General features: G+C 37.8%; 2 protein-coding genes across 3 annotated transcripts; one reads left to right on the top strand and one right to left on the bottom strand.

Annotated features, from left to right (window-relative positions):
- Positions 1-1,063: 1,063 nt before the first annotated feature.
- Positions 1,064-22,059, bottom strand: LOC113109025 (dnaJ homolog subfamily C member 15). Of its 2 annotated transcripts, none has more exons than XM_026272500.1 (6): positions 21,811-22,059; positions 20,874-20,925; positions 16,973-17,046; positions 12,830-12,906; positions 11,221-11,291; positions 1,064-1,538 (listed from the first exon to the last, which is right to left on the bottom strand). In XM_026272500.1, exons 1-6 carry the CDS (start codon positions 21,913-21,915, stop codon positions 1,468-1,470), a joined length of 450 nt encoding a protein of 149 aa, XP_026128285.1. In that variant the 5' UTR covers positions 21,916-22,059; the 3' UTR covers positions 1,064-1,467. The 2 variants fall into 2 exon arrangements, with proteins under 2 accessions (XP_026128285.1, XP_026128286.1); XM_026272501.1 differs by lacking the exon at positions 1,064-1,538 and adding an exon at positions 9,222-9,629.
- Positions 22,060-22,125: 66 nt separating this feature from the next.
- Positions 22,126-41,771, top strand: LOC113109024 (epithelial-stromal interaction protein 1-like). Its single transcript, XM_026272499.1, has 11 exons — positions 22,126-22,430; positions 23,994-24,052; positions 24,841-24,924; positions 25,016-25,089; positions 25,173-25,256; positions 26,243-26,316; positions 28,592-28,679; positions 35,008-35,091; positions 35,525-35,598; positions 36,809-36,975; positions 41,422-41,771. The coding sequence occupies exons 1-11, from the start codon at positions 22,255-22,257 to the stop codon at positions 41,550-41,552; spliced, it is 1,095 nt and encodes a 364-aa protein (XP_026128284.1). The 5' UTR covers positions 22,126-22,254; the 3' UTR covers positions 41,553-41,771.
- Positions 41,772-72,089: the final 30,318 nt, after the last annotated feature.

The following is a 72,089-nucleotide window of genomic DNA, read 5'->3' on the forward strand; positions in this document are numbered from 1 at the left end:
CCGCAATGCAACTTTTGCCGGCTTATACCCCTGTTATACATATCATCTGGAGAAAGACAGGTTTTGTGTAACAGTGTGGGACAGCATTCCCAGTTGTCTGGCACACCAGCTTTGATCAATTTTAACAGCCCCTAAGAATGGTCAAGCAGAAAAGAGCAGGCTGTGGCAGTAAATATATCCAGCTACAGAAGCGAGGCCAGAGCAGGGCAACACTCAAAGTGGCAAATATTTCATTAGCGTGCCAAACAGCTCACTGGGTTTTATTTGTAGACTGAAGCTTTCACCTACAGAGATCTCATGGCTGCAATAATCAAACAGAGCATTTGGAAATTGAACTGGGTCGATCTAGTCTTTCCATGACATACGACTCGCATTTATACTGCAACGGTCTGGCTTAATTTTCATGTTAGTCCATCTGGAACAATGAACGATCCAAGATAACGTCCTGTTTTGAAGCAGAAAATCAGTGACTGAGTCTTGTAAGAAGCAAATGGAAAACTTCAACACATTTGTGAAAAAAAGTACTGTGTAGCATAGTTTATTATTACGGAATTGATACATTTAAATGAAGATACTTTAGTGTGAAATTAATGTAATGTTTTCAGACACTTAATTGCATGTTATCTGCAATTAAACTACAGTGTATTATATGCCTTCACATTACTAGCCATTTCTTAAATTAGAGTAGGCAGTAGGGACAAGCCAATACTCTATTCTGAAAGTAGTTTGAAATTTCTCTCAAGGAAATGAAATACAAAATGCATCCTAGAAGCGATTTATTCCTCTATTGCTTGCCTTTTATTCCTTTTGCAGAAATGTGTAACTGGTTTGTGCAGCTTGTGTTGGAATAACTTGTCCTTGGAATGAATCTTGAATTTGACAAATGGCAAATCAGCAGTGCAAGTCATGGCATACAGAACGTCCCTCTGTCCAATCCCAGCCGCTCTGTTCCTGCGTGGATCCGTCAGATGTGCAGACCAGACAGACATCTGTACCGCAGGCATCAGTCAGAGCACAGTGGGAGGGAAACGGTACCGTACAAACATCAACAAAAACACAACGAGTCATTCCAGATTTGTAAAATTTGAGTTTATTCAGCATGCTAAAATAACTTAACACATACATAGTCTGGTCCCTATGGGTTAGGGGAAATACTTTAGGCTTTTTAGACCACCATTTTTCAGCAGACGTTAAACATTACACAAGTCACCTAAAAAAATAATAAAGATTAATGCGAGATACTTCACATGGACAGCGTGAAGATCCTTTAACATGAAGGATCAACCTTTGCCGACTTGCATTAAAGTGGTGGAGGGGAACAGTGACAGATAGAACAGAACGCAGTATGCTGAGAATCTGATTTATGGCAGAAAAACATGGAGGAGAACAATGACTAGTGGAGGCTCATGGGTGAGTTGGCGGCTCTGAAGTAGATGTAACTCTGCTGGGGAAGCGCAGGCAGCTGGGTCAGTGCCGAGGGCCAGAGTCAAGAAGATCTTTTGCTTCATTGATCTTTGCTGCCAAATACGGGGATCCACCTGCAGGAGAAGCAGCAGTTTATATCAGTATGTTCCTGTTTTTTGTCTTCTTTCTCCTCTTACTTTTTTGAAAGTGTAAAGGGTGCATTTCTAAAATAGCATTATCCTTATTATTTCATCTAAATGTGACCACTTTATTCACTGGACATGCAGAGATTTTAAAAGTGAACAAAAACTGAAATGTTATTTTATCTTATGTGACCCTGGACCACGAGACCAGTCATAAGGGTCCATTTCTGGAAATTGAGATTCATAACTCATCTGAAAGCTAAATAAATAAGCTATCCATTGATGTTAGGATGGGACAATATTTGGCCCAGATACAACCATTTGAAAATCTGGAATCTGAGGGTGCAAAATAAAATCTACATATTGAGAAAATCGCCTTTAAAGTTGTCCAAATGAAGTTCTTAGCAATGCATATTCAAAAATTAAGTGTTAATATATTTATGGTATGGTAAAAATTACAAAATATCTTCATGGAACATGGTCTTTGCTTAATTGATAAGATTTATTATAGTTTTTTTTATTTTTTTGAAATAAGTATCCTATGCTCAACAAGGCTGCATTTATTTGCTTAAAAATACAGTAAATATTGTGATATGTTATTACAGTCTTAATCTTTTTTCTATTTGATTTTTTTTAAATGTAATTTATTCCAGTGATACAAAGCAGAATTTTTAGCATCATTTCTCTAGTCTTCAGTCACGTGATCCTTAAGAAATCATTCTCAAAAATTTCTAATTATTATCAATGTTGGAAATGCTTTTTAAGCTTAATACAGTGAAAGATGAGATGAATTTTTTTCAGGATCTTGGATGTACAGAACGTTCAAAAGCATTTTTTTAAAAAACTGAAATCTTTTGTAACATTATAATTGTCTTGACTGTAAATTTGAGCATTTTAATGCATCCTTAAAACAAAAAATACAAATTTTACCATAACACCATAACATTTGAACAGTAGTATGTTACACCCGCTGTCGCAATACAATCAATTCCCATCCTAAATTTTCATCCTCATTTAATATCCAAATTCAATCAGAAATGTCATTAAAGAAATCAAATGGGTCACAAACTGTTTCACACTGACTTTAAAGTCACTTTGAAATTAAAAGGAGCAACATAACTAATTTCCTTCCACAGGCTCAATTCTATCTTGATTTGTGCTGCCTGCACTCCAGCTCTACATGCACACACTTTGTAGCAAAGAAATCTCTTTGCCTCCAATCGCTGACTTCCAGCCCACGTCCATGCCTTATAATAGGCGTGTGGCTGGGAGGGGGTAAAAATGTGCTATAGCTGGCAGCGTGTGATGAGGCACACCTGGTGCCTGCTGCGCCTCATCATGCTGCTATAAATTTCCATTGCATCTTTGGTTCAGTGAAACACGTTCCACGAGTGCAAGCGTATGAGGCGCACTGGCGGTCCAGAACACAGTCACAAAGCCAGAGCAGACTTTACCTGACGACATCTAGACCCTTGCATCTGTACCAATCACTTTCTCCTCACTGCGTAATGAGCAATTTCAGTACATTTATTTACCTCTTACTTGCTTTGAAACATTTCGTAAAATAAAAATGCCAACCACTGTTTTCTTAAATGCCTACAAACTCTTCTATTTATTATTGTTTGCTGATGCAGCCAAACAGTGCACAATGTAGTGCAAAAGTTATATAGAGAGCATTCAACACATCAACAGTTTAATTAAACACATTTCTAATGCATCGATTTGCATGAAATTTTGCCATTAACTCAAGAAGTATACACAGATAAAAAATCACAATACATCCTGGTATGTCTTTTTCGCTTCACAAAATCCATATTATTGAAGGGAAGATGAACGGAGCCATACACCCAGAAATTCTTAAAGTGCCCCTATTATGGATTTTTTAAAATAACCTTTCATGCTCTGTTAACACAGCTTAAAAGTGAATGAAAACGTCCTGCAAAGTTTTAAATCTGAAAGTGCACAGTGTATAAAGTAATGGTCTCTCAAAAGAAAGCGGTGACTCTGAATCACTGAAATGAGTCGTTTTCAAATTGAATCCCAAGCCGTTTCATGTTGATGTCAACGTGAAACTTTAGCATATTGCCCGCCCACTTGTTGGTCTGAATAAACAATGCTAATTCAGTTTTCACCAGTAACGCTTTACATACATAGTATGTAGGTATATGACCCTGGACAACAAAACCAGTCTTAAGTCGCTGGGGTATATTTGTAGCAATAGCGGTAAAGCTTTCATTAGCCCGGTTTCAATAAATCAGACGCAGAAGTATAAATCAGCCTTAGGTTACGAATTTAACTTTTGTGCAAAATTTTAATATTGCATAAACATTCATGAATAAGCACCATTTCCATCCAAGGTTTTGAGAGCAAAATCGTCATTTCCTGATAAACTGCCACTAAATATAAATTTAATTAAAGTTTATTTGTATAGTGCTTTTTATGATATAAACCACTGCAAAGCAACTTTACAGAAAATTGATTTCTCCAATATTTAGTAGAAGCTTATCTGTGGTGACTGTCAGTTTATGTGCATATAATATCACTAAGAAAAGTAATTTTTTAAATATTATAAATTACTTGTGCCTCAGAGCGAGCAGATGAAACACAATAAATTCTGTCATTGTTTTCAGTAGTGAATGCCAGCTGTTTGAGAATGCAGTCGTGGGAGACCATTCTGGGAGGAAGTACAGAAATACTCTGACGACAGACTGTTTCTCCCACTGTTTATATATGATGTGTGTATATATGGTATTTATATATGGTGTGTGTATATATGGTATATATATATGGTATATATATATATATATATATATATATATATATATATATATATATATATATATATTAGTAAACAATCCCGATTTGCTATAGTTTAGCTTGTTTGCAAGTTAAATTAAATGTTATTTTATAACAATAATGATCGATTCTTGACATTTGGTCAAGTTTGACAGCTTAAACTGGTAATTGACTGTTGTACAGTGGTTCATGAAACCAAGGTCACATGGGGTCAGCCATGAACCAGAGAGTTAATGCTGAATGACTGATAGCTAAAGTAATAATAATGATCAGCTTGTTACTTGGTGACAGACACTGGCCTGTCTAAACATGACAGACTGATGTTCTTAATTCAGAAAACATCAACAATCGCTGACATATTGGTTTAACCATTAGTAAAACTCTCTTGTGGAGATGTAAGGGAAAAAGTTGAGAACAGACAGAAAGAAATAAGGGAAAAAATGACGACTGGTGTATTTCCCAGGAGACCATCAGCCAGAGAAAGGTCAGTGTCGTCACAGTGGTGTGTCCTGAATCTCACCAAAACATGCCACGATCACATGGAACCCAGTTAATATAAAATAAACAAGAAATAAAGTGATTAAATACATAAAAAAACACTGATTTCTGAAGATTGAAAAGCGAAAACTTAATCTATTTAAAAAAAAAAAAAAAAAAAACATACATAAAATAAATTTTATATGTTACTGACTTTGTGACCTGGACATGTTTTCGTGAGATTCAAGGAACAGTACTGTGGCAATGACGACCTTGCTTTGTTAAAGGAGTCATAGGATTTACACAGAGCTGTCCCTCTCCAGGATCCTGAAAGCATCCATTGTGTTCGTTTTCTCTCTCTCTCTCTCTCTCTCTCTCTCACTCACACACACACACAAACACAGTCCCTGCCTGCCCGCTTGCACAGGACTATCATGATAAGCAACAATAACAAATTGGAAAACACACAGGAGAATGAACAGGTAGCAGGGAGCAGGGCCTGAGCAGGCTGCTAATCTGTCTGTGTGTCAGAGAGGAAGTGGAGCTGTGTGCTCAAACACAGCCTGCAGTAATGCACTTAATTACACATTAGTTTTTCTGCCAATATAATTTTGCTCAGGACATTTCCTATAGACACTGCCAATGGACTTATTTCAGATGACAGAAATCTTGCAATTTTTCGTAATGACTCAATTAATAAAAGCAGTGTATATTCCAATCAATTAACTGAACCATCAAAACTATGATAAATAGTTTGTTTGCATCATAACATATTATTTTCCATTATTTTGTTTACAGCTTCACATTTTTTCATATTAAAATGTTTCAATACACTAAGAAATCTATGTATGGTTTATTATTTACTCAGAAACTGGTGGTCATTGATTACAATGACGTTGAATTAAACATGAAATAAAATAATTACAATAATACCTGTTTTACAGTATCCAAAAATTTGTAAGTAAACATTACTGTTCCTTACAGTTGTTGTATTGGTGCATATAATGTTCATGTGTATTAGGGGTATCGCGATATACCAGTATTTACGATAACCGTGATATTCAAAGCAACAATTATCGATATCGTGTTAATTTAGTATGTGAAAATATACCGGTATTAGCGATAATCACAACATTTAAAACACCACATGTAAAGACTCCAGCGGCAGTACCTGGTTGAGCTCCCAGGTGGCAGTATTGTGCCGTAACGCTGACATCTGTCAAACAAGAAGAAGACGCAGCTGGTCGAGAGAGCCGTGTTCATCGGAGCAAGTTGCCATTATTTTACTAGTCATAGAATGGGAAACGTTATATTAACCTGTTAACAGCAGTTTTCTGTGTTCATATATTGAAGTAAAGGGTGATTATTTTAATAAGTACCACATTTTCTTTACTCATCTTATTTTTGTATTTGCAATAAATACGGCCTGAGCGTAGTAATACTTTATTTATTTGTTCAAATCCATTAACAGTTACACAATTAAAACTGATCTTGAAAAACTGAGCAACCACATTGCTATATTAAACTAAAAATTTTAAGTTGGTCGCAGTGCCATGCACTTAATGCCTCGTCTGTGGTCATTCTTCAATAAGGTTCATTAGTTAATATTAGTTAACATATATAAATAACATAAATAATAATGAACAATAGTTACAAAGCATTTATTAATCTTATTTCAAGTTAACTTCAGCATTTACTTATGCATTATTAAAATCACAAGTTGTGATTGTAAACATTAATTCACTGTGAACTAACAGGAACGACTATTTTTATTAACATTAACAAAGATTAATAAATTGTGTAATAAATGTATTTTTCATTGTTCATTCATGCTAGTTAATACATTAATGTTAATAAATGACATCTTATTGTAAAGTGTTACCATTAATATTTATTCATCATACTGCTGACAGTATTTTCTCTCTTGTTATTTCATAAGAGCTTCAAAGAAGACGGAGAAAGCCAGAGTCTTGTGCCCTTCATTTATCAGTATCCTTATGTTCATTGGGTGAAAAAGAAAAACTCAAACAAAGAAAAAAATTATTGAACTGATACCCCCCCCCCCAAGGTTTCTATAGATATCGCAAAATATCGTGATCTTGAATTCTTATAGCACAATAACCGTGACATGTAAAAACGAATATCGTGACAGCCCTAATGTGTATAATTTGATTATTCTTCCTTCTTTTTTTTTTTTTCTTTTTTTAAACATGTATAATACATTTACGTGTACGTGTACATGCGTGTGCGTGCGTGTGTGTGTGTGTGTGAGACCCTGGACAACAAAACCAGTCTTAAGTCGCTGGGGTATATTTGTAGCAATAGCAAAAAAATCATTTTTTTTACACCTTCAGATTCCAGATTTTTAAATAGTTTTATCTCGGTCAAATATTGTCCGATCCTAATAAACCATACATCAATGGAAAGCTTATTTATTTATCAGCTTTCATATGATGTATAAATCTCAATTTCGGTCCCACTTTATATTAGGTGGCCTTAACTACTATGTATTTACGTAAAAAATAAGTACAATGTACTTATTGTGTTCATATTGTATTGTAAAACACTTTTGCTGCTATTGTGGTGGGATAGGGGTAAGGTTAGGGAGAGGGTTGGAGGTATGGATAAGTTTAAGGGTGGGTTAAGGTGTAAAGTATGGGTCAACAGTGTAATTATAAATGTAATTACAGAAATTAAATACAGATGTAATTACATGTAGTTTTTTATAAATATAAGTACAATGTAAAAACATGTATGTACACAATAAGTACATTGTACTACAATATTAATTAAAATGTAAGTACATAGTAGTTAAGGCCGCTTAATATAAAGTGGGTCCTCAATTTCAAAAAATTGACACTTAACACTGGTTTTGTGGTCCAGGGTCACATATATAATTTTAATTTGTACAATTAGCTCATGACACAAACCACACAAGTCACATGACAGACAATAGCCTGAAATTTGACTGATTTTTCTTTTTAGTTTCTGCTTTTATTCGGTTTCAGTTAGATGAGTTAAGACATGTATGACGGCTTCTCAATGTCCCCATTTGCTCATAGCAAGCTAACTAATGAAAGGCAATCTAACAATCATTCCATGCCATTACTCTGACCAGTCAAAGTTAATCATCTCATTACGGCCTAAAGAGTGGAGACCGGAGCGAACAGCGTCGATCCTCACGTCAATGTTAAACCTTGCCTTAGGGGCAAGACAAAGGGCTACAGGCAAGATGAACACAGAAATATAGAAAAGTGCTCAATCTCATCTGGGTCACAGAGTCTACTCTGACATGAAATGTGTTTGATGTCAAGGTGAGACATTAGGAGGCATGTGTATGTACAGACCTGTATTGATAACTCACCAGTCACTGGCTGCATCCCAAATCTCATACTTCCCTGCTATATAGTAGGCAGAAAAAGAGCAGTATGTCTGAATTCACAGAATTCATAAAACTACCGGTGAAAAGTACCAGGATGACTATTACAGAGAGCTTATAAAGTGTGCATTAAATGGATACTTTAGCATCCCATAAGCACACAACTGATGCTGGTTTGTCACATGACAGTGACGACATGATGAATATAATACATATTCACCATATGCATATTAAACACAACATGATTTTTAACAGCCGTGAGGTTTTTATTCAAAAGTGTGCGATTTTGGACACAGCCATTGAGTTTTGATAATTCAGAGGCTTTTACTGACAGTGTCTTGTGAATCAGAAATAAGACATTTTGAGACCATTGTTACTGAATGCCTGCATTGTTTCACTCGCATGTCAGATGCACGGTAAATAAAATGCTACATTGCATCATAAACAATCCTCTGTGTTGATAATGGCTCTCCTGCAGAACAGATGCTAGTGTCGCAGCATCCATCACCCTCCACAGTTCAGTTGCTAAGAGACGTCTTTGTTGACAATCCAACACCTGCGATGTTTAATGGATGCTTTGCCATTTCATTTCCTTATAGGAACATTTGGTAAGAGATATCAAAGAGGAATATCAAACATTCATAAAAGTATGACCACATTAGCAATACTTTGGCAAAATTGTGTGGACACAAAGGTTTATTGTCTGTTGTCAATAGCATAGTGATATATAGGCTTGTCATAATCATAAAGTTTGTGCTGAGGATAAAACAAATAACTGAGATTAACGATTTCATTCAATTTTGTTCGCTTACAGTGCAGTCTAACTTTTTTTTTCTTATACTATAAAATAGGCCTATAATTTCTTCAATGCTGTTAAAATGAATAACATTTATATAATGTAACATAACATAATCTTTTGTCCTCGTACGAAATTCCCATTTGTCAGGGATTTTCTACCGGATTTCATCCATGACAATTCTCCAAACTTTAAGCCTATCGATCATATTAAAAAAGGCTGAGTTTTTCAGTATGTTCTATCTCAATCTCTTTCAACAGGAAAGCTAACTGCACTCATCAAGCCATTTCATGGGGTCTTTCAGACATCAGCTGCTTCACTAGTCTAACAAACGCTATGGACGCTTGCACACCGTTATTAACGGCACTGTATTAAAGGATTTCTCAGCAGAGCTGGAGGATGGGACGAATCTGGCACACTTTCTCTGCAGGACGTCCTCCCTGCAGTCACGAGCCTTATCGCTCCACGACAGACAGAATCACAGAGACCATCGCTTATTTCACTGAGAGTATTAGTGGTCGAGAGGAGCAAACACACACACGCACACACACATCTATAAACAGCAGCTCGGAGCGCTGTGAGAAACGCACCTGAAAGAGGGTAAACCAGAGAAAGGCAAGGTGAGGCCATTAACCTTGAACAGAAAAAACAGGGCGAGTACAGTCACCAAGAAAAAATAAAGACGCCGGCTCACGGTGAGTAATAGGTGAAACCATGCTCTTAAAAAAAGAACATGGTAAAAAACAGACAGCGATTTATAAACTGTGTCGTACAGATCAGAGTGAACAAATCCTTATCAGATCTAAACACATTTTTACCTGGTGCATTATCTCTAATTTGTGATATACAATATTTATTATAACGGTTTACAATGATTCTGAATGTGATTTAAAGCTAACATAATATATATATATATATATATATATATATATATATATATAATGGATTTGGTAAAGTTATATATTTTTTTAAAAGAAAGAAATCTCTTATGCTATTTCTTTCATCAAAACAGTAATATTTGGAAATATTATTAGAGTTAAAATAAACGTTTGTATTTGAATATAATTTTAAATGTAAGTTACTCCTGTGATCTGTCTTCAGTGACACGAGATCCCTCAGAAATCATTCTAATATTCTGATTTGCTGCTCAAGAAATATTTTATTAGATTATTATTTTATTATACATATAAATATGTGCTGCCTATTATGTTTGTTGATAATATAAACATTTTAGTGTATTATTAAACAACAGCATTTGAAATAAATGTTATATTTAAATGTAAAAATGCAAACGTTTTAAGTGTAGAAGTGCATTCTGTCACTTATATCAATTTAAACCACCTTTCATGATTAAAAATACTAAAAAAAAAAAGATCCCCAAAATGTAAACAGTAGTATATAAATATTGCACTGATCATTTATTGTTTTCCTCATTTTAAGTCACTTTGGATTAAACTGCAACTGCTAAATAATAATAAACAGAAATAATATGACACATACACACACACACACACACACACACAACACACACATACATACATATATATATATATTTAATTCAAGTTTTCTAAAGGGTGTCATTAGTTTTACTTTCCTTTTTCATCTCATGACATGCATTAAGATTATTAATAGCGTCTCCTATTTAGTTGGTAAGACTGATTTATTCCTATGAATAATTGAAAACTATATACATATACATAACTATATACATACAACTATAAATACATTTAAAACTGATGCAAGATGATTAAAATTAAATGATTAATGATTAATTCATTCTGCATTGCATTTTTAAATCTGTTATTTCTATGTTTTTTTATTACTGGTGAATATGCAAATAATTCAATGTTATTGTTCCTTCAATGAAAGACAAATAGAAAACACGCTTTGTTATCTGCAGTATTTTTCAACTGTATTTAAATTCTGAACATCTTGAAACTACAGTACTGGCTGAAGCGATGGCTCACTTCATCATGTCCTGCTTTGTGTGGTTCTCATTTATGGTTTATATTACAGCAAGTCAGCATTTCAGGGATGTGAGCTCTCTTTAAAGAGTGTGTTATGACAAATGACAGATGCTGTTCAAATCAATAATGTAATCAACACCCGTCTCTGCCGCTGTCTGCTCAGACAATACACTGAGCTACGGCAGCATCTGGAGAGCTGAGTCAGAGAATTATTGATCAACTCACAGCCTTCCCAACATGACAGCCTGAACTACTGACCTTTATCTGGATGATTTAGGACCATGATCCTTCTGTGGGCTTCCCGTACCTTTGCCTTGCTGCTGGTCGGACTGCACACAACAAGAAAACAGATCATTTAGAAAAGGAGCACACCACCATCTAGTGGCCGCAGTGAGAAATGCAGGATGAATCTAATTACAGGCCTCCAGACTGATTCTTTAGCAATAGTCATCAACATGTGTGGTCTGTTTCTAACACTGCACAAATAAACTGGAAATACTAAATCTGGACATCCCCTGAAAATCCCCAATTCAGTGGGCAAAACAGGCAGCAGACCTAGAAAAAAAAAGGGGGGAATTTGTGCTTAGGAACATTTTTAATTTGTCTGTCAAATGGATAAAGACAAGCATTTGACAAAACAACAAAAAGGAACTGATTTTTTTTTTTTTTTAAATGCAATGTAAAATGTATATCAAAATTATTTATTAGTTTACTATTTGATTGCTTTATTTATATAAATTAAATGAAACTATAAATTACTTTAATAACCATTTTAAATGTCATTATTTAATGTAAAAATGACTCATTTAAAATGTTCAATTAAATGAAACGCTTTAAGTCAATACATTTATCAATGTAAAAAGTGACTTAAATTTTTATGTTTGAATAATAAAATTGGTGACTTATTTCTTATTTTTAAAAGTCTCTTCCTAGTCTTTTTCATATGTCCACATTGACACGTAAAATTAATTTCAATGAATTATTAAACCGATTGTTTTTTAAAGAGTTTGTTTTTCTGGTGTTGCTTTATATAATATAATATAATATAATATAATATAATATAATATAATATAATATAATATAATATAATATAATATAATATAATATAATATAATATAATATAATATAATATAATATAATATAATATAATATAATATAATATAATATAATATAATATAATATAATATAATATAATATTCTTTTTATCTATCCCCTTAAAGAGTTTAATTTACCACAAGTGTAGAGAGATCAAGGTATATTAAAGCAAACAGTAACATTACTGAGGCCAGTTATTTCAGCTGTGAGTGACAGACACCAAAGTAAATCTAAAGACAGATGAGAAGAGAATAACAAAAACTATTAACCTGAATCAGTACCATTTTATGAGCCTGAATATGGTCGACAATGATTACATCCAAGAAACATCATTTACAGTCTGGTTCAGCTTTATGAAAACATTAGTCCAGTTTGACTGACAACACAAAGAAACGAGGCGCTCGGCTTCGCCACACAGGACGTGATGCTTGCGAGGTGTGAGTCACACCTGGTGTGGGACCCTGTGAACTTCTGTTGAAGTAAGGGAAATTTTAGAGGAGGAGGGTGGTCCACCGAAAAAGGAGATTACAATGTTAGAGACACAGCTGAGACTTTTTCCCATTAGACAAATTAGGATCAAAGCCGTGACGACATGAGATGACGACCGGCTTCAAACCAAAAGAATTGCCCCCGGACTTAACCGCATGCTCTTCTGGGAAGTGCAGTGTGTATATACTGTAAAACACCTTTGTTTTCTTCCATGACAACTCATAATGAGAGAATTCAGTAAGAGGAATTGCAGTGATTTAGGCTTTGTTTAGCCCACAATTACCTGATCCCGAGAACAAGGCTGGCTTCCCGTCTGGTCATCTTCTGCTCAAATCCACCTTTGTAATATGCAGAAAATGACTAGGAAAGAAGAGAACAATTTTGAAAACATGATCCAAATTCCATGTTAAGCTCGATCAACTGCATATCTGTGGCTTATTGTTGATTACCAGGGGGGAAACAGTGCCTTTTTCAGTTTTAAACCGTTAGAATGGATATACACAGGGTCAGGCAGTAAACGTTAACATATACACTGCTCTCAAAGAGTCAAAAGTCTTCAACCCTGTTGGCTTTAAACTGGGATGATTGAATCACTTGTACCCAATCTTTCAATTGGGTGGTCACGATGCACACAATGAGACATGACAGAAGTATCTGTGCAGCAGACATTACACTGCCAATCTGTAATCAGAAGTTTATTCACCCAGAAAACTGATCCCAGCTGGAAACGATTTTACAGCTCAAATTATAAACAGGGTTTAACTGAATAATTCCTCTAAGTGCTTTAATAAAAATATAAGCTTCACATTTCTAGCATTTTTGGGGTTAACAGGGTTTCCACTGGTTTTATGAAGGTGAATTTCCCAGGTTAAGGGAACACAATGCATCAGAATGTTCTCTGTATGTAAATGTCTTATTTTTAAGCTTTTTTGATATTTCAACTGGAAAATGACAAAAATGCTGAGGGCAAATTAAGACATTTTTAGTCCTACAGGAAAAAGAGGGACGAGTCAAAATACATTTCTGTAGAAATCAACATGAATTTGCAGAGTATTGTACTGAACCCATAACATTCCTTCAACCAGATGATCACTGATGTACACAATAACATGTAGAATCTCAATACTGATGGCAAACAGGTTGCTTTGGATCAGATAAAAGCCTCAAGATCAGCACTTTCACCTCATTATGTGAAAATAGAGACCATAGGGATTTGAGATGATTGACCCCATAATTATCCAAATTCTCAAACTAAACACGTGCTCATGCTGGAATCACCATAATCGCAAGATTGACTGACTTGTAAAAAGTGTTCACATCCTTGTTGAACCCGTAATTCCAATTTGTAAAATCAGAAACTTTTATGAATATTTATTCACATTTGCATTATTTGCTATATTGCAGTTTTGTCTTTTGATTACTCAAAATTACGTCATATTATTTAGCTGCTATTAGACGCACACAATCCCAAGTCTGAGGACATGTACAGATCTGAGTACAACATGGTTTGAATCAGTGTTTGGGGGTAATGCATCACAAGTAACGTCTTACGTAATCAGATTTTTTTTCTTCAATAAACTAGTCAAGTAATGCATTACTTTTTAATTTACAAGAGAATATTGGAGTTACTTTTTCAAAAAAGTAACACCAGTTACTTTGTTTACCATTTAAGTCTCCTGTCCACATATTTGGAAAAATCGGATGTGTGTGCTACGTGAACATGATGTAGTGCATACTAAATGTGAATGTGCATTAATTCATCCCACTCACACACACAAAAAAATAAAGATGAATAAATGTTTTTTTTAGTGCTGAAGAGTTCTACTCTACAGACATGAATTTACTTTTCATTCAGGTTTATGCACTACACATTTTGGTGTGAAAGGGCTTTTACATTTGCTATAAATAGAACTTATATAAAAAAAATAATCAAGTAAACTGTAAATCAAATAAACTGCTCATATTTAAAAAATAACGCAAAAGTAATGTAACGCATTACTTTCCATAAAAAGTAACTTAAGTAAGGTAATTAGTTACTTTTTTAGGGTGTAACGCAATACTGTAATGCATTACTTTTAAAAGTAACTTTCCCCAACACTGGTGGGAATGAACCATAAGGACCCAAGACTGGGTTTAAAGAAAGTCAGAAAGTTTCATAAAGTGTTTTTTGAGGAAATTTTAAGATGCTGAGATTTTGTTACAGTACAGACCTCACAAGAGCCATGTTTACGTTGCCATTTGCTTCAAAAATGTTCCACTTTGGGACTTTTCCATATACTGTACAGTTCAACAAGTTCACACATACAGTATTTTCAGCACATACTAAAGATTTAAAGAAACGGTTCACCCCAAAAATTTTATTCTTTATTTTAACTCTTAAAACATTATTTGCTTATTTTCATTCTAAGCCCATATGCTGTTGTTTTTAGAAGACTTCTGAAGAATTGTTAAACAGCTGAAGCACTGAATAAGCTAACAACAACAGGGCTACAAAAATATCTCATTGATACATCATAAATGTATGACTTGGTTTATTACATGACTTGCTTATTATATTTCTTCTTGAACCAGTATGACAACATGGGGTATAACGCACAATTTATGGACTACCTTTAAGCTTCTATGATTTTTTTTTTTTTTTTTTACATTCCAGATTACTATAAACTGTGGTGGCATAAGCAAGAGATTTTTTTAACAATTCTACAGAAATGTATTTTTTGTGATGTCACACACTTCTGTGTTCCACGGCAACTGGAAAACATGAGGGTGAATAAACAATGACAGAATTCTCATAGTTGTTTGCGGAACTATCCCTTTAATTAAAGTTCCATAACAGATTAACATCGGTCTGTGGCTCCTTCAGAAATCGTACATACTACCGGATTTCGGTCAGAGTTCACGACTGAGCAAAAACATATGTACGTTCAGAGGGCGAGAGAGAGGCCACAATGTTCAGTCCGATCTCAGCCCACGACAGGACACTTAATCACACTCATCCATTATGTGATTCACAGAATGATGAAATCGCTGGATTAATAACTCTAATATTGATCTATTACAAGTGTGCTATGTCGCGAACCCGGTTTAGGAAAAAGCCGCTGAGATCTGAGAAGTTTCAGAGTGCACACAGGTGGACCGGTTGAGTCAAAGCGCTGGAACCCAGCCCCGACCACACAACCCTGGAGATTAAGAAGAACCTGGCCAAATCAGCATTACAAACTCCATCAAAAGCCAGAAGCACAGCGTGAATTACAGCAGCGGCCAGTAAGATGTGATGAATCAGTCCATCGCCCTACAGCAGGAGGCTTAACATGCCAACATCGCACGCAGGCAAGTGCCTCAAGATGTGGAAATGAACATGGAAAAATCCAAGTTTCATTCCCACATATCATCGCTTTCTGAAATGGAAGCTGTGTTTAAAAATGAATGTTGTGTTGGAACTTTTCACAGTGGGGATATTGATTCATTGGATGTTAGAAAACATTCACGCAGCATTTGCTTGTGTATAATCTCAGAAAAAAGGTACAAAAGCACTGCTTTCGCCAAATGGCAGCGGTGAACACAGCCGTATTCTGCTCAACTTTGGTGGATAAGGAAGTCAGACAAGACAAGCCATTTATGTAGAGCTCCGTATCTGCACCAGCAGTCAGACGCATCAGGACTAGGGCTGTACGATATTGGGAAAAAATTACACTGCGATATTTTATTTTTCTGCTATATATATTGCGATATGAAATCTAATCAAATTGTTTCTTACAAACAAAAATGGGGTGAGCACACTTACATTCTCATTTTAAATGATTTAAACTTCGACAACATCGTGTCAATTGATTAATATGCGCGAGGGAGAGAGAGCAAGACGGCGCTCGTGTTGTTTGAAGATGGTGAGCGTGCGGCCAGTGCTCTCTCTCTCTCGCGCACTCTCTGTGTCTCTCTCTCTCTCTCTCTCTCTCGCGTGCGCTCTCTCTCTCTCTGCCCTGTTAAACTCACAGCACTTAAAATTTTAAAACTGCTGTGCAGTTAATATGCGAATCACATTGGTCAATTGCCGTACAGTTAATGAATAACGGATCAACTACGACAGCCTACATCGCACATCCTGCGATGTGACTATCGTGGATTCGTACATCGCGATATCGATGCTTAAACGACACATCGTGCAGCCCTAATCAGGACCCTCGCAACACTTCTCTGAGAGGCCCCTGATTGTGTCTGTTGTACTTACATCTCATTAGCTGCTGTTTCAATTCCTTAGGACTGAGGAAGGCAACAGTCTACAATGATGGATTTGCTGGAGAAGCACTTATAAAATAGAGTGTTTGATGTCTATAAAAAGTACTAACATTTACAATTATTGAACCAATATATAACATTTGTTGCTAAATAAGGTACAGAGAAAAATGGTTTGTTCATTTCTGAAACTTACCGTGGAGGGGACCTTCTTAGCAGCTTCTGTAATCACCTGACTCAGAGGCCTCCATAAGTGGAATGCATATCGACCTAAAAGCAAATGTAATAAAGGGAAACATGCATTGATGGGTTGAAAAGTGTGCCACTTGATCAGACCATTTACAGAGTTCATTTCCAGGGTTAACAGAGTTGGTTTAAGGGTGAAACCAAGGACAAAACCACATTTTAGTCTTATTCAATATGTGTTAAAGGTGAGGTCGCCTTTCAACTTCCCTTGGTATTTATTTGGTCAGGGTGCGGGTGAACTGCCAGCGGTTGTGGTTCGACTGTGAAGCAACACACTGCAAGTCAGCAGCACTCAACTAAATGAACATATAATGCTTTCGAACATCCAGCATTTAATAAAGAAGCTGTGAAAAGCCATCGAGCTGCTCATTTAACCCAACCAAACAGTAGGTGAAGAACACATGAAATCATTGGGAACGTTTTGGGAATTTCATTTCATCAAACTCTAAGAAGCACATTTGTTGAGAGGAAAAAGTTATTTTGCTTTTCAGCAAAAAAAGTGTTTGAGGCTCCCTCCGCTGTAATCCAAAGCCCTGCCTCTGAGCGGAGCAGACCACACACCACCTCAGCTTTTGGCAGGAGCGCTGCCCCCTCGATGTACTGAAATGGGAATCAGCCCCCTTCCTCAAAGCGACCACAAGTGCTATTCCATCCTGACCTCACACAGCTATGGGTGGAAGACTTGGAGACTAACAATGATTAGCTACCACGCAGGAGTAGGGAGGACGGCAGAGACACCTGCCAGAAAATAATCAAACGTAAACAGGCCGATGACGAAGTCACTTAAATTGTTTGGCCACAAGCAGGTCGTTTAAAAGTCGCTTTGATTCCTTTAATGCTAGAGGCCGCGTTGACCTCATTAACCAGGCTGAGCTTCATCTGGGGGCTTGAACAAACACTCACAGTAAGTGTGGCTTAACCATCACCATCGCCATCATCTCCAGTGATTTCCAATCCTTTAGAATCACATCATAAATATTTGTGGGCAGCTTTAACGTACGGAAAGTTTAGCTAAATATTTTAAGAAGACAAGGGAGAATTTTTTTTATTACATTATACAATGGCTACTCTATCCCACTGTGAACCGCAACATGAGGGATTTTAGCTTACAAACATCCTGCCTAGAAACATAGTCTTCGCCAGAACGCAAACACGAAAGCTTCGCCAACACTGTGTTCCAAGAGCGCTGATATCTAGCTCAACAGACTTTTCACTTTACTTGTCTGTGTTTGTGCTTTCTAGACAGACCGACAGTCTGTTAATTAGTGACGGAGAGCTGTCACTGATTCATTTAAGCACATTCATTCATCCGGGATTGAAACAAGTCAAACAAGTCTTAATGAGTGAATTATTGAATCATTCCCTCAACTGATTTGCTCTAGCACATCTATTCATTTAGGGCTGAAGTAACTGATGAGTGTTTTCATGAGTGTGTTACTGAATCATGTACTAAATGGATTTGTTCAAACACACTGATACATTCAGGATCAAAAAAGATGCCTGGGTCATATTCTCTAATAGTTTTGTATATTACTTAATATTTGCACACACAGGATATCAGAGAACTTCTCATGAAAAATACATTTTCTAATTCATAACATGCAAATATGCACATGGATTTGTTCGATTACTCGATTTACTTGGGCGGCAGTGGCTCAGTGGTTTATGTAGGTTGTCTACAAACAGGAAGGTTGGTGGTTCAATCCCCGGCTCCACCTGACCAAGTGTCGAAGTGTCCTTGAGCAAGACACCTAACCCCAGCTGCTCCCGACGAGCTGGATGATGCCTTGAAACCTGTAAAGCGCTTTGGATGGCCATGGGGTCTGTTGAAAGTGCTATATAAATGCAGTCCATTTACTCACAACCATGTCATCAATTATTTTAATCTCTTTATTCAGTCGAAAATAAATTAAGATTTTTGAGGAAAACATAGTGGACTTCAATGGTGCTCAATGTGCTGAACGCCAAACTGCAGTTTCAATGCAGCTTCAAAGGGCTCTACACAATCCCAGGAATCAAGGAATAAGGGTCTTATCTGGCGAAACGATCAGTCATCGGCCTAAATTTCTTTTTGACAGAAGAAAGAAAGTTATAAACATCTTGTATGACATGGGTGTGAGGAAATTATCCGATTTTTTATTTATTCTGGAAGTGAACTAATCCTTTAACCTTTGCTCGATCTAATGTTAATGAATTTAGAATACTCAACATGAGTGACCATGTGCCTGAGGTTAATATTTTTCCTTTATAACCTTTAATTACTTTCGGTAGCAAACATACACCACTTTCTAAAAGATCCTCAAGCAACGCTATCCTCAAAACCAGTTCAATAAACACCTTTTATACACAGACCCAGACTCCAGAACTCTCTTTAGCCAGCCCTAACCATAACTGAGTTTTTACACTGAGAAACCTTGCAGCTCGTGTTTATTAACACATTTTTTTCTTACTGTATTACTGGAATGTGATGACAATGTGAGTTATTGAATCATTAGGCTTGTTTGAGATGAGCAAAATCTGCGCAGATCCGATCACCGGTGATCATTGCGAGATGCTTGCCTGTTAGAAAAGTGTCCAAGGACATGTCAACTGATACATTTCTCTTTACAACAAAGAATTCTAATTAAGAGAAAAATCTAATAAAATAAAAACTTCACTAGGTGTGTTTTGTTTTTGTTTAGTTTGCATGTAAATATAAATAAATAAATGGGTAATCTAATTCTTAGAATAATTTTCACTTTATTCTATAGTATGTTTGGGTGAATTAATAAATCAATCCATGAAATATATACATGCACACAAACATATCTAAATGGACTGTTTAGTCATTATGCCTCATTTTTGTGTGGTTTCATCTGACAAGTGTCGGAGTCTGGCTTAAAACAAGGGAATCAATTCTGAAGAATGCTTGCTACAAAACAGAGCTGCATAGGGTCTCATTCATGAAACACGAGCAGAACGAATTTGTGTGTAAATCGCGTGTAAAGTGGTTCTGGCATAAATTTTCGGATTCATGAAAACGTTCGTATTTTCCAAACGTTAGTTAGTATGAAATAAATCTACACCTGCTCCCAGCCACGCGTAAATAGTGCGTTTAACGTCTGAACGTTTTGCTCATTAATACGGCTGCATTTTAATTCATAATCGGGTACATATTTACACAGCATTTTGAAAAAAATATTATATATAGCAATTACATACGGTTTTTCTTTTCACTTCTGGGACTGTTCGATTAACAGATGAAATTCCATTAACAAGCCACAAGGCACAAGGCACATCTCAAACAAGCCTATTGCTTCACTGATTCATTCAGGATCCAAACAAGTGACTGTCTTAATGAGTGAGTAACTGAATCATTTACTCAACTGATTTGATTAAGCACATTTTGGAACTCAAAAGTACATGAAATTGAGTTTGCATAGCAAAAGGCTTGTATGCTTTGCCTCTAAAGACTATTGCAATTTGCTGAGGCTAACACTACTGTGTGCCACAACATGACAATATCATGTTATATAACTTAGATGCATAATTTGTCATATGGCTAATTCTAATCAACAGCTTGAAATTGCTTATCACAGTCAAACCATGCAAGAAAAAAATACAAGCAATCCAGTCTCCCCTGGAGTAATCTGAGGTTGAGCACTACCTCAAAAGCACAATGGTGATCAATCTTCAGTTTGAAGCGGTAACCTTTGGTTCTCAGCCCAGATCTCTAACCACTAGACTAGGCCATACCCCACATATTATAGAAATGCATGTAACATCTGCATGTGACTATGTAACACGAGTTTTAATGACACACAGATCTCCAAATGGATGCGTACACAGCGGTCCAAAGCAGATGTGCTCACCTGCAAACCCTGCCGCTGCAACTCCCAGCCCCACTGCCATCAGACAGCCACCCTGAAACACACACAAACATCACATCACTTCGATAATTAATAACAAACACAACTCAAACACTGGCAGAGAAGGATTTTAAACATAAGATGAAACACACAAGGTTCTCCCATAGAAGATCATCAAAGATTTAAAAACCAGACTAGACTTCCACTGGAAATTTAAGATTCTTCCTAGAGCTTTTTTGTTAATTTGTTAAGATTCCAAATTCCAAAAATTCCATATAGATTTCCACTGACTGATAAATCATTGCACTGTATGATTCATGAATTAATGCTTCCGTGTCATACAGTTCAGATTTAAAGCCCTCTAACATTTAAGATGTTCTATCTATCTATCTATCTTCTCAGACAATACCCCAAAATTTATAAAAACACCCAGAATGCCCCAGCTATTTATGTTACTTCAAAAAGCATAGCAAAGACCTAGAATGCACCAGAAACCACCAGGAACACCTTTATAGAGACCATTTGTATCCATAAGGTGCATATAAAATTTTGACTTTCAAATAAGGCTTTGACAAACAAGATTGACAAATGACTAACGTTATACTTATTAAATCAACTTGTATGTTATGTATAGCTTTTGGTGGGCCATAAAGTGTTAATTTCCCGTCACAACACTTACATAATCATTATTGGGTCATTTTTGTTAATGCATCAGTTAAACATTCATTAGATGTTGAATTGTTACAACATCTCTGGTTAAAAAAAAAAAAAAAAAAGAAACAAAAAAGGTAAAAGTCTTCAGATAAATGCTTTGAGTTTCAGATGTGAGCAGCAAGGTCAATGTGAGCACACACAGATGCAACTCTCATGACACTAGCTCAGTCATTTCACAGTAAAACAGTGTATGTGCTCCGGACTCTCCAGCGCGAAATTTACTCACAAGGCGTTTGTCAATATCTGTCTCACTCTGCCCGGTGGATCTCGGTGTATATTCAGCATTTCTCATGAAGTCCCCCTCCATCACTACACCACTGGAGCTCGCCATGCTGAAGATGATGACAGACCATACATCTACGGAGACACCAGAGGGACAAACTTCGCGCTGCTACGGGGTCTCGCGATTCCAAAACAGAGCAACGCGTTTTCATACCTCACAGATTCGTGTGCCCCAAACCTCCAAAAACAAACTGTAACTGCCAAGAATTACCGTGTGTTTAAAAAGCTTTTAAGCACTATGTTTCATATGAATACTGGTGTTAAGCGGGCAATCCCACACAGACCGACTATGCCATACAACTCTCTGTCAATGCCAGTGATCAGCTGTTCAGGTGTAGCCTACGTAAAGTAGCTACAGGAAACACTCACGACACAATAATAAACAGACATGAATCGATCTACACATCTACAGCGTAATCCCAGAGGGAGCCGGGCATATAGAGGAAATGAAATAAACCAAAACAGCAATATGACGAACAACGAGCAAAGGAATGAAAATTATTGTGAGAATAACTCACCTAACGTTAGTAACGTTACTTCAAACCCTCAGAATCAGCCAACACAGTGAGTACAGTAGGCTACAACTGAAAAATATCATGAATTTCACTCTCATACTAGGTGTTAACGCTTGATATACTAGTAATAACATATTTATAAAATAATATATATGATTAAAAAAAAACATTAAAATACATAAACAATTTTTCGTTATTTTTTTTTACGTTTTAATATCTAACGTTATCATTATTTCGATGTGTCTGAGCTAACGATCGGTCATTTTGGAGATTAAATCTACATTTATTGATAGATATTTCTATATAAACCGGAAGCTACTTTAGTTTCACTTTCGTTTCTGTAAAAGCATTATGAAGAAGTGAAACTCAGATACTAATATTTGGCAACTGAGTCCAGAATTACAGTATTGTGAGGAGGGGCAGTTGTCTTGGATTCCACGCGCTTGTTTTTTTTTCCATATTCATGGATTTTCCCCCTATATTTATTCATTTCCATATTTATCTATTTTCGAATCATAAGAGATAGTAAATGTCAACATTAAAACACATACATGTAAATAAACAGGCTAGTAAAATATCATTCAAAAACAAAACAAACGCTACAATCCTCTGGTGGACAGTACAAATACGAGGTTTTCAATATAAAATAAAAACAGGCAGGTTTTTTGAGTAAATAAAATGCCAACTTTTTATAGCCTATACATTTTATTAAGTAGGCTACATACATCTATCATTTCTTAAATTATATCCAAATGTTTGCCTTTTATTTTCATTTAGTAGCCTACGTTGTTAAATATCATAGACCTATTTCATGTATTAACTAACTATTTTTAGTAAAGGAATAAGCTGCTATCACATGACAAAATGTTAATGAACAAACATCATTAACTACTGTGTAAATAAAATTGACAAATAATCAGACTTTGCCGCCATAATTAGTTCAAATAAAATAGTCAATTGCTTCATTATTGTTAATCAATATGTGATATTTTTAATTATGTGAGAAGCTTTTTGTCATTTTAACTTCTCTGTTCTTTGGTGACCATATTGCTAAGTTTTCGTGTAGTAACAATAACTGTATATTTATGATATTTCTGCAGGAATTTGGTTTCATGGTGAATTTTTGTAAGGGGAATTCCAGTTACTTGTGTCCATGTCATTGGTTTGTTTATTAGATTAGGCCTAATGTATTATTTACTGTAAAGTATGGAACTGCTGCCTGTACTCTCTATATTTGTGTTCAGTTTCAACGCGCCTAATTTTAATCATTTTGATTTATACCACATGACTCATTGTTTGATGTGTCGTCAGGCAGCACATTTGGGGTTATTTGTGATGTCAGGGGATCAGCTATGATACAGATGTGTTTTGGAATGGATTTTGACAGCTGCATTATTTGGGGTGTGTGTATTGTGTCACCATCAAATATGATGGGGCTGGAGGGGAAGTTCCCCAGAGTTGTTTGTGAAAAATTCTGACTTTACGTAAGAAAAGATGACTTGTGCCACACCACATTGAGACATTGCTGACATATGAGGCTGATAAGTTCACAACATGGATGGAATCTGAACTTGAAAACAAATGTACCTTAATGCATGCCATTTGCCCACAGTGCGGATGGATACACCAAGATACCACCAAATGAATCAAGACGGAGCGAACTGCAGAGGAGTAAGTCATAACATGACTGTTGTTGTATTTTCCATCTTCATGTGATCCAGATGTGTGTCTAATTGCTACCATCAGGTGCAGTTTCAGCATGTTTATCTTCAAGAGAAGACAGATTTTTCTTGTTGTTGTTATAATATAGTTCATTATTATCTAAAGGCTGGAATACACCACATTATATTTAAAATCTGAACAAATACATTTAAAAACACTAGCCATCATACACTTGCTATCTATTTAAATAGTTACAGAAAGAAAAAAAAACTTATTGTAGCATCACTAAATGACTGAAATTAGCTTGAAATATCAAATATCAAACATTTGTTTAAAGCTAAAAAAAAAAATCATGGTCTGTTCCCATCATACACAGTCTTTTAAATGAAGGTACCAGAAGAAGGGGTTGCAGTGATACAACAGAAGAACATAAAACATTAACAATAAAAAAAAAAAACATGTTTTTCGTAGAGTGTGAAGAACATTTAAAACGAAAAAAACAAACGTTTTACTATAATGAACTTTTATTTGTTTTTTTGCAATGAAAAGTGTTAGTTAAAGGATAAAAGTTTACTTTGTTTGAATGAATTGAATTGAAAATTAATTGTACCTCCTAAAATGGCAAAATTTGTGTAGTGTATTCCAGCCTTTCATTAATGTCTCTCTTAAAAATTGTGTAGTAATTAGTCATTTAGTAGCATGCCCTTTGCAAACTTCTATTTTGCCAGCCCTGATCTTCAGCCATTGTCACAAACCCTATCTGTGTTTTGAAATAAAATGCATTTCTCTCTCTGCAGCTGCACAGGAAGGAGAGGAGAAACTGAGGAGACTGAAAGAGGAGAAACGCCCTGGTCCCATTCAACTGGCCCCAGAGAAACTAAGTAATATGGAGATGAAATATATGGAAGTCCTGATCTGAAAAAAAAAAAGACACAAAGCAAAGGAAAGCTGCTAATGTATTCACTCTCACAGGTGGTGCAGAATCACTGGCAGAAGTCAGACAAAGACAGCAGGAGGATTTACGCCGGTCAAAGCTGAGAAAAAAGGTTAGTACCTGCTTAAAATGTCTGGTTCCTTTCCCAAAAACGTGTGGTGTGTTGCATTACAGTACATTTAAATATCTCTACAGCTTCAAAAAGAGGAAATGGATCAAAATAAGAGACAGGCAGAGGAGCAGAAGAATGAGAGGATGAAGGCCTTACAGCGAGAGAAGGTACAGCTCAAGAGATTTTTTACATCTGATTTTTTTTCACAGCGTTTCCGCAGGGCATTGTGTTACTCTCATGCATCTGCAAATCGTCATATGGTCATCTGGCTTGTGTTTGGATTCAGTGCTTTTTTATGATGCCTTTGTAATTCAGACTTTATAACTCCAGATGTCACTGCAGGCAACTTGCAAGTTATGTTCTTTGCAATTAAATACTATAATAGACTTCAGCCTTCAGTGCTGCTGCCGCATGAGCTTTGCGTGATTGATGAGTTTAATTATTTCAGCAGCCACAGTTCATTTGCTAAAACATGCTCCGGTCACTGTTTGGCCCTTCTCGTAGTGTAATAATGGTTTACTTTAGGGACCTTAAGCAGATAAGCTTGGAAATCTGGAATACTGGAAATAAATAAAATGAAAGAAAATGTTTTTAATTAAATTAGATTGAGCTTTATTGACACTGTGGAAAGTACAAATACAGGGCCACCGAAATGCAGTCAGCATCTAACAAAGTGCAATCTGGGAATGACAAAAGAATGACAACACTATGAAAATATGTGGTTCAATTACATATAAATGTTATTTCTTACATTTCAGCAACAATCATATTTAAATAATTAAAATGTAAAGATTTTGCACTAATTAATGTTCAGTAATCAAACTATTTGTAATGAAAAATGTGGCATTTAATTAGAAAAATGCTACATTTTCACTAGTGGTCTGGTCTCAGATGGACCACAGTGTATTTTTGTATTTTTATGCATATATATATATATATATATATATATATATATATATATATATATATATATATATATATATATATATATATCTAGGATCAGTTCACACTATTAATTACCTACTAGCTATGACTTGTCCTCTGTAAATTTATAATAAACATTATTATACTGTAGTTCATTTGCAGATTAAGCTGAAGGAGAATTAAGTATTTTAACATCTAAAGTGCACATATCATGTCTAATGCATTGCAGGCCAGAAAACTAGAGATGAGTAAAAAGCAAGGAGACGAACAGAGACAGAAGCTGTACCAAGACGACAAACAAATGTACGTCAACACACACCTTTCTACACCTTGCCAGATTTAAAGTGTACTTTGTTTAAAGAAGGAAATAGGATGTTAAGCTGCACTACAGCCCATTGTCCATAGACCTGTAATTATTTCTTGACTGGCTCTAAACAAAAGGCATATTTTGCATTGAACTTGGGCCAAGGATGAACATGTGCATTCAAGTTTATCCTTGCCCCGAGTTCAATGAAAAATATGCCTTTTGTTAAGAGCCTGTCAAGAGATAATTCAAAAACATTGCAAGGAATCCTACAAGACGCTGCAGGCAATGAAGCTTCTTTCATTATTTACCATTGTTTCAGCACAAACCTAGCTTTATTTCCACCGAAGTCGAATACAAAAGAAGAAATCTGATGCTGCTCTTTATAATACAGTTAAAACAAATGGGTGATCAGAGGCTATTAAGCTCCAATTTGAATGAATGAATGAATACATAAATAATCGTTAAAAAAAGCATAATAATTGTAGTCCATACAAATTCTGCACCATATTCTATATTTTCTAAAGTTTTTCTTCTTTAAAATAACTCCCTTTGGCTTAACTTTTAAAGGGGTAGTTCACCCAAAAATAAAAATGTTGTCATCATTTACTCACCTTTATGTCATTCTTAACCTGTATACATTTTTTTTCTTATGTTAAATACTAAGAAGTCTAATTTCTAATTGTCATACCATTCGAATTTCATATTAAGAAAACAATTTTTTTACTCAAAAAGCTAATTATGCTTCCTTTGAACTGGTTGTCTTTAAAATACAAATCTTGTGTAATCCCAGGCTCATAAACACATAGTCCTTTCTGGATTACAATCCGCCATCAAAATGATACATTTAATTTTTCCAGCTGCTGGGAGAAAAGGCTATAAACGATCCTCCACCTGCAGGATCCTCACATGCGATAGCCGAGGAGCTGGTGTCCTGACATTTTATCCTACATGTCAGATTTTCCTACCAGGGTTTACTGCGCATGTCAGTATTCCGTCCTTTTTCTCATGCTAAACAACAATATTTCATGTATCTGCATTACTGTAAGGGTAGGTTTAGGGTTGGGTTAGATGTAGACTTTAATAAAATGATCTAACAGGTAGAAAAAAATATTTATTGCTAGTCTCCTGTAGCTGTATCCTTCTAGCTACAACCGCAAATATAACACACAATTACTGTATTTGCTGTACCATAAGGGTAGGTTTAGGCTTGTGGCATTTTTCATTGTCGAATTGTACTACCCATTGTTTTAATGGGAGGTAGCAAAATCTGACGGGGTAGCACAAATCGACAGAACACCTGGACAACTTCTTTATGTTTACAGACGTGACGTAATGACGTGGCAGCATGCTCAAATTTCCTGTGAAAACCTGCCCTCACCACTCAAATTAGAAAACATTATTATAAGCTTAACGTTGTAAATCATGCTAAAGTAAGGCAATAGTTTTGAGCACTGGCTGGTTATGTACTTATGTAGCTCAAATATTGATTTCTGATCATTTTTTTAACCAAAACAAGTTATGGACTGCAGCTTTAAATATATATGCATGGATGTGTATTTATATAGACATAATGAATATACACAGTACACACACACATAGTATATATTATGTAAACAAAAGCTTTTATTTGGATGTGATTAATTGTGATTAATCATTTGACAGCACTAATATATATATATATATATATATATATATATATATATATATATATACACACACACACACACACACACACATATATATATATATATAATTTTATACAGTTATAAATATATTAATATGTATTAAATATATATTAAAATCAATTAATATTTAATTATCTGTAAGATATATATTTATATATTATTACACAAATTAACTACTTAATCACACAAGTTTAATCATGATTAATTACACTTAACATTAAAATGTTATATAATATGTTCACATTGAATATTCAAATGAATGTGGAAACAGCACTGCTGTAAATGTCAATATTTCTTTAATTAAATCTACGATTGAAAGCCAGTATAACCAGTACTGATACTGATGCCTATATTACTTTTTTTAAAATGAATGTTATTGTTTTTAATAGATGAATGAGATTAGAGAGCATTCAAGACAGTCGGTAAAAAAGCAACATCCTCAGATGACTTACACAGTTTTTTTTTCTGGGAGAAACAAAATCATATGGGTTTGGAACGACATGAGGATGAGTAAATGACGACAGAACTTTCATTTTTTTTGGATGAGCTATCCCTGTAATCACAATTATGTCCCTTCCTCCTGCAGGAAAACAGAGGAGTTTCTTCAAAGAATTGAGAGGTCAAGCAGTAGCGTTTCTATGGCAGCAAGCAAATCCATGCCAGCATCATCCTGGGTAAGACAGAGGCCAAAAATGCACTGCGTGCTCTATAGGCCTTAGTTCAAGCCTCTTGTGCATATTGTGCATAGCTGTGGCACTGAGGTTGCAGCCCAAGGCCCTGGAATAATTCACACCAATTGATCTGTCTTTAAAACATGTTTTCAAAGCAAACAGTGCGCACTTGGGAGATTTCCTTGACATGGCACACTGGACTGCAGCAAAGAGTCAGCCTGCTGCTGGGCTCAGTCCCCTTCAATTATCTCCTCATTAGCCTCACACCAGAGTTCGCTGACTGAGTCCATCATAAAGCTTCCTCAGTTGTAAACAAGCAGCCTTCCGTTTCACGGTCAGCCAGCGCAAAGACGCAAGTCTTGCTTCTGTATGGTTGGGAAAGCAGAGTTCAGGGGACTTCCCAGAGTTCACAGCGAGCAAGCCTCACAAAAGGCAGAGAGGGGTCTGTTGAGAGACTGGTGTGGAATAACCTGTATGGTTTGAGTGAAAGTACCTGGAATGAAGCCAGAGGCTGAGCCTGTGACATACTGGAAGCAATCTGACAGGAAGTGTTTAGAGGTGTTAATTACAGCTAAGCCACTTGATTTCACTTGAATTCTGAGCAAGTTCGGTATGCTTCAGAATGCTCTTGTGGTCACCAAACACTGAGATATAGATCATGCAGTGCCTGCATTTTTATTTGATTTATTTATAGCCAAACCTTTCTTTAAAGTTCTGCTTGAAGAATCATCAAAAGTATTAAGATCTCCACTATGCTGGAGGCAGCAGAAATTCCTTTCATTACGGGGTAATGTTTAACCCCCTATTGTAAAATGGGAAAAGTTATGGCATAAAGTCAAACTATGCAAATGCAAATTAGCAAAATATATTGAAGACAGCCAGGACAACATAACACAAGACTTCCAATTATTTTGAAATAAGTTTTATATGCTTACAAAGGCTGCTTTTGTTAATATGTTAGTATATTTTAAATTGCAATGTGATGCAAAGCCGAATTTTCAGCATCCCCATTACTCCAGTCTTCAGTGTCAAATGATCTATCAGAAATCATTCTATTATGATTTGTGTAAGAATTTTATTTTACTATTTTCAAAAGTTGAAAACATTTGTGCTGGTTCTATTTTTGTGGAAACCATATACGTTTTTTCATTTATTATTATTATTATTTGAACCGAGAGTTCAAAAGGGCAGTATTTATTCAAAACAGAATTCTTTTGTAACATCGTAGCTAGCACTTTGGTCAAGCACTGAGGTTCCCTTAATACAGCTCTCTCTCTCTCTCTCTCTCTCTCTCTCTCTCTCTCTCTCTCTCTCTCTATATATATATATATATATATATATATATTTGTCATCTGCAGCATGCTACATGTAGTCTATTCGCACTTCCCACTTCCTCCCCAGCTCCACCTGTCAATATGTTAATATATAATATATTAATTTTATATTCATTCAGTATATTCTTACTCCATTTTTTAGGTATGTTTTCTTCACGTTCATTGTTTATAAAGCTATTTTTCATCACAGAGCATGTCATATAGTACACATTCACAACACATTGATTGTCCTGTAGTGACAATACTGATTACAGAAATGTTAGGTAACAGATCAAATAGAGGAGTCTGCTGCACATTTAGTGGCAATTTGCCCCGAGCCCTGGTTAATTTTTGACCATGACTGGTGGGGATTGAGGGCTGGGCTGACCATGAGAGGTTTGAGGGCTGCCTTCTTATATTGTACAAACCACTAAAAATGGCATCTGACAGCACTGTTAAAAATCGGCATCATCTCGTGTCAAGCAAAGAATGTTTTGTTGTGCGGCTTTCAAAACTAGTCTGCAATTGTTCCCGGTTTGAGACTTTTGAGGACTTCCCTCTGGATGACTAATGGGGAAAATCCCTCTAATAGACAGATCGTGCATTAGGACTGTAGGGCCATGGTACACAACACATGCAACAGCATTTTGAGCAGAGAGCATTGGCTCTCTCGACTTACTGGGAGAGGAGGCCCTTAGATTGTGATTTCTCTTGCTGTATTGACTTAAGTGGCTGGAAAACTTCCAGGCTAAGTAATGAAACGCTCCAACCTAAATGTCTTAGGCCCGCCGATCAAAGTGTTTGTGGAAAGACGAGTTCTTGATGTGGTTTTGTGGCCACTGAGAATTGTTATGCTTTCAGTGATGCTTCCACAAGACAGATTAATCTCCTCCATATCCTCTGTTTGTGCAAAAGATCCTTTGTATTGGCTTCCCAGGATGCCAGGCCCAGGTCGTCCCACCTATTCCCCTTACTCTCTGGCCATTTCAAACAGAGCAGCCCCTATCTGCTGTCCCCGGGCCGTCTGACCAAACACACAAAGGATCTCTTCAGCTTCCAGGCTCTCTGCTTGCCCCTCCTTACAGAGTCATTTTGAACAGGGCCATGAGAATTTCAGAGAAACATCACAGCTGACACCCAGTTTTGCGCTGAAATATGCAATGGGCTCACCCCACAGGCGGAGTTTCACTTTTATGCTTGGGGGGGGGGGGGGGGGCAGCCACTGGCAGACGAGCCAAATGATTTTTTTAAGTAAGGACCAAGCGGCCAGCGGTATAGTGAATTGGTCATATAGGCCTATAGCCTATGTTGGATCAATTAAGCCTTCTCAAATTATCACGATTTGCCTAAAGACACATAGCCAATCATTTGTGTGGAGAATGTAATCCGCAGTACTAGCGCCAGCACAATCACTTGCATTACAGTGGAAACAACTTGAAATACGCTGTTATTTTTGCTCATAAAGGTAGGAGTAATACATCATTCTAAACTATAAAGGGATACGTTTTATTTTTGTGCACTCACAATACCAACAAAATGTTGTGCTTTTATAAAATAAAGAAAATAAATGCTTTCTACCTTCTCGGTCTTGAACAGGAGCGCTTCAGAATTATGAACCTAAACTCATCGAATTGTAGATTCACACTGAAGACATCAAAACTATGAATTAACACATGTGGAATTATATATGGAATTATATACATAACAAAAAAGTGTGAAACAACTGAAAATATGTCATATTGTAGGTTCTTCAAAGTAGCTACCTTTTGCTTTGATTACTGCTTTGCACACTCTTGTCATTCTCTTGATGAGCTTCAAGAGGTAGTCACCTGAAATGGTCTTCCAACAGTCTTGAAGGAGTTCCTCGAGATATGCTTAGCACTTGTTGGCCTTTTGCCTTCTGTCTGCGGTCCAGCTCACCCCTAAACCATCTCGATTGGGTTCAGGTCTGGTGACTGTGGAGGCCAGGTCATCTGGAGCAGTCAAGTAGTCCTTGATGCCTTCAGTGTGACTCGACAATTTTCATAGTCATGAAAATAAAGAAAACTCTTTGAATGAGAAGGTGTGTCCAAACTTTTGGTCTGTACTGTATATCTAAAGAAAGCTTTAAATTATAAATTACTACTTTAAAATTAAGTCAAATCAAAAATAGAATTTCATAATTTCATAATTTCATTATGTAATCCTTGCATTTCTCTCTAAAGGCAATGAGGAGATGGAGAGTCATTTCTTTTTTCATCACCATAATTGATGGATGTCTTAAATATAAAAATAAGAAAAAGCCTAATTAAAAATTAAAACACAGCTTATAGTGGCATGTAAACCTTTGTCCTATAGCCTAATTGTATAGCTGCTTATTTGCTGATTTTTATGTTGCTCTGTTCTGAATACATTTTGCCTGATATGTGAATTATTTATTAGCCTATTTTTTTTTCTATCCATGCAGCAAATGCTTTACAAACAGCTTTAAAAATTACTTTATTGCAAATTAAATGTTGTAGGCTAACCCGATCTCAAGAAAGTGCTTAGCCTACTCATAGGCACGATTTGAATAATAACTGCTGAAATGTTGGGACAAATCTCAGGTCAGTCTGAGCACTCATGGTACACACAGTCCATACACAGCCGTACATCTACAGGCACAACAGTAGATCTCTTCCCTTCTGATAGTTTTTCAGTCAAATCATTCTCTATGTGCAGTAAAGAAAGATCTGAGAATTTGTCCTGTGCCACTGAAGATTGGAGCCAGATTCTCCTCATAACTGAGAAACTTTCTGATGTAGCCGAGCCAGTGGGCAGCATGAATGCAAACTGCAGTAGTTTGAAAAAGTTTGGATATTTTTCTTTCATAGCCTACTCCATCTTTAAGTTTTTAAGAGTAATCGGCAATGCGATCACACATTTCACAAGATCCACTTCAGCTGTCACAAGCCGAGGGTGAATCTAAAGACTTGCGTAGCCCACCTGCTTAATTTAGCCCAAAACATAAGCTACTAATTCTAACCACTAAAATATGTCAATAAGCTACACTGAACAAAATTATAAACGCAACACTTTTGGCTTTGCCCCCATTTTTCATGAGGTGAACTCAAAGATCTAATTCCTGCAGTCAGCATGCCAGTTACATGCTCCCTCAAAACTTGCGAAATAGGCCTTTTGTATACAAAGGAAAAGTCTTTGATCTTTGAGTTCAGCTCATGAAAAATGGGGGCAAAAACAAAAGTGTTTTTTTAGTGTTTAACAATAACAACGCGTCATGTAAATTTTAAGTTTGAGTTAAATTTTCTACGGAAGATGCGATTGAGGTGTAAAAAGCACATTCGCAGTAATCTCGCTGGCCAATGCACGTCATTCACATCGGCCAGTGCAAATTTGTGTCTTTACATTTAGTACTTTGTATGTAATTAAATTAGCTTTTGGAGTGCACACACCATTAGAAAACCCTCTAGGAGAAATTGCATCTTTAAAGCACACCCTAATTTTTTTAATTAAACAAATCAATAAAAAGTTTATTTCTATTATATTGTATTAATAATGAACAATACACATTTTTATTTTAGTGGACAACTGCAAGGAGACATAAATACATATTTATAAATGATTAAAATTACAACTTTGGAAAGGTGATCATTGCTTGTGTTATAAAATGCACATTAAAAACAATTCAGGCACCCTAAACTTGTAAATACAGCACCATTTACTGTGAACCATTTTGCTCTGAGCCACTGAAAACAGCAGGTCATAAGCTGCTCATGTGTTAAGCAGCCAATTATCGTCTTATTGGCAAGTATCAGTTTGTTGTTTTTTACTCATATTTGGTGCATTAATTAATAAAATAAATTTATTTTAAATGTATTTGAAATTGCAGTAATTTCCTCTCATATTTCACAGTTCAAGTAGGTCAAATCATAGGTCACAAAAAAGGAAGACCATATTAAGATGGAATAATCACATCCCTGATAAATTTTATCGTAAAACTTTTTGTGTTCAGAATTTACTAAATTTGTATAATAAGCGAGTGCATCATAAATCCTTTTTCACTCCGTGTTTTTGGCTTATCCTGAATCACTTCATTACACCTATAACAAGTTATGTTCGGACTATTTCGGACTTGTATTGGTGGAACCACTGGGAGTAGCCCAGTACCTGCATGATTCGTCATAGACATAAACAGAAAGAAGTAGTTCCGGTTACAATGTTCTTCCACAAGACACACGCAGTTCTGTTTATTAACCGCTAGAGCACCAAAAGTTACAGACTGCAACTTTAAATACTGATTACTTCTGGATGTTGGATAAGTTCTGGATGTTGATAGCTTAATTGATAATAACAAAGCCATTGACTGGTTCTTCAATTTTAAAACTCCTTGTTTTAATCTGGTGTCCTTGCTCTTAGAAGCTGCATAAAGTCGACCAGTCAAATTAGAACTGGCACTTTATGTCAGCACTTGCCATTTTTGTGTGCAGTATGCATAAGATGACCAGTAATCAGAGAGTAAGCGGTCCACACACATACAGTGGACATATTTGGCCATTGCTTCAAGGTATTTGAGTGTCTTCCACCATGGGCATTGTATTTTTTAGACATTGTCAAGTTCAAAATAGATAGAACTTTTAAAAATGCACCCTGAGATGCAAGCACTCATTTTTTTATACAAAAATGCATCCTATGTGAACAGCAAATAAAGGTGAGGCCATATTAGTTAAATTTGTTTCAATAGTGTAGGGATGTAAGAAGCACCCCTTCCAAACCAAGCAGGTTTTTGTTGCTCAATGTGGTAAATTCATGTGACCAACATGAAAATGGGCAAAACTTGTGTACGTGAAACTCAATTGTGCAGATTCCTATTAGAATAACTCGATTTTGCATACAAAATTTTGCAGAGCAATGGCAAATGTTAACGCACCTTAAGAAATGTGTGATCATGTCTTATTCAGGAAATTCAGGAAACCCAGAATATATATATAAAAAAAAAACACATTCCTAGATTTCATTGTGTGGCCACTATTTCTTCACAGACTAAAAATCATGAGTACAGGGAAGCCAGAAGAGAGGAGGAGAACGCTGACCTGCTTAAGAAGAAAGAGGAGCAGAGGAGAAAGGTAAAGAACAAAGGAAGCAAAACAGATGTTCTGAACTCACAAACATCACCTCCACTTTTGGTTCACAGGAACACCACAGCAAAACGTCTGGGCTTTGCCAAGAAAAATAACTAACTCTGCCTAGCATGTGCTATTGATTAGCAAGTTCTAGGATATAGGTGGTAGTCATGGACTGAGTAGTGTAGGTGTTTTCCAGCTTGCTGTATAGTGGTATTTCTGTGGCTTTGAATGCCTCAATGTTGGTCAGACGTGGACTTAATTCACTGATATGCATCGAGCACAAAAGGTCAGCCTGGCCTATCATGTTGATATTGTTGTTTATTCATGCAAATTTGCAATTATATTGTTATATCCACAGGGCTTGAATCCCTTTACATAAGTAGAGGAGACATTTCTGTTGGAGTTGAAATTTTCATTAACTTACTATTTCCAGGCAGAAGTTTTGGAGGAAAAACAAAAACAACAGGAGGAGGACAGGAAGAGACGGACTGAAGCTGACCATCAGCGGTATGGGCGCCTAATCATGACAGACCGCTAAAAAAACCATGACTGTCAGAATTAATAAAGGAGTCTGAGGCCACTAGTAAAAATGCTTATATTATGCATTTTTCTAATTTGATGCCATTTTTTCATTACAAATTATATTGTCAACATTGCAATTTGAATGAAAAGTTCAATTGGAAAAATAGCATGAATTTCAGACTGCTTTAGCATTTGGGTTGTTCTAATGACTTCACTTCGACTGTGGTAACTCCACACCAAAGTGGATATTTTGAAGAATGTCTAAGCTGCACAATCTGTCTGGCCTTCAGCTGGAAAAGAGCACCTTGGACATTCTGTAAATAACTACTTTTGTGTCCCATGGAAGAAAGAAAGTCATACAAGTTTCATGGCACATTTTGAACTTGCAGACTCCTGTGACAAAGAAGTACACTTGAGTTAAAAAGTCCTTTTTAGAGAAATAGCATACTTTAATAGAATACTTGGTGTAATTTAAGAATGGAATGTTTTAGACACTTAATTGCATGTTAATAATATAATATAATTTAAATGTATGCAATTAGCTTAAGTACTTTCTTACCACCTAAGTAGGAATTTCATTATTACTTCTTTTTAATTTTCTTTTTAATTTAGTAATTTCTGTTGAATGTATTCATATTTGTAACTGTAATAAGTAAATTACATTTAAAATATATTAACTTTAAATGTAGCATATTGAATAACACACTACAGTTAAAATAATAATTATTTGACATGATTAGTATGTTCGTCGACACATCAAAATAAGTGTACTTCTTTAAAACATGACAAAGGATTATTAAAACATAATGACGTCAATTATTTGAAAGATTATGAAGCGTGTTAGCAAACATAAAAGTCATGAAAGTGCACTTTCTTTTAGTACACTTAAGTGGGCTTTTTAATTACATTAATATTATATTATCTGTTAGTATTTTTAATATATACTTTAAGATTTTAAGTATACTGCAAGTGCACATTTAAAAGATTTAAGCTTTTTTAAAAGCTTTTTTCCCCCACAAGATTAGAACCCAATTCATTATTTTTAATGTATTTAAATGATAAAATGTGTTGTACATTTTTAAATTAGAAAGATTTGGATTTCAGCTTGGTCTCAGACGATGTACTACTCAAGTAGGAGTATTTCATTGCTCAGAACAAGTTGTGAAATGTTCTGATGACACATTTCTCTCTTCAGGGTGAACATGGCTTTCCTAGACCATCTGGAGGCGAGTAGTTCAGGTATGGTTCCTGAAAGCACTAATGTCTGGCTGGATGATGATGATGATGACGAACTGCAGGATACAGCCTTGTCCACAGTTCCCAACCCATCACAGGTCCACACAGACTGTGAAGAGGAGGATGGTGAGTCTTCAACAAGATTTATATGCATCTGCATGGCACTGTGTGTGTTTTGGTCTGTTTCGTTTCACAGCACCACTGGAAATGTCTCAAAGTCTTTACTTATGTGTGATATTAAACAGATTGTACACCCCCGGTGCCGGACAGAATAACACATTGTTTAAATAAAAATGTCCTGGCATGCCGGACTAGTGATGCTCTTAGATGCCCCTGTATGTTCAAACTTTCAGTGTTATGAGAGGTTAATGTCAATGAGTCAGTTAAAAGACAAACTCATTAGCAGCGAGCTGCGTGGTTGATGTGTTTTTACTCTAGACTGTTTTGAGGTCCAAATTGCCTGCTGTAAAGTAAACTCGTTTGGCCTGGGAGAAGCTTGAATTATTGGCATGCCTGTCTGACAGCAGATTCATTAACAGTATGTCTGAAGCGACTGCTGAAACAAAAACATCGGTTAGCTCTTCCAGATCCAGTCTGGCTGCATTGTCATTACTTGGAAAGGTGCCATTCAGTCTACAGACTTGCCCTGCTGTAGTGTGGGTTAAAGAAATATTTCATCCAAAAATGAAAATCAGTCAGTATTTACTTACCCTCTTGTCGCTGTAAACCCGTACGCTGTTATTATTTCTGCAGAACACACAGGGAGAATCTTCACGCAGCTCTTCTCCATAAAAGACAGCACATATGGCATGTCTGGTATGTCAGTGCAAAAAGCATCATAAAAGCAGTCCATATGATGTGTGTACTACTGTACATTTTAAGGCTGCTGAAGCCAAATCTTTGTGTGAGGAACAGACACAAGTCATTATTCACCATCAAATCAGAGCAAACATGTAAAAGATTTTATAGCTGTCAAATCAAGTGTACTGTACTCTGTACCTTTAAAAGTAGAGGTCGTTTGAATAAAATTTTGAATCTTTTTATTTTTATATTTTATTTTTCATTTTAACGTTCTAGAAATAATGTGTAGTTTTTTTAAGATTGTTTTAATACGTCTAATTGTTATATATTATTAATTTTAGTTGTTTTAGTAAATGTAACATACTGTAATTTAAAAAGCAATGAAAAATGTTGGCAACTAGTTACGGTTTTAAGTTTTTATATTTTATTGCAGTTATTATTATTTAATGTCAAGTAACAATTTGTTTGAGTAGTTTTAGTTAAGTCTGCTCACTGGGGCTCATTAAGACCTATTCACACCGAGATTCAGTTGAAAAATAATTTGTGCAATAAATAAAACTGGTCAGCTAATAAGCTTTCCTAAAAGCAGTATCTACTGAGAGTGTTTTCTCCATTTTTTTTATTTATTTTTTTTATGAACCTGTCCAAATTTTCATGCTAAACTTTTGTGTTGGGCCTTTAAAAGCCTTTTTACCCTATTTACCTTTAAAAAGGTTAATGTCTTAAAGGTAGCATCTTAAAGGTATAACATGCTCATTTTAGAGGTATAGAATGTGCAAAGTTACCCCTTAAATGGTACTGCGTCAGTGACAAGCTGTTGTATCCCTTTTTGCACTTTTATTTTCCTAACAGTGGCAGAGGTTTGACTTCAATACCATCATAAAGATGTAATCGGTTCTCATATGACCATTTCATTTAAGTTGAGAGTTTTTGGTGCTTTTATAATGAGAGTTAAATGAAAAAGAACTGCGTGAAGATTTAAGATGTCTTCATCTGTGTTCCAGTGAAAGAAAAAATTGGAACAACGTAACAGTGAGTAAGTAATGTCAGAGTTTAAATTTCTCTTTTGATGTGATGGATTGATCATTTTAAAACTAAAAATTAAAAAAATAATAATAATAATCTTATACTGAAAAATACTTCCTATCCGGGAATGGAAAACTATTGCTTATTCGATTCTGACCAAAAGGCATGGAATTGTATGATTCACACTTATTGCTTTAGCCTCCTTAGTGGGATTTGCAAATGACTTATTGTCCGAGTCAACCTGAATCTTGCTCCATATGTGGAGATCTTCACCTTTTTTTAAGCCAAGAGGTGTGGCTGTTACGGCCAGCTTTTCCATCTGTGTGTGAGGAGCTGCTGTGTGATGGTGTGGGACTAATGTGCCATTCACACTGAAACTGTCTGCATACCTTCTCAGATGCTTAATGACACATTATGTTTGGGTGTTCAACATCACTTCTGTCTGAATCACTGCAAGGACCTAAGGTTTGGGGTCAGCCAGGTCCTCCGATTCTCAAACTCGCACCTCTGTCTCTGATTACCAGAAACATTAGATGTTGTTTGTCTCCAGACTAAGAGAGTCTCAGAATGACCTCTCGTCTGGCTGCAGTTCGGCTTACTCACAGTAGATATAGGACCTGCCCTGGCTTATGATGCTTCAGAACATGAACACCATGATTAATAGGCTGAAGGATGAGATATTTGAAGCTTTCCATGGTAAAGGCTACAAATTACAGTGGAATAGAGTAGGCTAAACATTAACTAAAAGATATCATCATAGTTTCTCTTTTTGGTCAATAAAGCCCCTTTCACACTGCCATTCTGGGCAAATACAGGGGTAAAGTGTTCCTGCAATTGGTCCCTGGTCACTAGATTTGGCACTTTCACACTGCCAGTGATGACCCGGGATATGCATGTGCTTTCACACACAACCCTTGAAGATCCCGTAACGACACGTGACATCAGCGCGTGACGTGTAATGAACGAGTCGAAAATGCTAGGCACGTTATACTTTCACTGAAGCAAGCGAACGATCTCGGCGTCAGCGCGGAAAGTGAGGAACTAACTGATCTCTGCTTCATTACAGTTTGCACATATTTTTCGAACCCCCCAATGTTACTAGGTCCCGACCCGGGTTCAATTCGGTAATCAATTCCGGGACGTGGTTGCTTTCACACAGAAGGCGACCCGGCAATGTTCCGGAAATATTGCGGGTCCGACGTGCAGTGTGAAAGGGGCTTAAAAGTAAAGTAAATGTAATTGTTTTCTATGAAAATTTTAGATTAAATAATTTTGTGTGCAATTATTGCATATATTTTCTTAACATAAATCCCTATGATTGGATAAAGCTAGGTTCAACATTATTGTTTCATTTTGTTGATATATTAAAGGGAAAGTTAGCCGAAAATGAAAATTCTGTCATTAATTACTCACCCTCATGTTATTCCAAACTCGGAATCATCTTCGGAAAACAAATTAAGATATTTTTGATTAAATCCAAGAGCTTTGTGACCATGCAAGGTACAATAGTCAAGTTATATATAAAAATATGTCCTCTCTCTTCCAAGCTTTAAATTGGCAGTGAATGGGGGTTGTAAGAAAAATGTAAATATTTCCAACTTCATAAACCGTAATCTCTAGCTTCGCATGTGCGTAAACAAGGAAGAGGTGTTCCAGCAAATGACACAGAAGCACAAAGGAAAACCTAAATTAAACACCAGTCAAAAATTAGAAGTTGAAAATGAGGATTTGTAAAGATAAATGTCGGAGGATTTCAAAATAAGCCAAGAGATTTCAATAATTACAATCTATCAATGCAAATGATAAATAATCAAATGTGTATTTTGGATTGCATTTGGATCTCTCCATTAGTTTGATGAAAGTTAAGTTCTGAAAGTGAAATCTCAGAATTGACCACTGCCTGCAGTGTCTAAAATGGCTTGCTAAAACAGATTCAAGCTGTATATTCTTAAGGGTGAAGTGGGTAATATCTGCTCCACTAACATCACTGAATGTAACCACTAAAATAATGACTTCCATTTTCCGAATAACTCCACCCATAAATCAAGCTACGAACGGATTACTTACATTTGGCGCCACACAAAACTATGATAAAAAAATACCCACTTCACCTTCAATTATGTTCGTGTAGCTCAAATTCTAAAGCATTGCGCTAACAATGTTGTTGGTTCCAGTCTCCAGAAATACATACAGCTTACCAATAAAATGTATACCTTGATTGAACACTTATTCTAGTTTGACTTATTGCCATGAGGATTCTGCTATCCTTTCACCACTTTCCTAATTTAATTTATTTTCTGTTGGATTTTATGTCCAATGATGGCCTTCCCATCTATCTGGCATTCCTGGGATCTGTGTGTATGGGACATGTGTCTGCCATAGTGCTAGTTTGGTCCATTAGTGTGTGGTTTAGTGTGGGATCAAGATGCCGTTGTTTGCGGAACAGGCTGGCAGAAGCACTGCGGTGGAGCCGAGTTCTCCCACCCTGTCTGTCTTGCTTCATGAACCAAATGAACCAGCAGGGAGGTCAATATTGCATTATGTAGCTGCACATTATTAGAAAGATGTGTGTGAGAACTTCAGGATCTGAAGTCTAGGAACAAGTGACCGTGGTTGCACATAATTTTTTGGCAGCCTCGCGCTCGCATTTTGTGCATGGAAATGCTAACGTACAGTGATTCAGCTATGGAGATATTACACTACTGCACAGTAACCATTTGTTCTTGTTCTTTTATTCCCTTGTAGATTGTGGCCATATGTGGACCCTGATGAAACTCCAGAATAGGTTTCCATACTATGAGCGTGTTATGCTGGAAGATATCGTCAAACAGTGCAATGGCAATTACCAGCAAGCATACGAGCTGCTTGATGTTTAAATGATCCTCAGTGATAGATTGATCCTAATGTTGGTTTGTGAGTTAATAATAATTTTTGAGTGAACTGTCCTTTTACTTAATGAAGGTGACAATCTTAAACCAAACCAAATCTAGTGTCCTTTGAATTGAAACAAAAACTTATTTTTTAGTTATTTTTGCTCTGACAGTAAATGGATTGATACTTAGTCATAGAGAAAATAAATCGAAACAATAAATCAAGATTTGAGTCTGCTGTGGTAACATTATGGATCCCATGGGTACAATTCACAGGTTAAATGATGTGCATTCATAAAATTCAAAGGCTAATTTATAATGAGGTAAAGAACTGAACTCGTCCACCATAGGGATGGACAGTGAAAAACCAAACCATCATACACATCATTAGCTACATGAATGCTGTATAGGTCTCTGCTAAAAGGGCATGAATTTATATAAAGGCTGCCTCTATGTATGTGAAATTGTGTGCAACCGACTGGTTCGTGGAGTAAAAATCCCTTCCATTTTCTCCATTAGGGAATTCTTTTAATATATATACCTTGTACTTTTGTTGAAACCACTATCAATCGTGTTCCTACACAGGAAAGGTTTCTCATGTAAATGTATTCACTGCTTTAAACGTGTAGTTTCCTGTGACAGCTTCCCTGTCTTTTGATGATGGGTTGTTGGTTTTTTTTTTGCAAGTGTGTTTTCCTGTGTGTGGGGTGGAGAGGTAGTTGTGGAAAGAGCGGTTCCCAGGGTAACCCAAACTTTAAAGGAAACTGTGTTTTTTTCTGACACACGATACCAAGAAACATTTCCGAGAGGTGTTGTTCTGGGTCATTGAAACTAAGAGGGATCACGCTGCAACGTCATATCGCACAACTCCGATGCCCCACAAATCAGAACTGTCGGTAGGTCTACGAGACCCTGATTACCTCAGCAGCATTCAGGGGGATTTCCTGTGGGTGGTTCCCCATCTGAATTAGGTCACAACATTACCCATATCAACCAAGAATTCTGGGGGAAAAATAATAAAATCTACAGACAGCAATAAACCACAGCATACACCCAGCAGATCTGGGGTCCATTATCCATTGGTGTCGAAAAGACAAATATATTGATTCTCTATGAAATCACCCCTTTTGTTTTTCTCTTTGACTGTTTTCCAAGCATTGTGAGGTTTCAGTTCAAGACTCATTCGAGTTGCCCTTTCACCCTCTCGTATTATTCCAAGGTCTTGTCTGAGAGAATGAGTCATGAAATGCAGCTCTGCTGTATAGAAGAATAAAACCAGGAGATCACACAAGCTCTCGCGTCTGCAAAAGATAGACATTTATCAATAGGTACTGCATCAGTTTTCCAGCTAGACCGTACATGCAGGGTGTAACCTTTGCTTGTGTGCAACTAAAATATTAGCCATCTTGTCTGTTGGATGGAGGATACATCAGGACAGAAGAGGACCTCAAAGTGAACTAGGAAAACATGCCACTCGCAGGGTTGTAACATGTAGAGATCTCCACAGTCAACCACAACTGAGTCACAGTGCTTCCTGGGGAAAATGGGCTCCACGAGACAGGCTATTGAGGCACGCCTTGGCTGCTGGCTGACAGCGCCTACAATCCCTGTTCGCTCTCACACACACAGACACAAACAAATAAATAAACTAGCTCCAGCACAACAATATTTACGTACATTACAGCTCCACCGAGAATTGGGCGCCTTTGAAATATTTGCTTTAACTGTTATATATGGTATGATTAAGCAATGGCAAATCAAGCCAAAGAGTGATTCATTTTATGTGAGTGATGGAAGATAAGTTTGTAATACAAAGCACTGTGCAGCTGACAAAGAATAGGCAGCCTGCTATTATACTGAAATGATTTATTATAGAGATACAAATCATAGATGGGACTGTTTGTGGTTTAGCTCCTTTTTCCCAAAAAAGTTGTTTGTCTGAAGCAGGAATACTCCCTGAACAAACAGCTTAAACCAGCCTCAAGGTAACAGGGTTGACAGTTTTATGGTCTAAATTGATATAATATGCATTGTGCTCAAGGTCATGATACTATATGGGGAATTCATTTAATGCTGACATTTCTGCAAGTATCAGTTATCAGTGGTTTGCTAAATTAAATCATGGCAACAGGGTTAACGTTTTTTACAGACCACTTGCCGTTGAGTTAAATAATGTGTGAAAGATTGTCTCGTCTAATAGTTATTTGTTGAAAGGACATAAATTGTATAAGCAACTGTTTGTGGTTTAGCTCCTTTTCCTCCCAGAAGTCATTAATCTGAGGCAGCAGTACTACCTAAAAGCAGCCTAAAAGGTAACAGGGTTGACAGTTTCATGGTTGCACTTGCAGGTTCATGACACTATAAGGAAAATAATTCATGTAATGCTGATATTTCTAGAAATATCCACTTTCTGGATTATAAGTGATTCTAAATAAAATAATGGAAACAGGATTGACATTTGAAACCTGCTGTTCGGTTAAATGGCCTGTGGAAATGACTTTGTCTAATTTGTTAGAAGGACACACGCTGCCTTAAGTATACCGTAAATGTGTTTATGGTTTAGACCAGTTTTTCTTAACCCCAAGGTTGTTTGGTTGAAAATGCAAGAAAGATGTACGTATGTCGGCTAAGATCTTATTTCCTCACAAGTCATTCATCTTAAGTGAATCCCTAAATTAAACAGGTTTAACATAACATGATATTCCTTTTGTGCAGGATCATGATACTTTAGGGAAATATAATTTAATGTTGACACGAAGGGTAACTGGTTTTTCAGCCTGACAGGTTCCCAACCCTCCCTCAAAACCACATTTCTAGCTCTTTTACTGCACTTTATCAGCAGCTGTTTCTATTGTATTCATTTTTACTCGTGCTAAGGTAATTTAGAAAAACATCAGAATGTCATACTTAAACAAGACACCACTTAGTGCACAAAGTCTCCTGAGCTATGAAAGAGCATCTTCTGAGCCAGAGTATTTGAAGATGAAAACTATAGGAAACAGCATCAACAGTGATGATATGACAGATTATATCCCACATGTTTAAGCCGTCATGAGGGTGCGAAGCCAAAATACAGTGTACTGGCTGGAAATCTGTCACCATGTTGGCTTAACTGTATGCATGAAACAGCTTGAGTAGTGATGAGTGCTCTTTACTACACTACAATGATGTCCTTCTGTCCTGACGGGACCTTATGTGAGGGGTACAGACCACTCAAAGTCCTCACAGCCCATGTGATTTAACACTCTAATTATGGCCAGTATTATGTTTTGCTGGTGTGTTTTTTATCTTGACCGTTTCCCTGCTGAGGCTTGGCCCTTTTCCAGCCTGAAGTCACTCTACATGGAACCTGCACAGCTGCAAGACTAGCTAAATATTTGCTTTCTCTGGTCTGGCACTGGCACAAAACCCAAGACTATAGCAAAAGCAGTGGCTCTGCCTGCTTACAAACTCTCTGCTAATACCCACAGATTGGCGTTCTGACATCCCACTCTGGAAAAAACATCCTCCTCTGACTCTCTCTCTCTGACTTCTCATGGGTAACACAAGATTTGAGCTACACCATGCCCCGATGAACTTCCTCTGCCCGGGCCTGCATGTCACTTGAACTTGTCTGACCTCTTCTGCCAGTAGATTTGAGGCGACACTCACTCCTCCCACCCATGGAGAAGCTCCCCATGCTGAAAACCACCAACACGCTGTTCTGCGGCGACTCTGTTGGGGGCAGAACAAACTGCTTGCCGCTTAATTAAAGGCCATAACAAAGCTTGAGATGAAGCAACAACAGAAGAGTAGTGCCTTTCAGTGGCCATCTGTGATTTTGGTGGATGATGTGTCAGAGATTATTTGTTTTGTTTGGGAAAATAACATCCAGGTCATGGAAGAATGTCAGGGAAAATTCATTCAAAAGGAATGAGACGTGATTATTCATTTGCTGAGGACATTTCTCCACTCATTACAGCAATACAGCTTTAAAAAATGCACACCACTTTGTGATACACGTTGTTATACTACTTTTGTGCCCAAACTGAACCATTATCTTCATTTTATGCATTTTTGCTACACTCACATACCTTTCAAAAGTTTGAGGTATGTAATATTTAGTTTACCAAGGCTGCATTTATTTGCTCAAAAATACCATTCAAAACAGTAATATTTTAGTAGATTTTAAAATGCAATTTAATATTGTGATGCAAACCTGGATTTTCAGCATCATTAGTCTTCAGTGTGACGAGATCCTTTAGAAATCATTATAATATGCATATTTACTGCTTGAAAAACATTTATTAAAAAGCAATGTTGAACAGTTGTGCTTCATACTATTTTTGTAGATACTGTGATACATTGTTTCAGGAGTTTTCTATTCTTCTGATGAATATAAAGTTGAAAAGAACAGCATTTATTTGGAATAGAAATCTTCACTTATAAATGTATTTACTGTTACTTTTGACCTATAAAAGTACTGATTTCTTTAAAAAACAAAACAACAACAAAAAACATCTTACTGGCCCAAAACATTTGAATAATAGTGTAACATTTTCGTCCTGCAACGTATTGTTCTCTGCTGTGACATGTTATAATATGGATGTAGATTATCATAAATAAATATGGTTCCAAAACGTGTAAGTTGCTACGACCGAGATGAAAATGATACACATACTAGCTTGAACCCAAAAACAGAGGTTTCTACGGTTTTTCCGAAAACATTCCACCAAATAAACTCAGTGACTTAATTTAGAAGTTACACAGGACAAAGTCCTGACCATGCTGTGGTCTTCTGTCTCAGTAAAATCCTCAATGATGCATCTAAAATCCCAACAATATGCCAGTTTATTCATAGTGTAATCAGTTCAGGAGCCAAGGGGAGGCCTTTGACCAGCAGACAGTCAGGCCTCTTTCACAACACCGGGTCCAGCGTTGCTAGCGATTGCGTAAATCCCAATTTCAAGCAATTGTGGTATTCTACCAGAGAAAGTCTCTAAAGACCGTAATGCTCCAACTCTACTGTACAAAGAAAACAATATTTTCCACAGAACAGCCACCATTAATTTAATACAACCCTAAAGTATAGAACAATAATGGCCATATATATCTTTCAGCAGTGCAGCAAAAATTAATTATACTGTCTGAAAACCTTTTCGTAAAGTACAGAAAGTAATAAAAGATAAAAGACTGAATAAACGTTAAATGAAAAGGTGCTTTTTTTTTTGATTGTTTCACAGAGACCGATGCCCAAAATCAGCCAAATCTAATCAAATGGAACTATTTTGTGTGTCATTCGGCACACCCACACAAGAACTCATTATAGGGGTCAAACTGGCAAGTCAAATGTTTAATTTTCAAGTGGAGACCATGCAGCTCTGATCTGCTTGAAAGTCCACTGCACCAGCAAGAAAGACATTAATTGGGTGGAGACTTTGGTGGTATATAAACAGATTTCGTTTCCAATACAGCATATTCTGATGTTTAGATATTAATCACGGTTTTGTTTGTTAGGTTGGTTGAAAATGAAAATCAACTATCAGCTGTTGTCAGGGTGAACTTTTGTGTATTTAAATGTGGAAACGGCATTAAAATAAACAGTTTTTAGGCAGTACCAAGCAAGACCTGATTACATGTATCAGGTTACCTTTAGAGCATGCCAGTGGTTTCTGTATATAGTTTAATGACTGATGCAATTTTCTTTTTTTTTCTTTTTTTTTCTAAGTTCTAAAAAAATAAAAAATTATAATAATAATAAAAAATGTAATTAAATGCAACTCGATTAAATGCAAATGAATAGAACATAAATTTCCAATAAAATGTGTAATTCTTAATTTTTTTATTTTTATTTTTTTATTAAGTAAAAATGTCTATGTGGTGTAGATAGATAATAAAGGCTCATTAAATACTGAAATATATTTAAATGTATACATCTTATGTATTTATTTATTTATTTATTTATTTATAGGAATGGAACAGTTTTCAAGAATTTTTAATATTTGATAAATGTGTGGTGTGACGGTACTAACATGTAATTTAATGTGATGTGACGAAACCCATAAAACAATAAATTATATCACAAGAGGAACATCATAACTATTTATCAAGATCAATAAGGTTAGCTCAAATTTGTCAGATAGAATAACTTCATGATGAAGTAGAATGGATACATTTGTGATTCATTAGGTTTTATCTTAAAAACAATAGACTAGCAGATTTTTCCACAGCTTTCTCCTCTTCACCTGACATACGAGGCAAAGATCAGTCATTTCATAATAGGTGTCATTTAATCCACTGAATCCTTGCTACACCCTCATGCTGTGGACTGATGGAGGGAAATATCCTATTTTCTTTGTTTACCCTCTCTCTGCTGATTGCTGTTATAATTATGTGACTTTTAATATTAATATGTAATCATCTTCAAGCATCTACAGCTTCTGCATAGCAGTCAAGTGGTCAACTACAGTACAACTGCAATAATGTCGCATCTTCCAGCTTCACAGTATCGAGGTCAGTACAGAGAATATTTATCATATCCCAGATCAATATGGATGGATAAATATACATAAGCAATTCATACCCACACTAAATTATAGGCAGGATGATGATGCAGTTTTATCAAAACATCTGTATGATCAACATTTAAAAACAAGAATATTCACTGAACCAGTGAGAAGAATATGGGACAACCTGTTTGCCCAATCAATGGCAGACCTGTTTGAAAACAGTCATCATTTTTAAACTTAAGTATAAAAGCTGCACTTTAACTCTACAATATTATCACACTCAACCATTTACCAGAAAGACCATGCTGGTCCACCATCAATAAACCAGTACCACCAAACCAGCCTGGATCAACATGACAATTCACATCATCTATGATGGTCTTTCTAGCAGGGAGGTTTATGTCTTTTCAAATAAATCGAACCGCCTCCATACTGTCTGATACATGGTGCCATATGAAATTAGTGATGTCTGGACAAGAAGACATTGTTGAAAACAATTAGAGAGTTTCGTTAACCATACGCAAACCATCAGAGGAACCGGCAACTGAACTAATATGAGAGACTCACATTGACTATACAGCAGGCACCAAAACCTGACCAGTGTTTAGCCTTGTGCCCTCCACACTGTGATTTGCTGAATCATAAAGGACTGGGAGACAGGACCACCGGTGTGATATAATCCAACTCCTGTTTAAATGCATATACTCCTGTTTACTCTTGCATAGTTAGAAGACTTCTCGAAACTTAAATGCCTTGTTTCTAGTGTGCCCGCAGGAAAATTGTTTAAGAACAGCGCTTCATCATTGTCCTGGGGTCTCTGAGTGGCTCCTTTCAGATGGTTTTAATGCGATATGAGGACAAAGCAAACCAAACCGGGACATAACAAACCAAGATCAAGTGATGTTGATTCCAGTGAGATAGCTTCTGTGGTTACCTCTCTAAAGTCGTCTAGAATAGTTCTCTCAAGCACATTTTGTCATCACACTGACCTCATCTGGTTCTGACCCTGTATTATCTTCTTTCTTTGGTAAAAAACAAAAAACCTGCTCATCTGTGTAAAAAGGTGGATGTCAAAATGAAAGCTTTTATTGCTTTTAGACTACATTTATCAGCTTTAGGTCATGTGATTCCAATACTAATGTCATTCTAAACTTTTACAAAATTCGCCCTTAGGATATTTACGTACATGTTTAAAATCTAGTCACTTTTCAAGGAATACAAAACCAGAAAAAAACATACTCACAATGCACTGAAGAATTTTATAACACTGTCTCCAACTAAAGCAGCAAACAAAGTTTGTTTATTTATATTTTTATGTGATATATACAATGGTGAATGGAACTATATAGTGCACTATATAGGGACTACAGCAATGTATGTTTTCCAGTAGGGTGAATAAGACCTGGCTTCATATGAGGTCAAACATTAGGCAACCATCATAGCTAAAACCCACTTGAACCATTGACAGGATAGAGCAGAATCTTAATTTATTCACTTTATAGAATTTTCTATCAAGTCTTCTATAGAATTTTTATTGAAACTGATGAGGACTGTTTTACCCAAAAGCATTGTGAGCTAAGTTTATTTTAAAGTAAATTTGGAACAATGGTTCTGCAGGGGCTGGTCATATAATTAGAATATCATCAAGAAGTTGATTGATTTCACTATTTCAATTCAAAAAGTGAAACTTGTATGTTATATTCATTCATTACACACAGACTGATATATTTCAAATGTTTATTTCTTTTCATTTTGATTTTATAACTGACAACTAAGGAAAATCCCAAATAGTATCTCAGGAAATTAGAATATTGTGAAAAGTTTCAATATTGAAGACACCTGGTACCACACTCTAATCAGTTAATTAACTCAAAACACCTGCAAAGGCCTTTAAATGGTCTCTCAGTCTAGTTCTGTAGGCTGCAGAATCATGGGGAAGACTGCTGACTTGACAATTGTCCAAAAGACGACCATTGACACCTTGCACAAGGAGGGAAAGACACAAAAGGTCATTGTAAAAGAGGCTGGCTGTTCACAGAGCTCTGTGTTCAAGCACGTTAATAGAGAGGCGAAGGGAAGGAAAAGATGTGGTAGAAAAAAAGTGTACAAGCAATAGGGATAATCGCCCCCTGAACAGGATTGTGAAACAAAACCCATTCAAAAATGTGGGGGAGATTCACAAAAAGTGGACTACAGCTGGAGTCTAGCAAAGACATATGCAAGACATGGGTTTCAGCTGTTGCCTTCCTTGTGTCAAGCCACTCTTGAACAACAGACAGCATCAGAAGCTTCTAAAGACAAAAAGGACTGGACTGTTGCTCCAAAGTTATGTTCTCTGATGAAAGTAAATTTTGCATTTCCTTTGGAAATCAGGGTCCCAGAGTCTGGAGCAAGAGAGGAAAGGCACACAATCCACGTCGCCTAAGGTCCAGTGTAAAGTTTCCACAGTCAGTGATGGTTTGGGGTGCCATGTCATCTGCTGGTGTTGGTCCACTGTGTTTTCTGAGGTCCAAGGTCAACACAGCCGTATACAAGGAAGTTTTAGATCACTTCATGCTTCCTGCTGCTGACCAACTTTATGGAGATGCAGATTTCATTTTCCAACAGAACTTGGCACCTGCACACAGTGCCAAAGCTACCAGTGCCTGGTTTAAGGACCATTTAAGGACCCAGCAGAAGGAGGAAGACGACAGGATCATCCATAAAATAAAACAAAAACTGACAAAAAGGAAAAACAAAACCCGGGGAAACACAGCTTTACCTTTTAAGGTCCGGTATTCTGTCACAGTGTGGTATAGGAGAGTAGCTCATAAACGAGGGAGATAAGGATACAAAGTCTTTAATGATATACATAGGGATAATCCATAAGGTGAAGACAGAAACACACCTCAGTGTTGCCAGACGTATGATAATTATCGTATTTGTACGATAATTTTTACCTCTGTACGATGTACGATCAATAATGAAAACAATCCCGTAATGTACGATAATTTCCGAATTTTATGAAAATTTAAATGATGGTAGTTGCAGTCACAGGGCTTCTTTACTCATACACGAAATTGGCTCATTACAGACACTCTAAATGCGTTTGTGTGCACCTGAGGGTGTGTTAAGAATGTAGGAGAGTGCCCTGCTTTAAAGCCAATTAGCACTAGTTGAGGTCCATGACAGAAAAAAACCCTTCCACATCTGGCAACATGCATGATTACGATTGACAGCGACTCAGATGTGGAGTTACTGCACCACACAGAAACAGCTAAATTCCTTCTTTACTGGATGCGACAAAGCAAGTGTTAAAAATTATTTTAATATGTTTTAATATGCACCGTGCCAGAGACAGTCACTGAAAATAATGGGATAATATTTTGTCTCAGTGCTTCCGTCCAACAATACACTGTCAGCTAATTGACTGTCACGCTGTCAGTCTCTGTTTTCCTGGGTGTCCACTAGTGAGCTCACTTCTCCTTAGGCACTTCACCATAGGCACTATAATTCCTCTAGTCTGGTCCTGTCTTCACAGTAATTGCACTCCAATTAATTGCACCAGGTGCAGGCAATCTATTGTCATTAGTCTCCTTATAAATACCTGTCTTTCCCTGTTGTTTGTATGGAGTCCTTACCCTTCGTGTTACCAATGTTCTCGTCTCCCGAGACTTACCCTTGCCTTCTCATCCTCCGAGTTCCCATTCCGTTCCTTCCGGTTCCCGCTTTAGTTTTGTTTGTCTCCTTAGACTGTTTATTTTGGATTACCCAGTTTTTGTTAAATAAACGTACCTGCAATTGGATCTCTCCCTCTCCTTGTGTTTTCCTGGTGCACGAACGTCACAGAAGGACTCCATCCAAGAGATCCAGCGGTATGTCTGCTCCAATTTCCTCCCCAGCCATCAAGCGGGAGAGAAATGGTTTTGAGGGTACTCGCCAGGTTGTGTTCCGTGAAACGAGGGGAGGTCGCTCCGGAGTAAGCAGTCGAGAGGAGGTCCGGCAGCGATCTCCACTGTGGGCTCCCGTTGACCCGGGGTTCGGTTGGGAGCCGCCATTTTCCCATTATGAACAGAGAGGGGAGAGGAGACACAAATCGGCTAAGCCGGTGCCGCTGCACAAAATGGCCACCAACCCAGCACCGCTGCGCGGCATGGCTGCCAACCCAGTGCCACAGCACAAGATGGCTGCCAACCAAGTGCCAGGAGACAAGATGGACGCCAGCATAGTGCCACAGCACAAAGTGGCCACCAGTCCAGCACCATCAGCACCAATGCCCAAGATGGCAGCAGAGACATTTTTGGATTATTTCTCCAAGCTGTCAAAAATCCTAGAGATTCCCAAGACTGTTCACGTCACGTCAGCGGAGTCAGCACCACTGCACAAGATGGCCGCCAGCCCGGAGCCACTGCAGAGGAAGGCAATTACAGTGGGCTTTCCTGAGTTGAGTCAGTTTCCGGTTGACCCTCCAGAGACGAGTCAGGTGTTCATGGACCCTCCAGAGTCAGGGTTAGTCACCGTCGACCCTCCAGAGCCAGGGTTAGTTACCGTTGACCCTCCAGAGTCAGGGCTAGTTCCTGTTGACCTTCCAGAGTTGAGTCAAATTCCAGTTGACTGTCCAGAGTCAAGTCAGGCTCCTGTTGACCTTCCAGAGTCGAGTCAAGTGTCCATTGACTTTCCAGAGTTGAGTCAGGTTCCGGTTGACCCTCCAGAGTCGAGGCAGGTGCTCGTGGACCCTCCTAAGTCGAGTCAGGTGCTCATGGACCCTCCAGAGTCAGGGTTAGTCACCGTCGACCTTCCAGAGTCAGAGTTAGTCACCATCTACCCTCCAGAGTCAGGGTTAGTCACCGTTGACCTTCCAGAGTCAGGGCTAGTTCCTGTTGACCCGCAAGAGTCGAGTCAGGTATTCGTGGACCCTCCAGAGTCAGGATTAGTCGCCGTTGACCTTCCGGAGTCAGGGTTAGTCACCGTTGACCTTCCGGAGTCAGGGTTAGTCACCATTGACCTTCCAGAATCAGGGTTAGTCACCTTTGACCTTCCAGAGTCAGGATTACCTACCATGGACTTTCCAGAGACAAGGCTAGTCACCGTTGACCTTTCAGAGTCAAGTCAAGTCACTGGTGATCTTCAAGGACAGAGTCAAGTCAATGGTGATCTTCAAGGAAAGAGTCAAGTCTCCGGTGATCTTCAAGGACTGAGTCAAGTCACCGGTGATCTTCAAGGACTGAGTCAAGTCACCGGTGATCTTCAAGGACTGAGTCATGTCACCGGGGATCTTCATGAACAAATGCAAGTCTCCAATAATCTTCATGAGCAGAGAAAAGTCAGCACCGATCTTCTGGAATCCAATAGAAACACCATAGGATTACCAAAGGTTCGTCCTCCCATTGGTCTGGCCACACGGATGTGGTGGTCATCTGCTCCGACCTGGGGGACTTCATCCTCGACCACAAGGATTTGGTGGTCTTCTGCTCTGCCCTGGGGTCCTTCAGCCTCGACCACAAGGATGTGGTGGTCTTCTGCTCCGCCCTGGGGTCCTTCGGCCTCAACCACAAGGATAAGGTGGTCTTCTGCTCTTCCCTGGGGGGGCTTCCGCCCTGGCCACACGGTTTTGGTGGTCTTCTGCTCCGCCCTGGGGGACTCCGGCATCGACCATAAGGACGTGCTAGTCTTCTGCTCCACCCTGGGGGACTCCGGCCTCGACCACAAGGATGTGGTGGTCTTCTGCTCCACCCTGGGGGGCTTCCGCCCTGGCCACACGGTTTTGGTGGTCTTCTGCTCCACCCTGGGGGACTCCGGCATCGACCACAAGGATGTGGTGGTCTTCTGCTCCGCCCTGGGGGGCTTCCGCCCTGACCACACGGTTGTGGTTGCCTTCTGCTCTGCCCTGGGGGGCTTCCGCCCTGACCACACGGTTGTGGTGGTCTTCTGCTCGGCCCTGGGGGACTCCGGAATCGACTATAAGGATGTGGTGGTCTTCTGCTCCGCCCTGGGGGACTCCGGCCTTGACCACATGGTTGTGGTGGTCTTCTGCTCCGCCCTGGGGAACTCCAGCATCGACCACAAGGACGTGGTGTTCTTCTGCTCCTCCCTGGGGGACTCCATCCTCGACCACAAGGATGTGGTGGTCTTCTGCTCTGCCCTGGGAGGCTTCCGCCCTGACCACATGGTTGTGGTGGTCTTCTGTCCCGCCCTGGTGGGCATCACGTGATGTCCTTCATGGACTTATGTTTTTGTTTTCTTTTGTTTTTCTGTCTGTTTCCTTCTTTGGACCTGGCCCTCCGTCCCTCCCCCTGATCCACCGCCGGTCCACCACCCTCCTGGACTCCTTGTTTTGTGTTACACTTCTCTTGTCTCTGTCTTCCCATTTTACATGGTTGTCTTGTCTCTGCCCCCCATTTTACCTGGTTGTCTTGTTTCTATTTCCCCATTTTATCTGGTTGTTTTGTCTCTGTTTCCATATTTTACCTGGTTGTTTTATCTCTGTTTCCCCATTCTACCTGGTTCTCCTGTCTCTGTGTATCATGTTTTCTGGCCCTCCATCCCTCCCCCTAGTCGTCCGCCACTCCACCTCCCTCCTAGTTTCTTTATCTGTTGGTTTTCCCTGGGTTTCAGGTGGAGCATCTGGCAGCTGCTCCGTGGAGGAGGGGGTAATGTCACGCTGTCAGTCTCTGTTTTCCTGGGTGTCCACTAGTGAGCTCACTTCTCCTTAGGCACTTCACCATAGGCACTATAATTCCTCTAGTCTGGTCCCGTCTTCACAGTAATTGCACTCCAATTAATTGCACCAGGTGCAGACAATCTATTGTCATTAGTCTCCTTATAAATACCTGTCTTTCCCTGTTGTTTGTATGGAGACCTTCATTCACCCTTCGTGTTACCAATGTTCTTGTCTCCCGAGACTTACCCTTGCCTTCTCATCCTCCGAGTTCCCGTTCCGTTGCTTCCGGTTCCTGCTTGTGTTTTGTTTGTCTCCTTAGACTGTTTATTTTAGATGACCCTTTTTTGTTAAATAAACGTACCTGCAATTGGATCTCTCCCTCTCCTTGTGTTTTCCTGGTGCACGAACGTCACATACGCCTTGTTATCTATTGTGGTAATTTGCAGGTCGTGTCAAAATGTTGTATGTTTAGAATAGATGAATAACACTTTTGACTCATGTACGATAATTTTCTTCAAAATACGATAACATCTGGTACGATACTTGGGCATTTCCAATCTGGCAACACTGACACATGTACACATTGACGTGACTGGACAACCAAACACTGAACAGAATGCAAGTTATAAGGAACGTTAAAGAGGGTAATTGACAAGAACATATTGACAAAATTAACACGAGACAGAAACTAGGTCACACAGAGAACATAAGGTATGAAAATGCAACATAATGAGTCCAGGGGCGTGACAGTTCCAAGCTGTCAGGTGTGGCTTTGCTTGGCTTTAACAAACTAAATGCTATTGCCTGTGAAGTGCTGCAGGTTTGACACATTCTTTCTAGGTCAACCCAGAAGTTAGCGTTACACTGGTTCTTTTAATAAAAAGCCAATAAGATACAGTCAGGTCCATATATATTTGGACACAGGCACAATTTCTATTATTTAAGCTGGTGACCAAAACATATTCAAGTTAAAGTATAATGAATCCTATATGTGCACATTCTGAGCTTTAATTTAAAGAGTTTTCTCATCAAAATTGGAGGAGAGGTTAAGGAAGAACTGCTCTTTATTATGTACCCCTTTTTTCAAGGGACCATTAGTAATTGGACAGGACAGGTGTGAGCTATTATTTCGTTATTTCTACATGAGTTAAGTTGATTCTATGTGTTCCAATTGCATCTGGAAGCTGTTGCTGCGAACCACATCATGCGCTCAGCAACATAAAAAGACCTGGATGTCCACGGAGGACAACAGTGGTGGATGATCAGAGAGTTCTCTCCATGGTAAAGAAAACTGTTTCTCAACATCCAGCCAAAAGAAGAACACTCTCCAGAAGGTAGACGTGTCACTGTTAAAGTCTACAATCAAGAGAAGACTTCACCAGAGCAAATAAAGATGCAAACAAGGCCAGATTAGACTTTGCCAAAAACATCTAAAAAAGCCAGACCACTTCTGGAAAAGCATTTTATGGACTGCTTAAAAAATCACCCTTTACCAGAATGACGGGAATTAAAAAGTATGGAGAAGGCTTGGAACAGCTCATGATCCAAAGCACACAACATCATCTGTGAAACATGGTGGAGCAGTGTGATGGCAAGAGCATGCATGGATTCCAGTGGCACTGGGTCACTGGTGTTTAGTGATGATGTGACAGAAGACAGAAGCAGCCGGATGAATTCTGAAGTGTATAGGGATATACTCTCTGCCCAGATTCAGTCAAATGCAGCAAAGCTGATTGGATGGCACTTCATAGTACAAATGGACAATGACCAACAACATACTACAAAAGCAACCAAGGAGTTTTTGAAAGTAAAAAATTTGATTGTTCTGCAATGACAAAGTCACTTTCCTGATCTCAACTGATTGAGCAGCATTTCACATACTTAAGACAAAACTAAAGACAGAAAGATCCACAAACAATCATCAACTGAAGTCAGCTGCAGTAAAGGCCTGGCAAAGCATCACAAATGAGGAAACCCAGTTTCTGGATGATGTCCATGAGTTTCCGACTTAATGCAGTTATTGCCTGCAAAGGATTCTCAACAAAATATTAAAAAAATAACATTTTATTTATGATTATATTTATTTGTCCAATTACATATGAGCCCCTAAAAATGGGGGGACTGTGTATAAAAATGGTTGTAATTCTTAAAAATGTGATATTACTGTATATTATTATTCAACCCCTTGGATTAAAGCTTCAAGTCTGCACTTCAAATTCATCTTGATTGTTTCATTTTAAATTCTGTTATTGAGGCATATAGAGCCAAAATTATGAAAATTGTGTCAGTGTCCAAATATATGGACCTGACTGTATATGCACATCAACAAAGTGCATATCATATGCATTCAAAAACTGCATATTATATATCCATTACATATCCATTTCAGCATGTTGCACTTAAAATAAAATAAATAAATAAAATTGTGCTATAGATAGGCTTAAGCAGATTCATGAGACTAGGCTTGACATTTTTTAAAGTGCAGGTCGTGTAGGATTTTAAAAATATCTCTTTTGCAGTATATAACGTAGCTATCCTCAAATAAAAACAATCTGCGAAGGTGTTAATCAAAAAAGTGCATGATAAATAAATATATTGTCTCTCAAAAGAGAGAGTCGACTCAGAGTCACCTTAACGAGTCATTATATTTTAGAATCTTTTGCCTGTTACCGGTCTACGTCACTGGGTAACACGTTTGAATAATCCCCACCTGCCGGCGAAATACGAACTGAGTCTGCCCTGCCCACAAACTCTTTACACTATTAGACTGTTTACATAATGTTGAGAAAATGCTTTGTTCAAGGATACCACAGAAAAACAATTCGAACCTTTTGTTGTGTGTAGGTAATTTTATCAAGGAATGCTTCTCAATTTTGGCTTTTAATCTTCAAATTTGGACTAACAATCTCTCCGAACCACAACCTGTAAATAGTACGATTGATATTTTATGTGTACATTTTCAAATGAGCGCTCTAAATATCAGGATTTGTGCTAATATGTGATGAATACCTAGTGCAGTTTTAGGTTTCCAGGTTAGGCATATAACTGTCTTACTGAAGTAGTTCTGATCATTTGCTGTGAACCCACTATTTCCTAAGAATGTGTTGATTATTGTAGACTGATGTTGTTTTAATTACTTCGTGTAGTGTACATTACTTAATGTAGTGTAGCATGCAGACTTTATAATCATTGTGGAATTGCTGTTTATTTAGCTGTACCCAGTAATGGGGTTAATGCGGGAGAGACGAGCGATTTAGTTATAAGGCTGGTGCTCCTGTGATGCAGCTGTTCTGCGTTCTGATTAAACAGAGCGTCTTTTGTCTGACGTTGTTCAAACTTTACAGTAGACATATTTTGGTTTACTGTATTGTTTCATCAGTAAGTCACGTTAGCACTTGGCTAATGTACCCACCATTATTGTTTTAAGTGTTCACAGTTTAGCGGCTAAACTTTAGCTGTGGGCACAATTCGCTTGCATTAGGTTTTTTGTATTTTGTCATTATTATAAGAGCGGATTGGCGGACTTTATTATTGTTTTATGTAAAGGTGCTTCATCAATGGCAGCTTACTGGTGGAGAGAAGACAGAGTGATGAAGCCAATCAGCAGATATGGGGATTGTTAGGAGGCCATGATGGTCAGAGGCCAATGGACGAATTTAGCCAGGATGCCGAGGTCACACCTCTACTCTTTTTCGAAAGACAAAGGGATTTTTAATGACCACAGAGAGTCAGGACCTCAGTTTAACGTCTCATCCGAAGGACGGTGCTTGTTGACAGCATAGTGTCCCCATCACTACACTGGGGCACTAGGACCCACACAGACCACAGGGTGAGCACCCCCTGCTGGCCTCACTAGCACCTCTTCCAGCAGCAACCTAGTTTTCCAAGGAGGTCTCCCATCCAGGTACTGACCAGGTGCAGCCCTGCTTAGCTTCAGTGGGCAACCAGTCTTGGGCTCCAGGGTGATATGGCCATGGCAGCCATAATGTCTTATTAATGTCTTATCTTCTTCTCCAAAGTTAATCGCATTTTTGAGGGCCTAAACATGCTCCAAAACTCCCAAACTATGCACATGCTTCAGAACTGGCAGTTTTTGCCATTTCCATGCCTTGTACTTTGACAAACTCCTCCTACATTTTAATCGGTTCATCTTCAAATTTGGAAAGGGTCATCATAAGATCTTTGTGACATTAAACTTGTGAAGATCTTGAGTTTCCGCCAAGGGGCTTGGCAAAGTGTGATGTTTTGCCATGAAACAAGAAGTTGCTGTAACTCAGCTAAGCAATGTCAGATCTGCCCCAAACTTCACGCGTTTCATAGATGTTCTGTCCTTAACAAACACCCATGCCCAAATTCAGTTATAGTCATAGCGTCACCTGCTGGCAACAGGAAGTGAAATGGTTAATATTGTTATGGACTCTTAGCAACATATAAAAAAAAGTGTCAGCAAGTGCCAAATACACTGGCAACATGCAAGAAACATACTAAAACATGCTAGCAGCTAAGTGTTAATGCATGATATTAATGCAGAGAAACAGAACATTACTGTATTCAAGGTTCAAGATTCAAGATTTTTATTTGTCACATACATGGTTATATGGAGAGCATTTGACCAGAAGTGAAATGTAAGTCATGTCCGCTCCATGGACAGTGCAATTATTAAAGAATACAAACACAAGAAAATTTTATATAAATAAGGTATATACATTTATTTTTCTTTTTTATTTATTTATTTTTCATTTATTTAACCTGAGTTTGGATGTGTGTAGTCCAAGTCAGTACTGAGATGTTTACACCAAGGTACTTGAAGCTGCTTACCCTCTCCACAGGGGTCCCACTGATCATAAGTGGAGTATAGGGCCAATGCATTGTGGAGTGATTTGGAAATGAATGACACCTGCGACACTCACGGGTCTCGAGTCCCACGGAGGAGATGGAAGGATACAAAAGGGGAGCGACAACAGTGAAGGATGAGAGAGGACCAGGCCTGGATTTTAGTTGTGTTTGGTTTTTGTTTGTGCACGGCAGTCGTCCGTGAGGGGCTGCCGTGCTGTTTTGTCTTTAATTTATTATTAAAGTCTTTTTGATTGTCCGCCGGTTCCCGCCTCCTTCTTCCCACGAAAGAACATTGTTACACTTCACAAGTTTGATTATAGTCCTGACCTGAAGATATCTACATGCTCATATTTGGCAACCTACTGGTAACAGGAAGTGACATGTTTTACACTATTATGCACTATTAGCAACACAATAAAATATGCCATTGTGTGCTAAACATGCTAGAAATATTCTCAAACATTTACTAAGTGCTAAAGCATGCTATTAATACTATGAAACAAAAAGTTGTTGTAAATCAGGCAAGCAATAACCGATTTAACCCAAACTTCACACGTTTGATAGTTGTTATGTTCTGAACACCCAAATTAAGTTATAATCATAGCGCCACCTGCTGGCAACAGGAAGTGACATTGTTAACACTGTTATGGACTCCTAGGAACATATTAAAAAGCATCAACAAGTGTTAAATAGGCTGTCAACTTGCTAGAAACATACTAAACCATGCTAGCAGAACTTAGCTTAGTGCTAAAGCATGCTATTAATGCAGTGAAACAGGAAGTTACTGTAACTCAGGCATGCAGTGTCCAATCTGCCCCAAATTTAACAAGTTTGATAAGAGTCCTGTCCTGAACACAGCTACATTCACACCTTATGGTCCCGCGGATCATAAGAGGAATATAGGGTCGCCGCATTGTACTGTATGCTGTAATACATGCATAACATGCTAGCAACACTTACTAATTGCTAAAGCATGCTATTAGTACTATGAAACAGAAAGTTGTTGTAACTCATGCATACAATGCCCAATATACCTCAAACATCTCGTTTTATAAGAGTCCTGGCCTGAACACATCTAAAGGCCAATATTCGATTATAATCATAGTGCCACCTGTTGGCAGCAGGAAATATGACACAAATATTTACCATTTTAAAAGCATATTTCCCAACGTTTGCTGTTCTACTATAGACACTGGGTGGCAGTGAGCCGGGGTGCGAGGGCCCTTTCATCAATGCTTGCAGCTTTAATTTTATGTTGTTAGTTTTTTTTTTTATCTATCATGTAAAACATGACATGGAACGACTGTACTGTGAAAAAAGTTTGAGTACAAAATGTAGTTTGATTAGAAGTACACTGAAGTGTATATAAGGCAGAGTTCATTCATAACTGCAACAACATGAGTATAAACACAAAATTCTGCAAAATCAGAGTAGATGAGTTTACCTGTTTGACCAGATAATATTTATTGATGCATTTCTAGTCCCATTTAGCCACCTGTTTGCAATCGTCTTTTTCAAGATATGTAAAACCTTCAAAAAAATATGTGTAGGTATAACTATAGTAAAACAGTTTATGTCGTGGAATAAAAATAAATCAATTGACTTTCACCAATATCCACCAATTAAGACTCCGGAAAAGAACCAATCATTTAAATTGTTGACACCATTATAGTTAGAATTGTTTCAGGAAAGACAATTGTCGGTTCAGTGTTCTTTCACTGAACCAGACAAAAACTAGTGCTGTATAAAACATGTTGACCAATTTCCATGAAATCCTGAAGATTTGAATAGTAAATGTTGTTTATCAATAAAGAAACACTATGTGTAATCAATGTTTTGAACCATGTTTATTAGGTGATGAAAATCCTGTTTTAATATGCATACGGTCAAAACAGCAAGTCATTCCCATGGGAAATTATATAATTATGTCCACACTCAGTGGTCAGAAAGACTTAATTCCTGCCCTGACGTTCCATAATAAACAAGCTGCTGGGAGGAGAAGGACATTCATGACATGCACAGATGTTTTACTTTAATTCATAAAACATTCATTATTCATTCACATTATTCATCTGTCGTGATGAAGCGCTGTCTGGTATTTAGACGTCTGCTTAATGACAGTGTAACATGTCTGTAAACAGTTCCATAACATCTGAATTACAGCTGTCTATCACTCATTTTGAATTATAGGCAGAAGAGCATCCAGTTAACCTGAGAGTTAAGAGAACCAATCACTCCCACAGTGGAAAGAATGACGGCTGGGCTGAAAGACATGAGGCTAAATGAATACCTCCTTCAGCACAGTCAAGTTCAAGTGTGTGTGAGCATTAGTGTATGTGGGTGGAGAATTGATAGGTGGAATTAAGAACATTCCCATGACCTTACCGTTCCGAGCATCCTGTAGCGTTTGCTCTAGGATTTCAAGAGCTGTGCTGTGGTCTGTGTGTGTAAAATCCCTGAGGAAACTTGGCAGGCTTTGAAGTGTTTCGGCTATTCTTTCTTTATTTCATGTCAAGTTCGAAAATTCTAATTAGCTGTTTATAAAGTTGTTTTTTCGATACCTACAGATGCACTTAAACATGTTTTTAATGCTGCTTACTGAATATGTTTTAACAACTTTCTTTCACTACGTTCGAAGTGCATGTGCCTATAAGTTTTAAATTTTTAAAAAGGAGAGCTTAAAACGTTTCATGATCATTATTTTTGCTATTCCTTTTGGTTCTGCAAATAGCACAAAAAAATACATTTTTAATCCAAAATATTTTGATTTGATGCTGTCAGTTTTATCTATTATGCAATATAGTAATTCCAAAGTATATTTTCACACAGGTATCTGTGTTTACACTTGTATTACTATATCGGTATTACTGTTGGTGGGAAACTACTGTAGGTGGCGGAATGAGGTCATTCTCTGCTGTGCAATTTCACACAAAATAACTCTTTTTCTGAATTTCCTCAATTTATATTTATTTAGTTATAGCCTCTTGGTGTGAAATTACTGTTGTTCAGCAAATTTTAGCAGGTGAAATTCAGACATTGTAATACTAATCAAAGCGATTAAAAAAGAGGTGAAGATGTCCCTACTCAAATTTCAAGTTCAAGTTTTTCACAGATTTGACACATTAATCAACAGAACCACAGAACACTTCTGAGACGTACTTCAGGTTTTCCTTCGCTGCCGACAATGTAAATTTTTCCTGTAAAAATTTGGCAAAAATTTGAAGACAGCACTCCGCGTTGAACACACTACTCATAAATTCGCATATTTCAGGATTTTGTTAGTGACCTCTATTTACTGCCGACAAGTGGAAAATTAGGGTTGAAATCATAATATAGCAAAAGGTAGCATAAATGTGGGGTCATCTTTCTCTGTGATATTTCACAGGCAAAACACCTTCATTTCAATAGACATCTGCACAAATGGGAGCTTTATGTGAAGTCAAAAAGTTACTTTACATTATCTAAGGCTATTTTATTAATAATTAATTAACTGCTGATTACACAAGTTTAATATTTGCCTATTTAAACTGGTATAAAATTTCATTATCATGCCATTGCAAGCCCACTGCAAGAAACTTGGGTGGAATACCAAAGTATACACAAGGCTCTCTGGAACTGGATTCTGATTGGCCAACCACAACATTTCGTGGTCAAATATATATATATGCATATATATATATATATATATAATATATATAATTACCACTAAACTGTATAGTTGACCAATTACAAGAAAATCGATTTCCTAGTTCAATGGTTTTTTTGTTTTGTTTTTTTTTTCATTAATGACGGGTTGACTGTACACTATATTATCCTTCCCAAAGCATCGTGCTAAATGTGATTTGGAGCTACAGACGCATGGAATGGTTTCTCCATTAGATTTTCAAGTCAACACCAATATTAATACGTCAGACCAGTGAAATGAAGACAAAACATGTCTCAGTGAGGGGAAACCGATCAGCTCAGGATGACCCTCATCCAAAATGAATGAAGTATTGTGTCTTGTGGTGTAGCCCGACCGAAAGACTAAAAACAAGTCATAATTTCTCCAAAACAATAACCCTCCCGTGACATCACGGCTTCATTACAATCAAACCCAAACCTAATTTCCAATCCTTCCTGCTTGTTTAACTCATAAGTTCCATTTTCATAGACAAGTAAATTTAGTTCCATGCTGACATGAAGTGTTACAACACTGCATGTTGTGCAAACGGAGTGTGTTGGAAAGCCCAAATGTTTGCATGTTTGGACCTCGCATGAGTACAGCTCCTGTCATGGAGTTCATTACCCAGCCTGCATAATGACAAACAGATGCTTCTGTTTGCCGCTTTGTAACATGCATCGTAATGATACCAAATCTATATTACTCCAGCTAACCACAGAGACATATTCTCAACTTCCTCTCAGAACCTTAGGCTCTCCTTTTGCAATGCCTGCAAGCAAATGGGTCCAGTTCGGGATTGTTTTGATGAGTTCATTAAAAGATTTTACCAAGGATTTTTCTGACAAATCATTCCAGAGTTTGGAGAATATATGCTTCCCCCTACATATACACAACTGCGTCTGTGTTTTTTAAAAGGGAAATATTTATATGTGGTCCAGCTGAATGCTCATCATTTGCGAGTGAAACCACTATGATGAGGGGAAATGTTAGGGGAAGTTGTTTTTCCAGTTTTTCCCTGTTCAAGGACAGTTTACCAAAACGAATATTTTCTTTTACAGCCAAGTATCTGTAAACAAGCCAATTTTGACTTACTGTGATTTTGCATTTGTGAATATGAGTGTAGTTTTTTTGGTTAATTTTCCTCAAATCATCCCATTCTATGAAAGCATAGTGAAAACTTAAACATCCAAATTCTCATGTAAAGGGTGGCTCTTACATATGGTTATGGGTCACAACTACTGTAAACCCTTGAGGCATTGGGGAAAGAGGATAAGTATGGTTTTCCTTCACTGGAGCAAAGAATTATTCCATTGTTTAAGGCATATTGAAATAATCTGCCACTTAGACTGAAAAATGTGGTTTTCTGAGATGGATGACAGCTTTACAGTCATCACTCTGTTGAACATATGAAAGCTGGGAACAGCAGCTCTCTGAGTAAAACTCCACATCAATACTTATTCTGTTTTAAATAATAACCACACTTAATCATGTGGCATCATCAGATTCCTCCTACCTCGTTTCGTGTTGTTGTTTGTTGGAAAGTTTTCATTTTCAGTGATTCTCTGATGGACAACTTGTAGTTTTCTGATTTATGAATACCTTTGGTGCACCTGTAGTGGGTTAAAATGTAATTTTAAAACATACAGTAAACCCCTGCTAGTCAACATATTTGAGCATTGCATTGTAGGTGTTGTAGCTTTTCAAACGACTTACTGTCAATGCCTTATTGTTGTTCAGGAGGAAGTTAGATCTTACACAACAAGGTAATAAGAATGAAACTTATAAGTGTGTCTCGCTGTATACATGTTGCATCTTATCATGCACAGGTTTCCAAATGCTGGTCTGACATTTAAGGAGATAACATCAAACATGCACAGAGCAATACGCAATGAGTCAAAAGTTTATTCTGCCCTAGTTTAATTTTAAAAAAGAGTAAAGGTCACAACTGAAGATATGGTCGCACTTCTGTGAGGCTGTATATGTTAACATTAGTTCAAATTCAACATTTTTACTGCATTTATTAAGTTGGAGTAATGTTAATTTATTTATAGGCTAAAACATTTTTAACAATGAAAGCTGAAGTTTTAAAACTGGTTAGTGCATAAATTAATATAATAGCAGCCAGGACTCCTAATGGCAGCTGCAGTGATGCACTGACCTTACCAATTAGTGATTCAGAAGGCGGGGCTTCCTTTGATAGAGCGGCCATATTGAGCTATGCATTTTTCCCCATTTAAAATTATATGAGTGACACCTCTTGGGTATTCTATAGCTTTTGGTAAAACAATTATGAGATTTTCTTTATCAGTTAACTTGAATTAAATAAATGTTGTGTACATCCTTTGCGTTTAAAGCAGCTTTTGCCCTCGGTGCGCTTGCGATTAATTTTTCAAGTAGCTTTGCGGGTATGGTCTCTTGAAGCATCTTGGAGACGCTGTCTGACATAAAACCATCTTTTAGCTGGTGAAAATACTAGTGTTCTAATACTTTTGACCACCACCATGTATGCACTTGTAAACTATAGTATAAAATAAAAATAGGGCAATAAGACTACTTTTAACAGCATTTATTAATCTTAGCTAGCAATCAATTAACATATATATATATATATATATATATATATATATATATATATATATATATATATATATATATATATATATATATATATATATATATATATATATATATATATTGACTGCAAAGTTGGTTAATGTTAATTTTTTTGTCCCATGTTAGCTCATATTAACTAATGCTAACCACCATGTTAACTTGCAAGATACATCCTTAAATTAGAGTAAATTTCATATACAGTTTTTTTTTTTTACACATAATAGGTTAGTTCCTCTTCGGGAACTCGAGCTGCGTCGAGCGCTTTTGGGGAACACCTTTGGCAAGAACAACTCTGAATATCGTGTGCAATCAGTTCAATGGAAGAGCGTGACGTGGAAGCACACTGAGTCGGCTCTCGAGGGAGTCACCTCTCCGATGAGGTGGATGTGGAGACAGTTGGTAGGGATTCGCCACCCTTTTCGCCCCAGTATGAGGAGCTGCTGGAGGTGGTACCTCGCGCTGTCGAGAAGTTAAAGATAGAATGGACCCCAGAGAAAAAACATGAACCGCAGAGAAGTAAACTTGATGAGCGGTATCTGAGGCCAGACAGCCACCTCCAGCTCGGAGTCTTCCCTTTTTTCCCGACCTCCACGAAGAAATAGCGTGGTCATGGAAACACCCTTATTCAACCCGTCTCATTCTCAATATTATGGAAATGTTATGGGGCTCGATGAGTGAGGGTACAGAGCGATGCCCCGGGTCGAACAGACGCTTGCGAGCTATCTGTCACCCAGTTCGGCGTCGTCTCTGAAGGCTCCGGCCTTGCCCACAAAACCGTTAAGAACGACATCAGCATTAATGGGCAAGGGCTATGTGGCAGCAGGTCAGGCGGGGGCGTGACTTCACACTATGGCCATCCTCCAAGCATATCAGGCCGACCTGCTGAGAGATGTAGACGAGGGAGAGGGGATCAAGTCTGACGATATTGCAGAACTTAGAAGGACCTCTGATCTCTCCCTCCACGCCACCAAAGAGACCGCTCGCGCGATTGTGCGGTCTGTGGCAGCCTTGGTGGCCGCGGAGAGGCATTTATGGCTGAACCTGTCCCAAATAAAAGATCGTGACAGGTTCTGCCTCCTGGATGCCCCGCTCCAAGCCTCGGGCCTGTTCGGCGACACAGTCAATATTGTCGTCGACAGGTTCCAGGAGGCACGCAAGCAGGCGTCGGCGTTTCCTCCCTAGTCGCTCTTGTGGGTTATCTGGACGGGAGATACTCACACCACTAGCTAGCCCCTCATACCGCGAGGCTCAAAAACACTCTGAGTCGGGGGCTCCTAGATTAAAATCTGATCTTCGCACTGTTATCAAAGCTAGGAAGTCCTTGACGAAGAGGTCCTGACACCATAATCCCAGTGACCTCGAGGGTAGCCCCTACTGGGGTAGAGCGGTGTCCACCTCATTATACTCTCATTATACAAATGTATCTCAATGGGTCCTGCACACAGTAGAAAGAGGCTATTGTATTCAGTTCGGCCGTCCACCGCCGAGATTCAATGGGGTTACACCGACAGTCATCGGCCCCAAACAGGCTCTGGTTATGGAACAAGAAGTGAATACCCTATTAAGGAAGGAGGCCATCGAGGTGGTCCCTCCTCTAGACAGGGAATCCAGGTTTTACAGCCGGTATTTCATAGTTCCAAAGAAGGATGGGGGGTTGCGTCCGATCTTAGACTTACGTCAATTAAACCTCTCAGTAATGTCACTGAAGTTCAAAATGCTCACTGTCAAACAGGTTGTAGCCCAAATCAGATCCGAGGACTGGTTTGTCAAAGATGTGTACTTCCACATATCCATCCTTCCACAACACAGGAAGTTTCTGAGGTTCGCTTTCGGGGGCAAAGCTTATCAATATCGAGTACTTCCCTTCGGCCTTGCACTCTCACCCCGCACGTTCACAAAATGTGTAGATGCGGCTCTGGTACCCCTCCATATTCAGGGCATCCGCATTCTAAATTATATCGATGATTGGTTGATTCTAGCTCAATCAGAGCAGATGGCGGTTCGACATAGAGGTGTTGTTCTCACCCATATGGGGGAGCTGGGTTTGAGACTGAATGCCAAGAAGAGTGTACTTTCTCCAGTTCAGAGAAACGCCTATCTAGGCGTAGTATGGGATTCGACCACGACGCAGGCACGTATGTCTCCTGCTCAGATCGAGTCGATCCTCACTTCAGTCAAGAGAGTCAGAGAAGGCCAGTCACTCACTGTCAAGCAGTTTCAGAGACTGTTAGGGCTCATGGCAGCTGCGTCCAACGTGATACCTTTTGGCCTCCTCCACATGAAGCCCCTACAGTGGTGGCTCAAGACCAAGGGGTTTTCCCCGAGGGGAAATCCTTTACGAACTATTCAGGTCACGCGGCGATGCCTTCGTGCCTTAGACATATGGAAGAAACCTTGGTTCTTGAATCAGGACCCGGTGTTGGGAGTTCTTGGTCGCCGTGTAACGCTAGAGACAGACGTGTCCCTCACCGGCTGGGGTGCGGTCATGAGTGGCCACCCTGCCCGCGGTCTGTGGAGCGGTCGCCATCTGACATGGTACATCAATTGTCTAGAAATGCTAGCAGTATATCGAGCATTGAAATATTTCCTCCCAGACCTGAGAGGCTGTCATGTGTTAGTGCGCACCGACAGCACAGCGGTAGTCTCTTATATCAATCACCAGGGGAAACTCTTCACTTCATGGTGCAGAGATTGCCACCTTGATCCTGTTAACTGCCCAGTTGGTACAGTTCTGGAGTTTTTACAAGCTAGGCTGTCTGCGGGGTTAACCCACTCCACCTTAAAGGTGCGAGCACTGGACGCATACATCCACAGAGCTGCCCTGTGGAGAAAATCTGACCAATTGCTTGTTTGCTACGGTCCTCCTAAAAAGGGTTCCCCTGCCTCTAAGCAGACCCTTTGTCGTTGGATAGTCGAGGTTATCAACGTCTCCTATGAGTCCTCTGGTCTTCCCCTTCCTTTGGGAGCCAAGGCTCACTCTATGCGGAGTATTGTTGCCTCTAAGGCCTTTCTAGCAGGTGTGTCCCTCTTGGACATCTGCAACGCTGCGGGGTGGTCCACGCCCTCTACATTCGCCAGATTTTACAATCTCGATATGCGAGCCGCTCCTGGCTCTTCTGTCCTCTCGCCATAGCTGTGCTCTCCGGATACACACTAGGCAGGGGTTTGGTAGTCTGGCAGCGTTGGCACATCTTTCCCCAAAAGCGTTCGACGCAGCTTGAGTTCCCGAAGAGGAACATCCCTCGGTTACGTATGCAACCCTAGTTCCTCGAAGGAACGAGACGCTGCGTCGCAGAGCCATACTCCCGGCACCCCTGCCGGCGCTTGCTTCCCTACTCGAAGCTGAAGCCAGCTGCATGGCACAGGCCTTTATAGCTTCCTGGTGACTACGTCACCCCGTCCGTGACGTCACGCTCTTCCATTGAACTGATTGCACACGATATTCAGAGTTGTTCTTGCCAAAGGCGTTCCCCAAAAGCGCTCGACCCAGCGTCTCGTTCCCTCGAGGAACTAGGGTTACATACGTAACCTAGGGATGATTTTTTTCCACATTAAAACAATGAATTAATTTTTAAATTACATTTTATTGTATCTTAAAGTGGCTTTCAGTAGTTCTTTTGCTAGCATCGCTGTTCCTTACTAACTGTAACTGAAGGTTGCTTCTTCGTCTATTCATGTAACAATTCTCACTTTGTAAATATAAGTGGTTTGAGTGGTCTAATTTTCATTACCAAACGACACGACGCTACAGCGTATCTACAGGCGGAAACCAATGAGCGTGAGGAATCTCTGTGGCGTTTAGATAAACAATGCGGGTCATGTATTTTAACGTGTTGAATCACTCGCTCTACAACAGACAGCATTATATATTATTATATCATTATATATAAATCAATGCTTGAAATACATAAGTAATTAAATAAAGGCTATACACTAGCAGTGAAAAGTTTTTAAACTGTAGCTTAAGGTTTTTAATGTTCTGCTCACCCAGCCTGCATTTATTTGATCCAAAGTACAGCAAAAACAGTAAAATTTTGAAATATTTTAAGAATTGTACAATAACGATTTTTTTAATACATTTTAAAAAGGAATTTATTCCTGAATTGTTCAAATTGATTTTCCAGCATCATTACTCCAGTCTTCAGTGTCATAGGATCCTTCAGAAATCAAACTAATATACCGATTTGCTTATCAAAAAAAAAAAAAGAAAAAAAAAGATTTTTTTTTTTATTATTATGTTGAAAACGGCTGAGTACATTTTTTTCAGGTTTCTTTGATAAATAGAAAGTTAAGAAGAACAGCATTTATCTGAAAAATAAATAATTTGTAAAATTATGTCATCATCACTTTTGATCAATTTAAAGCATCCTTGCTAAATAAAAGTATTAATTTCTATTATTTCTTTTCCTAAAAAATAATAAATAATACAGACTCCAAACTTCTTAGTGGTATAGTGTATAATGTAACGAAAGCTTTTAATTTCAGATAAATACTTATTTTTGAAGACTGTAGCAATGATGCTTAAATTAGCTTTGATCACAGGAATAAATCACATTTTTAAATATATTTATTGCTGTATTTTTGATCAAATAAATGCAGGCTTGGTGAGCAGAAGAGAATTCTTCAAAAGCATAAAAAATCTTACTGTTCAAAAACTTTTTTGACTGGCAGAGTATAATTTAAATGCAATTTATTGATTAAAATGTATAATTAATACACCTTTTCACAAAAACACGAATTATTTCTTAATATGTAAAACATTTGAAATTAGCACCAAACTACTGAATGCCTGACAAATCATTTGAGTTGTTGCATGACCACATGTGTGAGTGTCCGTGTGAATGTTTGAGTACCTCATGCTGCCTAACGTGTGTGTGAATGTGTGTGTGCGGTGAGCGTAGGTGCCTTCCTGCATCTTCAGTGTGTATCTCTACTCATTTTGCATATGGTCAGGGGAAGGGGAAGATTCAGAAAATCTTTAACCAGTGCATAGCCCAAGTTTGTGGTGAGCTCCTACGTAAGCAAGTAACCAAATGGGTTTCTGCCACTGGCATATTTCTGCAGCTAAGCGTCCCATCATTCCCTCCTGTCCTCTTCTGATGGTAGTGGGGAGAGAAATCAGGACCATATGAATGACATTCCACCTCGTCTTCAGTCTGGGTGTGTTGCCGGTGGTTTGGGAAGTCTGGAGGCTTTACCAATTTTAGTCTATATTTCACATATCCTGGCTCAACCCTGCCTGAGTCATTTTTGTTTAAAAAGAGACAGGATTAAATGAATTGGAAAAAATAAACTACGCAAATGTATCCATCACTCGAGCACAAATAAAGGCATAAACAATGTGTGAACTGTCATCTCTGTATCTTCTTAATACATTCACATATCGATGTACATGGGTGGGAATATGCTCACAGTTGTGTTTTGGCATATGATTTTGACATTCAGAGCGCATTAAATCATTTTAATTGTACGAGGATTTAAATGGTTATTCAATTCAAGATTTTTAGTTAGCTTCTTTTATATAATTTGTACTTTTGGCCATACAAAAGTAACAATTTTTTCAAGCAACATATACATATAAATCACAAATATTTCATGTGAGTGCCTAGTTAAATATGTATCTACGCGTACTTTATTTATTACTTTATTTATTTAAAGCTCTGAAGAGAACATTTTTAATTCAATACAAGTTAAGATCAGTTGACATAAAGCATTTGTGACATTACTGATACAACAAATATAATTTTAAATAATTTCTTCAAAGTTACACTGAGGTACTTACGTATAGTTGACAAAACAGTTAGTAAAAATAAAATAAAATAAAATAGAATAAATTCTAAAAACAAACAAACAAAAATGTTTTAATCAGTTTTCTTTGCCAGCAACATTTAACCTGTTAAATGTTACCCCGTCCCGTATACGCCTACGTTGACTATACTATATTACAATCAAATTTAATCTAATCTTGACAAACTATATATCGTTGGAAAGGTCTAAGACTCCCAAATATATATTATACCAATATTTTTTGTTAAAAATTATGTAGGAAAATTAATAGATCAATTTATGACAAGAGTGCACCCTCAGAAATCTACATTACAAAAGGAGTTTTGACCTTTGTTTTAAAAAAAAAGACTTCCTTGTTGCCTTTTTCTCTATCACATTTTAGAAATCCTCAGAAGTTATATATCACTTGAAAACATAAAATCTCAAAATTCATCCTTTAAAACCCATTTTAAAATCAGATATTGCATTACCATGTAAATGGTACATCAAAATCATGTTACAAAATGTTTTCAGTC

The sequence above is a fragment of the Carassius auratus genome, chromosome 9 (assembly GCF_003368295.1).
Source record: "Carassius auratus strain Wakin chromosome 9, ASM336829v1, whole genome shotgun sequence".
NCBI classification, from domain to species: domain Eukaryota; kingdom Metazoa; phylum Chordata; class Actinopteri; order Cypriniformes; family Cyprinidae; genus Carassius; species Carassius auratus.

Excerpts from the sequence above, each read along its gene's own strand:
- LOC113109025 (XM_026272500.1), bottom strand. The coding sequence starts at position 21,915 with ATGGCGAGCTCCAGTGGTGTAGTGATGGAGGGGGACTTCATGAGAAAT. Across the intron at positions 17,047-20,873 it reads TGCAGCGGCAGGGTTTGCAG|GTCGATATGCATTCCACTTA; the intron begins GTGAGCACATCT and ends ATTTGCTTTTAG. Across the intron at positions 1,539-11,220 it reads CCTAAATCATCCAGATAAAG|GTGGATCCCCGTATTTGGCA; the intron begins GTCAGTAGTTCA and ends CTTCTCCTGCAG.
- LOC113109024 (XM_026272499.1), top strand. The coding sequence starts at position 22,255 with ATGAATCGATCTACACATCTACAGCGTAATCCCAGAGGGAGCCGGGCA. Across the intron at positions 22,431-23,993 it reads CCTCAGAATCAGCCAACACA|TGCGGATGGATACACCAAGA; the intron begins GTGAGTACAGTA and ends ATTTGCCCACAG. Across the intron at positions 35,092-35,524 it reads AAGAGGAGCAGAGGAGAAAG|GCAGAAGTTTTGGAGGAAAA; the intron begins GTAAAGAACAAA and ends TACTATTTCCAG.